We start from the raw sequence: 69,613 nt of genomic DNA, 5'->3' as shown, positions 1-69,613 counted from the left end.
TTGAAAGTGAGGGGGTGGAAAACCATTTACCATGCTAATGGACACCAAAAGAAAGCTGGGGTGGCAATCCTTATATCAGACAAATTAGATTTTAAACCAAAGACTGTAATAAGAGATGAGGAAGGACACTATATCATACTTAAAGGATCTATCCAACAAGAAGATCTAACAATTGTAAATATCTATGCCCCTAACATGGGAGCAGCCAATTATATAAGGCAATTAATAACAAAAGCAAAGAAACACATCAACAACAATACAATAATAGTGGGGGACTTTAACATCCCCCTCACTGAAATGGACAGATCATCTAAGCAAAAGATCAACAAGGAAATAAAGACTTTAAATGACACACTGGACCAAATGGACTTCACAGACATATTCAGAACATTCCACCCCAAAGCAACGGAATACACATTCTTCTCTACTGCCCATGGAACATTCTCCAGAATCGACCACATCCTAGGTCATAAATCAGGTCTCAACCGGTACCAAAAGATTGGGATCATTCCCTGCCTATTTTCAGACCACAATGCTTTGAAACTAGAACTCAATCCCAAGAGGAAAGTCGGAAAGAACTCAAATACATGGAGGCTAAAGAGCATCCTACTGAAGAATGAATGGGTCAACCAGGAAATTAAAGAAGAATTAAAAAAATACATGGAAACTAATGAAAATGAAAACACAACTGTTCAAAATCTTTGGGATGCAGCAAAGGCAGTCCTAAGAGGAAAGTATATAGCAATACAAGCCTTTCTCAAGAAACAAGAAAGGTCTCAAGTACACAACCTAACCCTACACCTAAAGGAGCTGGAGAAAGAACAGCAAATAAAGCCTAAACCCAGCAGGAGAAGAGAAATCATAAAGATCAGAGCAGAAATCAATGAAATAGAAACTAAAAGAACAGTAGAACAGATCAACGAAACTAGGAGCTGGTTCTTTGAAAGAATTAACAAGATTGATAAACCCCTGGCCAGACTTATCAAAAAGAGAAGAGAAATGACCCAAATCAACAAAATCATGAATGAAAGAGGAGAGATCACAACCAACACCAAAGAAATACAAACAATTATAAGAACATATTATGAGCAACTCTATGCCAGCAAATTAGATAACCTGGAAGAGATGGATGCATTCCTAGAGATGTATCAACTACCAAAACTGAACCAGGATGAAATAGAAAACCTGAACAGACCTATAACCACTAAGGAAATTGAAGCAGTCATCAAAAATCTCCCAAAAAACAAAAGCCCAGGGCCAGATGGCTTCCCAGGGGAATTCTACCAAACATTTCAAGAAGAATTAATACCTATTCTTCTGAAACTGTTCCAAAAAATTGAAACGGAAGGAAAACTTCCAAACTCATTTTATGAGGCCAGCATTACCTTGATCCCCAAACCAGACAAAGACCCCATCAAAAAGGAGAATTACAGACCAATATCCCTGATGAACATGGATGCAAAAATTCTCACCAAAATACTAGCCAATAGGATCCAACAGTACATTAAAAGGATTATTCACCATGACCAAGTGGGATTTATCCCTGGGCTGCAAGGTTGGTTCAACATCCGCAAATCAATCAATGTGATACAGTACATTAACAAAGGAAAGAACAAGAATCATATGATCCTCTCGATAGATGCCGAAAAAGCTTTTGACAAAGTACAGCATCCTTTCTTGATCAAAACTCTTCAGAGTATAGGGATAGAGGGTACATACCTCAATATCATAAAAGCCATCTATGAAAAACCTACAGCAAATATTATTCTCAATGGGGAAAAACTGAGAGCTTTCCCCCTAAGGTCAGGAACGCGGCAGGGATGTCCACTATCACCACTGCTATTCAACATAGTATTGGAAGTCCTAGCCACAGCAATCAGACAACAAAAAGAAATCAAAGGCATCCAAATTGGCAAAGAAGAAGTCAAACTCTCACTCTTTGCAGATGATATGATACTTTATGTGGAAAACCCAAAAGACTCCACCCCAAAACTGCTAGAACTCATACAGGAATTCAGTAAAGTGGCAGGATATAAAATCAATGCACAGAAGTCAGTGGCATTCCTATACACCAACAACAAGACAGAAGAAAGAGAAATTAAGGAGTCGATCCCATTTACAATTGCACCCAAAACCATAAGATACCTAGGAATAAATCTAACCAAAGAGACAAAGGATCTGTACTCAGAAAACTATAAAATACTCATGAAAGAAATTGAGGAAGACACAAAGAAATGGAAAAACGTTCCATGCTCATGGATTGGAAGAACAAATATTGTGAAGATGTCAATGCTACCTAGAGCAATCTACACATTCAATGCAATCCCCATCAAAATACCACCCACTTTTTTCAAAGAAATGGAACAAATAATCCTAAAATTTGTATGGAACCAGAAAAGACCCCGCATAGCCAGAGGAATATTGAAAAAGAAAAGCAAAGCCGGTGGCATCACAATTCCGGACTTCAAGCTCTATTACAAAGCTGTCATCATCAAGACAGCATGGTACTGGCACAAAAACAGACACATCGATCAATGGAACAGAATAGAGAGCCCAGAAATGGACCCTCAACTCTATGGTCAACTAATCTTCGACAAAGCAGGAAAGAATGTCCAATGGAACAAAGACAGTCTCTTCAACAAATGGTGTTGGGAAAATTGGATAGCCACATGCAGAAGAATGAAACTGGACCACTTCCTTACACCACACACAAAAATAGACTCCAAATGGTTGAAAGACCTCAATGTGAGACAGGAGTCCATCAAAATCCTAAAGGAGAACACAGGCAACAACCTCTTTGACCTCAGCCGAAGCAACTTCTTCCTAGAAACATCGCCAAAGGCAAGGGAAGCAAGGGCAAAAATGAACTATTGGGACTTCATCAAGATAAGAAGCTTTTGCAAAGCAAAGGAAACAGTTAACAAAACCAAAAGACAACCGACAGAATGGGAGAAGATATTTGCAAATGACATATCAGATAAAGGGCTAGTATCCAAAATCTATAAAGAACTCATCAAACTCAACACCCAAAGAACAAAGAATCCAATTAAGAAATGGGTAGAAGACATGAACAGACATTTTTCCAAAGAAGACATCCAAATGGCCAACAGACACATGAAAAAGTGCTCAATATCGCTCGGCATCAGGGAAATCCAAATCAAAACCTCAATGAGATATCACCTCACACCAGTCAGAATGGCTAAAATTAACAAGTCAGGAAACGACAGATGTTGGCGGGGATGCGGAGAAAGGGGAACCCTCCTCCACTGTTGGTGGGAATGCAAGCTGGTGCAGCCACTCTGGAAAACTGTATGGAGGTTCCTCAAAAAGTTGAAAATAGAGCTACCATATGATCCAGCAATTGCACTACTGGGTATTTACCCCAAAGATACAAAAGTAGGGATCCGAAGGGCTACGTGCACCCCGATGTTTATAGCAGCAATGTCCACAATAGCCAAACTGTGGAAAGAGCCAAGATGTCCATCGACAGATGAATGGATAAAGAAGATGTGGTATATATATTCAATGGAATATTATGCAGCCATCAAAAGGAATGAGATCTTGCCATTTGCAACGACGTGGATGGAACTGGAGGGTATTATGTTGAGTGAAATAAGTCAAACAGAGAAAGACATGTATCATATGATCTCACTGATATGAGGAATTCTTAATCGCAGGAAACAAACTGAGTGTTGTTGGAGTGGGGGGTGGGGTGGGAGGGATGGGGGGACTGGGTGATAGACACTGGGGAGTGTATGTGCTCTGGTAAGCGCTGTGAATTGTGCAAGACTGTTGAATCTCAGATCTGTACCTCTGAAACAAATAATGCAATATATGTTAAGAAAAAAAAAAAAGAAGAAGAAGAAGAAGGTAGCGGGAGGGGAAGAATGAAGCGGGGGAAATCGGAGGGGTAGACGAACCATGAGAGACGATGGACTCTGAAAAACAAACAGGGTTCTAGAGGGGAGGGGGGTGGGAGGATGGGTTAGCCTGGTGGTGGGTATTTAGGAGGGCACATTCTGCATGGAGCACTGGGTGTTATGCACAAACAATGAATCATGGAACACTTCATCTAAAACTAATGTTGTAATGTAAGGGGATTAACATAAGAATAAAAAAATTAAAAAAAAAAAATAAATAAATAAAATAAAAAAAAAAAAAAAAAAAAAGAATTCCGAGGGAGAAAGAAGCATGGGCAGAAGGCACCCCTCGACTCAACTCTTGTTTCGGGAACCTAGGTCGGCTCTCCCGCGTGTGCGTGGAGTCCTAAGGGCCGTCCACCCGACGCAAAGGCACAACACTGGAGAGAACCCGTGCCTCGGCACAGATCGCCCTTCCTGAGCGTGCACTTCATCTCGTGTGTGTTTCTGTGAACGCATGAGAAATGGAACCCAAACGGAACCCGGAGTGAGAAGCAGGCCTGTAAGGAAGGCTGCGGTCGACTCCGCTGTTGTTTTAGGAGATCCGCCCCACCCTGCCCTGGGTGCCTGGATGCCTGGTTACCGGGCTACTAACACCAAGAATCAATGAGAGAGAGTTCCTGCGCTTTAGTTAACATTGCCGTTCTTGAAGCCAGAGGAATTTCACAGTGCTCGTGCAGGAGAGATGGGGGAAAGGGTCCCATCCGTGAAATGGAGCGAGAAACAGGCCGGTGCGGAAGGCCGCTCTCAACTCACCTCTTGTGGAGGAGGCCGGTCCCCTTGCCCCGGGTGTGCCTGCAGGCCTAAAGCCAAGCCCCTAAGTCGAAGGAACAAGTGTGTAGAGAATTCCTGCTTCAGCGAAAAGAGGCCTTCCCGAGGCTGGAAGCATGTTGCTGTGTGCATGCGTGAGAGAACGGCAAGGGAGTCCCCAACCATTTTCCGTGGGAGACTCAGGCCCCGGAAGAAGGCCGAGCACGACTCCTCACTGGTGTCATGGTCTGTGGGGGGAAGCAGTTTACTCTGTACTGTGGGTGAGAGCCTGGGGACGGGTTCCATACGTAAAATCGATGGAGAAACAGGCCGGTGCAGAAGGCAGCTGTCAGCTCCCTCCTGGGTTACGGGGCTGGTACCGTTGCCCCTTGTGTGCCTGCAGGCCTAAAGCCAAGCCCCTAAGTCGAAGGAACAAGTGCGGAGAGAATTCCTGCTTCAGCGGAAATAGGCCTTCCTGAGGCTGGAAGCGTGTTGCTGTGTGCATGCGTGAGCGCACTGCAACGGAGTCCCAAACCATTTTCCGTGGGAGCCTCAGGCCGCTGCAGAAGGCAGCACACGACTCCCCACTTGTTTCAGGAAGCTAGCCCTGCGGCCCCACTTCTGCACGGAAGTCTAATCGCTTGCTTTCTACCTCGAAGAAACAACAGTGTACAGAAGCCGTGCTTTGGCTACCGTCGACCCCTCTGTGGGAGGAAGCAGTTTATGCTGCAGTGTGGGTGAGGGCCTGGGGAGGGGGCGGGTTCCATAGGTAAAATCGAGGCAGAACCAGGCCGGCGCAGAAGGCAGCTGTGAACTAACTCCTTGTTTACGAGGCTGGTACCGTTGCCCCGTACGTGTGCCTGCAGGCCTAAAGCCAAGCCCCTGAGTCGAAGGAACAAGTGTGTGGAGAATTCCTGCTTCAGCGAAAAGAGGCCTTCCCGAGGCTGGAAGCATGTTCCTGTGTGCATGCGTGAGAGAACGGAAAGGGAGTCCCCAACCATTTTCCGCGGGAGACTCAGGCCCCGGAAGAAGGCCGAGCACGACTCCCCACTGGTGTCATGGTCTGTGGGAGGAAGCAGTTTACCGTGTACTGTAGCTGAGAGCCTGGGGAACGGGTTCCATACGTAAAATCGAGGGAGCACCAAGGCCGGCGCGGAAGGCAGCTCTCAGCTGACCTCTTGCTTACACGCCTACTCCCGTTGCCCCGTGTGTGCGTGCAGGCTTGAAGGCATCCCCCTAACTCGAAGGAACAACTCTGCTGAGAACCCGTGCTTCAGCCAAAAGGGCCGTTCCTGAGGGTGCAAGCATTTTGCTGTGGCAATGCGTGAGAGCACTGCAAGGGAGTCCGGAGGCCTTTTCCGAGTGAGACTCAGGCCCTGGCCGAAGGCAGCACACGACTCCCCACTTGTTTCAGGAAGCTAGCTCTGCAGCCTCACTTTCGCATGGAAGCCTAATCGCTAGCGTTCGAACTCGAAGAGACAACACGGTAGAGAAACCGTGCTTTAGCTGCCATCCACCTCTCTGAGGGGGGAAGCAGTTTCCAGGCTACCGTCGGGGAGAGCCTGGGGAACGGGTTTCTCACGTGAAACCGAGGGAGAAGAAGTCCGGGCCAGAAGGCAACTCTCGACTCAGCTCTTGTTACCTGAAGCTCACCCTTACTGCCCCATGCGTTCCTAGGAATGCTCAGGGCTCCACGCTGATTTGGCAGAAAGAAGCCGGTAAAGAAGCCCGGCTTCAGCTCATTCAATGCCTCTCGACAGGGTGGCAGCCTTTTCAACTCTGCTTCAGGGCAAACGTGGGAAGTGAGTCCCACCAGAATTCCGAGGGAGAAAGAAGCATGGGCAGAAGGCACCTCTCGACTCAACTCTTGTTTCGGGAACCTAGGTCGGCTCTCCCGCGTGTGCGTGGAGTCCTAAGGGCCGTCCACTCGACGCAAAGGAGCCACACTGGAGAGAACCCGTGCCTCGGCACAGATCGCCCTTCCTGAGCGTGCACTTCATCTCGTGTGTGTTTCTGTGAACGCATGAGAAATGGAACCCAAACGGAACCCGGAGTGAGAAGCAGGCCTGTAAGGAAGGCTGCTGTCGACTCCGCTGTTGTTTTAGGAGATCCGCCCTGCCCTGCCCTGGGTGCCTGGATGCCTGGTTACCGGGCTACTAACACCAAGAATCAATGATAGAGAGTTCCTGCGCTTTAGTTAACATTGCCGTTCCTGAAGCCAGAGGAATTTCACAGTGCTCGTGCAGGAGAGACGGGGGAAAGGGTCCCGTCCGTGAAATGGAGCGAGAAACAGGCCGGTGCGGAAGGCCGCTCTCAACTCACCTCTTGTGGAGGAGGCCGGTCCCCTTGCCCCGGGTGTGCCTGCAGGCCTAAAGCCAAGCCCCTCAGTCGAAGGAACAAGTGTGTAGAGAATTCCTGCTTCAGCGAAAAGAGGCCTTCCCGAGGCTGGAAGCATGTTGCTGTGTGCATGCGTGAGAGAACGGCAAGGAGAGTCCCCAACCATTTTCCGTGGGAGACTCAGGCCCCGGAAGAAGGCCGAGCACGACTCCTCACTGGTGTCATGGTCTGTGGGGGGAAGCAATTCACTCTGCACTGTGGGTGAGAGCCTGGGGACGGGTTCCATACGTAAACTCGATGGAGAAACAGGCCGGTGCAGAAGGCAGCTGTCAGCTCCCTCCTGGGTTACGGGGCTGGTACCGTTGCCCCGTGTGTGCCTGCAGGCCTAAAGCCAAGCACCTAAGTCGAAGGAACAAGTGCGGAGAGAATTCCTGCTTTAGCGGAAATAGGCCTTCCTGAGGCTGGAAGCGTGTTGCTGTGTGCATGCGTGAGCGCACTGCAACGGAGTCCCAAACCATTTTCCGTGGGAGCCTCAGGCCGCTACAGAAGGCAGCACACGACTCCCCACTTGTTTCAGGAAGCTAGCCCTGCGGCCCCACTTCTGCACGGAAGTCTAATCGCTTGCATTTTACCTCGAAGAAACAACAGTGTACAGAAGCCGTGCTTTGGCTACCGTCGACCCCTCTGTGGGTGGAAACAGTTTATGCTGCAGTGTGGGTGAGGGCCTGGGGGGGGGGGGGTGCGGGTTCCATAGGTAAAATCGAGGCAGAACCAGGCCGGCGCAGAAGGCAGCTGTCAACTCACTCCTTGTTTACGAGGCTGGTACCGTTGCCCCGTACGTGTGCCTGCAGGCCTAAAGCCAAGCCCCTGAGTCGAAGGAACAAGTGTGTGGAGAATTCCTGCTTCAGCGAAAAGAGGCCTTCCCGAGGCTGGAAGCATGTTGCTGTGTGCATGCGTGAGAGAACGGCAAGGGAGTACCCAACCATTTTCCGCGGGAGACTCAGGCCCCGGAAGAAGGCCGAGCACGACTCCCCACTGGTGTCATGGTCTGTGGGAGGAAGCAGTTTACTCTGCACTGTGGGTGAGAGCCTGGGGACGGGTTCCATTCGTAAACTCGATGGAGAAACAGGCCGGTGCCGAAGGCAGCTGTCAGCTCACTCCTTGTTTACGAAGCTGGTACCGTTGCCCCGTGTGTGCCTGCAGGCCTAAAGCCAAGCACCTAAGTGGAGGGAACAAGTCTGCAGAGAATTCCTGCTTCAGCGAAAAGAGGCCTTCCTGAGGCTGGAAGCATGTTGCTGTGTGCATGCGTGAGAGAACTGCAAGGGAGTCCCAAAACATTTTCCGTGGGAGACTCAGGCCGCGGAAGAAAGCAGAGCACGGCTCCCCACTTGTGTCATGGTCTATGGGAGGAAGCAGTTTACCGTGTACTGTAGCTGAGAGCCTGGGGAACGGCTTCCACACGTAAAATCGAGGGAGCACCAAGGCCGGCGCGGAAGGCAGCTCTCAGCTCACCTCTTGTTTACGCGCGTACTCCCGTTGCCCCGTGTGTGCGTGCAGGCTTGAAGGCAACCCCCTAACTCGAAGGAACAACTCTGCTGAGAACCCGTGCTTCAGCCGAAAGAGCCGTTCCTGAGGGTGCAAGATTTTGCTGTGGCAATGCGTGAGAGCACTGCAAGGGAGTCCGGAGGCCTTTTCCGAGTGAGACTCAGGCCCTGGCCGAAGGCAGCACACGACTCCCCACTTGTTTCAGGAAGCTAGCCCTGCGGCCTCACTTTCGCATGGAAGCCTAATCGCTAGCATTCGAACTCGAAGAGACAACACGGTAGAGAAACCGTGCTTTAGCTGCCATCCACCTCTCTGAGGGAGGAAGCAGTTTCCAGGCTACCGTGGGGGAGAGCCTGGGGAACGGGTTCCTCACGTGAAACCGAGGGAGAGGAAGTCCGGGCCAGAAGGCGCTTCTCGACTCAGCTCTTGTTACCTGAAGCACACCCTTACTGCCCCGTGCGTGCCTAGGAATGCTAAGGGCTCCACGCTGATTTGGCAGAAAGAAGCCGGTAAAGAAGCCCGGCTTCAGCTCATTCAATGCCTTTCCACAGGGTGGTAGCCTTTTCAACTCTGCTTCAGGGCAAACGTGGGGAGTGAGTCCCAGCAGAATTCCGAGGGAGAAAGAAGCATGGGCAGAAGGCACGCCTCGACTCAACTCTTGTTTCAGGAACCTAGGTCGGCTCTCCCGCGTGTGCGTGGAGTCCTAAGGGCCGTCCACCCGACGCAAAGGAGCCACACTGGAGAGAACCCGTGCCTCGGCACAGATCGCCCTTCCTGAGCGTGCACTTCATCTCGTGTGTGTTTCTGTGAACGCATGAGAAATGGAACCCAAACGGAACCCGGAGTGAGAAGCAGGCCTGTAAGGAAGGCTGCGGTCGACTCCGCTGTTGTTTTAGGAGATCCGCCCCGCCCTGCCCTGGGTGCCTGGATGCCTGGTTACCGGGCTACTAACACCAAGAATCAATGCGAGAGAGTTCCTGCGCTTTAGTTAACATTGCCGTTCCTGAAGCCAGAGGAATTTCACAGTGCTCGTGCAGGAGAGACGGGGGAAAGGGTCCCATCCGTGAAATGGAGCGAGAAACAGGCCGGTGCGGAAGGCCGCTCTCAACTCACTTCTTGTGGAGGAGGCCGGTCCCCTTGCCCCGGGTGTGCCTGCAGGCCTAAAGCCAAGCCCCTCAGTCGAAGGAACAAGTGTGTAGAGAATTCCTGCTTCAGCGAAAAGAGGCCTTCCCGAGGCTGGAAGCATGTTGCTGTGTGCATGCGTGAGAGAACGGCAAGGAGAGTCCCCAACCATTTTCCGTGGGAGACTCAGGCCCCGGAAGAAGGCCGAGCACGACTCCTCACTGGTGTCATGGTCTGTGGGGGGAAGCAGTTCACTCTGCACTGTGGGTGAGAGCCTGGGGACGGGTTCCATACGTAAACTCGATGGAGAAACAGGCCGGTGCAGAAGGCAGCTGTCAGCTCCCTCCTGGGTTACGGGGCTGGTAACGTTGCCCCGTGTGTGCCTGCAGGCCTAAAGCCAAGCACCTAAGTCGAAGGAACAAGTGCGGAGAGAATTCCTGCTTCAGCGGAAATAGGCCTTCCTGAGGCTGGAAGCGTGTTGCTGTGTGCATGCGTGAGCGCACTGCAACGGAGTCCCAAACCATTTTCCGTGGGAGCCTCAGGCCGCTGCACAAGGCAGCACACGACTCCCCACTTGTTTCAGGAAGCTAGCCCTGCGGCCCCACTTCTGCACGGAAGTCTAATCGCTTGCGTTCTACCTCGAAGAAACAACAGTGTACAGAAGCCGTGCTTTGGCTACCGTCGACCCCTCTGTGGGAGGAAACAGTTTATGATGCAGTGTGGGTGAGGGCCTGGGGGGGGGGGCGGGTTCCATAGGTAAAATCGAGGCAGAACCAGGCCGGCGCAGAAGGCAGCTGTCAACTCACTCCTTGTTTACGAGGCTGGTACCGTTGGCCCGTACGTGTGCCTGCAGGCCTAAAGCCAAGCCCCTGAGTCGAAGGAACAAGTGTGTGGAGAATTCCTGCTTCAGCGAAAAGAGGCCGTCCCGAGGCTGGAAGCATGTTGCTGTGTGCATGCGTGAGAGAACGGCAAGGGAGTCCCCAACCATTTTCCGCGGGAGACTCAGGCCCCGGAGGAAGGCCGAGCACGACTCCGCACTGGTGTCATGGTCTGTGGGAGGAAGCAGTTCACTCTGCACTGTGGGTGAGAGCCTGGGGACGGGTTCCATTCGTAAACTCGATGGAGAAACAGGCCGGTGCAGAAGGCAGCTGTCAGCTCCCTCCTTGTTTACGAGGCTGGTACCGTTGCCTCGTGTGTGCCTGCAGGCCTAAAGCCAAGCACCTAAGTGGAGGGAACAAGTCTGCAGAGAATTCCTGCTTCAGCGAAAAGAGGCCTTCCTGAGGCTGGAAGCATGTTGCTGTGTGCATGCGTGAGAGAACTGCAAGGGAGTCCCAAAACATTTTCCGTGGGAGACTGAGGCCCCGGAAGAAAGCAGAGCACGACTCCCCACTGGTGTCATGGTCTGTGGGAGGAAGCAGTTTACCGTGTACTGTAGCTGAGAGCCTGGGGAACGGGTTCCATACGTAAAATCGAGGGAGCACCAAGGCCGGCGCGGAAGGCAGCTCTCAGCTCACCTCTTGGTTACGCGCCTACTCCCGTTGCCCCGTGTGTGCGTGCAGGCTTGAAGGCAACCCCCTAACTCGAAGGAACAACTCTGCTGCGAACCTGTGCTTCAGCCAAAAGAGCCGTTCCTGAGGGTGCAAGCATTTTGCTGTGGCAATGCGTGAGAGCACTGCAAGGGAGTCCGGAGGCCTTTTCCGAATGAGACTCAGGCCCTGGCCGAAGGCAGCACACGACTCCCCACTTGTTTCAGGAAGCTAGCTCTGCGGCCTCACTTTCGCATGGAAGCCTAATCGCTAGCGTTCGAACTCGAAGAGACAACACGGTAGAGAAACCGTGCTTTAGCTGCCATCCACCTCTCTGAGGGAGGAAGCAGTTTCCAGGCTACCGTCGGGGACAGCCTGGGGAACGGGTTCCTCACGTGAAACCGAGGGAGAAGAAGTCCGGGCCAGAAGGCACCTCTCGACTCAGCTCTTGTTACCTGAAGCTCACCCTTACTGCCCCATGCGTGCCTAGGAATGCTAAGGGCTCCACGCTGATTTGGCAGAAAGAAGCCGGTAAAGAAGCCCGGCTTCAGCTCATTCAATGCCTCTCCACAGGGTGGCAGCCTTTTCAACTCTGCTTCAGGGCAAACGTGGGGAGTGAGTCCCAGCAGAATTCCGAGGGAGAAAGAAGCATGGGCAGAAGGAACCCCTCGACTCATCTCTTGTTTCGGGAACCTAGGTCGGCTCTCCCGCGTGTGCGTGGAGTCCTAAGGGCCGTCCACCCGACGCAAAGGCACAACACTGGAGAGAACCCGTGCCTCGGCACAGATCGCCCTTCCTGAGGGTGCACTTCATCTCGTGTGTGTTTCTGTGAACGCATGAGAAATGGAACCCAAACGGAACCCGGAGTGAGAAGCAGGCCTGTAAGGAAGGCTGCTGTCGACTCCGCTGTTGTTTTAGGAGATCCGCCCCACCCTGCCCTGGGTGCCTGGATGCCTGGTTACCGGGCTACTAACACCAAGAATCAATGCGAGAGAGTTCCTGCGCTTTAGTTAACATTGCCGTTCCTGAAGCCAGAGGAATTTCACAGTGCTCGTGCAGGAGAGATGGGGGAAAGGGTCCCATTCGTGAAATGGAGCGAGAAACAGGCCGGTGCGGAAGGCCGCTCTCAACTCACCTCTTGTGGAGGAGGCCGGTACCCTTGCCCCGGGTGTGCCTGCAGGCCTAAAGCCAAGCACCTAAGTGGAAGGAACAAGTGTGGAGGGAATTCCTGCTTCAACGGAAATAGGCCTTCCTGAGGCTGGAAGCGTGTTGCTGTGTGCATGCGTGAGCGCACTGCAACGGAGTCCCAAACCATTTTCCGTGGGAGCCTCAGGCCGCTGCACAAGGCAGCACACGACTCCCCACTTGTTTCAGGAAGCTAGGCCTGCGGCCCCACTTCTGCATGGAAGTCTAATCGCTTGCGTTCTACCTCGAAGAAACAACAGTGTACAGAAGCTGAGATTTGGCTACCGTCGACCCCTCTGTGGGAGGAAGCAGTTTATCCTGTAGTGTGGGTGAGGGCCTGGGGGGGCGGGTTCCATAGGTAAAATCGAGGCAGAACCAGGCCGGCGCAGAAGGCAGCTGTCAACTCACTCCTTGTTTACGAGGCTGGTACCGTTGGCCCGTACGTGTGCCTGCAGGCCTAAAGCCAAGCCCCTGAGTCGAAGGAACAAGTGTGTGGAGAATTCCTGCTTCAGCGAAAAGAGGCCGTCCCGAGGCTGTAAGCATGTTGCTGTGTGCATGCGTGAGAGAACGGCAAGGGAGTCCCCAACCATTTTCCGCGGGAGACTCAGGCCCCGGAGGAAGGCCGAGCAGGACTCCACACTGGTGTCATGGTCTGTGGGAGGAAGCAGTTCACTCTGCACTGTGGGTGAGAGCCTGGGGACGGGTTCCATTCGTAAACTCGATGGAGAAACAGGCCGGTGCCGAAGGCAGCTGTCAGCTCCCTCCTTGTTTACGAGGCTGGTACCGTTGCCCCGTGTGTGCCTGCAGGCCTAAAGCCAAGCACCTAAGTGGAGGGAACAAGTCTGCAGAGAATTCCTGCTTCAGCGAAAAGAGGCCTTCCTGAGGCTGGAAGCATGTTGCTGTGTGCATGCGTGAGAGAACTGCAAGGGAGTCCCAAAACATTTTCCGTGGGAGACTCAGGCCCCGGAAGAAAGCAGAGCACGACTCCCCACTGGTGTCATGGTCTGTGGGAGGAAGCAGTTTACCGTGTACTGTAGCTGAGAGCCTGGGGAACGGGTTCCATACGTAAAATCGAGGGAGCACCAAGGCCGGCGCGGAAGGCAGCTCTCAGCTCACCTCTTGGTTACGCGCCTACTCCCGTTGCCCCGTGTGTGCGTGCAGGCTTGAAGGCAACCCCCTAACTCGAAGGAACAACTCTGCTGAGAACCCGTGCTTCAGCCAAAAGAGCCGTTCCTGAGGGTGCAAGCATTTTGCTGTGGCAATGCGTGAGAGCACTGCAAGGGAGTCCGGAGGCTTTTTCCGAGTGAGACTCAGGCCCTGGCCGAAGGCAGCACACGACTCCCCACTTGTTTCAGGAAGCTAGCTCTGCGGCCTCACTTTCGCATGGAAGCCTAATCGCTAGCGTTCGAACTCGAAGAGACAACACAGTAGAGAAACCGTGCTTTAGCTGCCATCCACCTCTCTGAGGGAGGAAGCAGTTTCCAGGCTACCGTCGGGGAGAGCCTGGGGAACGGGTTCCTCACGTGAAACCGAGGGAGAAGAAGTCCGGGCCAGAAGGCACCTCTCGACTCAGCTCTTGTTACCTGAAGCTCACCCTTACTGCCCCATGCGTGCCTAGGAATGCTAAGGGCTCCACGCTGATTTGGCAGAAAGAAGCCGGTAAAGAAGCCCGGCTTCAGCTCATTCAATGCCTCTCCACAGGGTGGCAGCCTTTTCAACTCTGCTTCAGGGCAAACGTGGGGAGTGAGTCCCAGCAGAATTCCGAGGGAGAAAGAAGCATGGGCAGAAGGCACCCCTCGACTCAACTCTTGTTTCGGGAACCTAGGTCGGCTCTCCCGCGTGTGCGTGGAGTCCTAAGGGCCGTCCACCCGACGCAAAGGAGCCACACTGGAGAGAACCCGTGCCTCGGCACAGATCGCCCTTCCTGAGCGTGCACTTCATCTCGTGTGTGTTTTTGTGAACGCCTGAGAAATGGAACCCAAACGGAACCCGGAGTGAGAAGCAGGCCTGTAAGGAAGGCTGCGGTCGACTCCGCTGTTGTTTTAGGAGATCCGCCCCGCCCTGCCCTGGGTGCATGGATGCCTGGTTACCGGGCTACTAACACCAAGAATCAATGCGAGAGAGTTCCTGCGCTTTAGTTAACATTGCCGTTCCTGAAGCCAGAGGAATTTCACAGTGCTCGTGCAGGAGAGACGGGGGAAAGGGTCCCATCCGTGAAATGGAGCGAGAAACAGGCCGGTGCGGAAGGCCGCTCTCAACTCACCTCTTGTGGAGGAGGCCGGTCCCCTTGCCCCGGGTGTGCCTGCAGGCCTAAAGCCAAGCCCCTAAGTCGAAGGAACAAGTGTGTAGAGAATTCCTGCTTCAGCGAAAAGAGGCCTTCCCGAGGCTGGAGGCATGTTGCTGTGTGCATGCGTGAGAGAACGGCAAGGGAGTCCCCAACCATTTTCCGTGGGAGACTCAGGCCCCGGAAGAAGGCCGAGCACGACTCCTCACTGGTGCCATGGTCTGTGGGGGGAAGCAGTTTACTCTGCACTGTGGGTGAGAGCCTGGGGACGGGTTCCATACGTAAACTCGATGGAGAAACAGGCCGGTGCAGAAGGCAGCTGTCAGCTCCCTCCTGGGTTACGGGGCTGGTACCGTTGCCCCGTGTGTGCCTGCAGGCCTAAAGTCAAGCATTAAAGTGGAAGGAACAAGTGTGGAGAGAATTCGTGCTTCAGCGGAAATAGGCCTTCCTGAGGCTGGAAGCGTGTTGCTGTGTGCATGCGTGAGCGCACTGCAACGGAGTCCCAAACCATTTTCCGTGGGAGCCTCAGGCCGCTGCACAAGGCAGCACACGACTCCCCACTTGTTTCAGGAAGCTAGCCCTGCGGCCCCACTTCTGCATGGAAGTCTAATCGCTTGCGTTCTACCTCGAAGAAACAACAGTGTACAGAAGCCGTGCTTTGGCTACCGTCGATCCCTCTGTGGGAGGAAGCAGTTTATGCTGCAGTGTGGGTGAGGGCCTGGGGAGGCGGGTTCCATAGGTAAAATCGAGGCAGAACCAGGCCGGCGCAGAAGGCAGCTGTCAACTCACTCCTTGTTTACGAGGCTGGTACCGTTGGCCCGTACGTGTGCCTGCAGGCCTAAAGCCAAGCCCCTGAGTCGAAGGAACAAGTGTGTGGAGAATTCCTGCTTCAGCGAAAAGAGGCCGTCCCGAGGCTGGAAGCATGTTGCTGTGTGCATGCGTGAGAGAACGGCAAGGGAGTCCCCAACCATTTTCCGCGGGAGACTCAGGCCCCGGAAGAAGGCCGAGCACGACTCCCCACTGGTGTCGTGGTCTGTGGGAGGAAGCAGTTCACTCTGCACTGTGGGTGAGAGCCTGGGGACGGGTTCCATTCGTAAACTCGATGGAGAAACAGGCCGGTGCAGAAGGCAGCTGTCAGCTCACTCCTTGTTTACGAGTCTGGTAGCGTTGCCCCGTGTGTGCCTGCAGGCCTGAAGCCAAGCACCTAAGTGGAGGGAACAAGTCTGCAGAGAATTCCTGCTTCAGCGAAAAGAGGCCTTCCTGAGGCTGGAAGCATGTTGCTGTGTGCATGCGTGAGAGAACTGCAAGGGAGTCCCAAAACATTTTCCGTGGGAGACTCAGGCCCCGGAAGAAAGCAGAGCACGACTCCCCACTGGTGTCATGGTCTGTGGGAGGAAGCAGTTTACCGTATACTGTAGCTGAGAGCCTGGGGAACGGGTTCCAGACGTAAAATCGAGGGAGCACCAAGGCCGGCGCGGAAGGCAGCTCTCAGCTCACCCCTTGGTTACGCGCCTACTCCCGTTGCCCCGTGTGTGCGTGCAGGCTTGAAGGCAACCCCCTAACTCGAAGGAACAACTCTGCTGAGAACCCGTGCTTCAGCCAAAAGAGCCGTTCCTGAGGGTGCAAGCATTTTGCTGTGGCAATGCGTGAGAGCACTGCAAGGGAGTCCGGAGGCCTTTTCCGAGTGAGACTCAGGCCCTGGCCGAAGGCAGCACACGGCTCCCCACTTGTTTCAGGAAGCTAGCTCTGCGGCCTCACTTCCGTATGGAAGCCGAATCGCTAGCGTTCGAACTCGAAGAGACAACACGGTAGAGAAACCGTGCTTTAGCTGCCATCCACCTCTCTGAGGGGGGAAGCAGTTTCCAGGCTACCGTCGGGGAGAGCCTGGGGAACGGGTTCCTCACGTGAAACCGAGGGAGAAGAATTCCGGGCCAGAAGGCACCTCTCGACTCAGCTCTTGTTACCTGAAGCTCACCCTTACTGCCCCATGCGTGCCTAGGAATGCTAAGGAGTCCACGCTGATTTGGCAGAAAGAAGCCGGTAAAGAAGCCGGGCTTCAGCTCATTCAATGCCTCTCCACAGGGTGGCAGCCTTTTCAACTCTGCTTCAGGGCAAACGTGGGGAGTGAGTCCCAGCAGAATTCCGAGGGAGAAAGAAGCATGGGCAGAAGGCACCCCTCGACTCAACTCTTGTTTCGGGAACCTAGGTCGGCTCTCCCGCGTGTGCGTGGAGTCCTAAGGGCCGTCCACCCGACGCAAAGGCACAACACTGGAGAGAAACCGTGCCTTGGCACAGATCGCCCTTCCTGAGCGTGCACTTCATCTCGTGTGTGTTTCTGTGAACGCATGAGAAATGGAACCCAAACGGAACCCGGAGTGAGGAGCAGGCCTGTAAGGAAGGCTGCGGTCGACTCCGCTGTTGTTTTAGGAGATCCGCCCCGCCCTGCCCTGGGTGCCTGGATGCCTGGTTACCGGGCAACTAACACCAAGAATCAATGCGAGAGAGTTCCTGCGCTTTAGTTAACATTGCCGTTCCTGAAGCCAGAGGAATTTCACAGTGCTCGTGCAGGAGAGACGGGGGAAAGGGTCCCATCCGTGAAATGGAGCGAGAAACAGGCCGGTGCGGAAGGCCGCTCTCAACTCACCTCTTGTGGAGGAGGCCGGTCCCCTTGCCCCGGGTGTGCCTGCAGGCCTAAAGCCAAGCCCCTAAGTTGAAGGAACAAGTGTGTAGAGAATTCCTGCTTCAGCGAAAAGAGGCCTTCCCGAGGCTGGAGGCATGTTGCTGTGTGCATGCGTGAGAGAACGGCAAGGGAGTCCCCAACCATTTTCCGCGGGAGACTCAGGCCCCGGAAGAAGGCCGAGCACGACTCCTCACTGGTGCCATGGTCTGTGGGGGGAAGCAGTTTACTCTGCACTGTGGGTGAGAGCCTGGGGACGGGTTCCATACGTAAACTCGATGGAGAAACAGGCCGGTGCAGAAGGCAGCTGTCAGCTCCCTCCTGGGTTACGGGGCTGGTACCGTTGCCCCGTGTGTGCATGCAGGCCTAAAGCCAAGCACCTAAGTGGAAGGAACAAGTGTGGAGGGAATTCCTGCTTCAGCGGAAATAGGCCTTCCTGAGGCTGGAAGCGTGTTGCTGTGTGCATGCGTGAGCGCACTGCAACGGAGTCCCAAACCATTTTCCGTGGGAGCCTCAGGCCGCTGCACAAGGCAGCACACGACTCCCCACTTGTTTCAGGAAGCTAGCCCTGCGGCCCCACTTCTGCATGGAAGTCTAATCGCTTGCGTTCTACCTCGAAGAAACAACAGTGTACAGAAGCCGTGCTTTGGCTACCGTCGATCCCTCTGTGGGAGGAAGCAGTTTATGCTGCAGTGTGGTTGAGGGCCTGGGGGGGCGGGTTCCATAGGTAAAATCGAGGCAGAACCAGGCCGGCGCAGAAGGCAGCTGTCAACTCACTCCTTGTTTACGAAGCTGGTACCGTTGGCCCGTCCGTGTGCCTGCAGGCCTAAAGCCAAGCCCCTGAGTCGAAGGAACAAGTGTGTGGAGAATTCCTGCTTCAGCGAAAAGAGGCCGTCCCGAGGCTGGAAGCATGTTGCTGTGTGCATGCGTGAGAGAACGGCAAGGGAGTCCCCAACCATTTTCCGTGGGAGACTCAGGCCCCGGAAGAATGCCGAGCACGACTCCCCACTGGTGTCATGGTCTGTGGGAGGAAGCAGTTCACTCTGCACTGTGGGTGAGAGCCTGGGGACGGGTTCCATTCGTAAACTCGATGGAGAAACAGGCCGGTGCAGAAGGCAGCTGTCAGCTCACTCCTTGTTTACGAGGCTGGTACCGTTGCCCCGTGTGTGCCTGCAGGCCTAAAGGAAGCACCTAAGTGGAGGGAACAAGTCTGCAGAGAATTCCTGCTTCAGCAAAAAGAGGCCTTCCTGAGGCTGGAAGCATGTTGCTGTGTGCATGCGTGAGAGAACTGCAAGGGAGTCCCAAAACATTTTCCGTGGGAGACTCAGGCCCCGGAAGAAAGCAGAGCACGACTCCCCACTGGTGTCATGGTCTGTGGGAGGAAGCAGTTTACCGTGTACTGTAGCTGAGAGCCTGGGGAACGGGTTCCAGACGTAAAATCGAGGGAGCACCAAGGCCGGCGCGGAAGGCAGCACTCAGCTCACCCCTTGGTTACGCGCCTACTCCCGTTGCCCCGTGTGTGCGTGCAGGCTTGAAGGCAACCCCCTAACTCGAAGGAACAACTCTGCTGAGAACCCGTGCTTCAGCCAAAAGAGCCGTTCCTGAGGGTGCAAGCATTTTGCTGTGGCAATGCGTGAGAGCACTGCAAGGGAGTCCGGAGGCCTTTTCCGAGTGAGACTCAGGCCCTGGCCGAAGGCAGCACACGACTCCCCACTTGTTTCAGGAAGCTAGCTCTGCGGCCTCACTTCCGAATGGAATCTGAATCCCTAGCGTTCGAACTCGAAGAGACAACACGGTAGAGAAACCGTGCTTTAGCTGCCATCCACCTCTCTGAGGGGGGAAGCAGTTTCCAGGCTACCGTCGGGGAGAGCCTGGTGAACGGGTTCCTCACGTGAAACCGAGGGAGAAGAAGTCCGGGCCAGAAGGCACCTCTCGACTCAGCTCTTGTTACCTGAAGCTCACCCTTACTGCCCCATGCGTGCCTAGGAATGCTAAGGACTCCACGCTGATTTCGCAGAAAGAAGCCGGTAAAGAAGCCCGGCTTCAGCTCATTCAATGCCTCTCCACAGGGTGGCAGCCTTTTCAACTCTGCTTCAGGGAAAACGTGGGGCGTGAGTCCCAGCAGAATTCCGAGGGAGAAAGAAGCATGGGCAGAAGGCACCCCTCGACTCAACTCTTGTTTCGGGAACCTAGGTCGGCTCTCCCGCGTGTGCGTGGAGTCCTAAGGGCCGTCCACCCGACGCAAAGGCACAACACTGGAGAGAAACCGTGCCTCGGCACAGATCGCCCTTCCTGAGCGTGCACTTCATCTCGTGTGTGTTTCTGTGAACGCATGAGAAAAGGAACCCAAACTGAACCCGGAGTGAGAAGCAGGCCTGTAAGGAAGGCTGCGGTCGACTCCGCTGTTGTTTTAGGAGATCCGCCCCGCCCTGCCCTGGGTGCCTGGATGCCTGGTTACCGGGCTACTAACAACAAGAATGAATGCGAGAGAGTTCCTGCGCTTTAGTTAACATTGCCGTTCCTGAAGCCAGAGGAATTTCACAGTGCTCGTGCAGGAGAGACGGGGGAAAGGGTCCCATCCGTGAAATGGAGCGAGAAACAGGCCGGTGCGGAAGGCCGCTCTCAACTCACCTCTTGTGGAGGAGGCCGGTCCCCTTTCCCCGGGTGTGCCTGCAGGCCTAAAGCCAAGCCCCTAAGTCGAAGGACAAGTGTGTAGAGAATTCCTGCTTCAGCGAAAAGAGGCCTTCCCGAGGCTGGAGGCATGTTGCTGTGTGCATGCGTGAGAGAACGGCAAGGGAGTCCCCAACCATTTTCCGTGGGAGACTCAGGCCCCGGAAGAAGGCCGAGCACGACTCCTCACTGGTGCCATGGTCTGTGGGGGGAAGCAGTTTACTCTGCACTGTGGGTGAGAGCCTGGGGACGGGTTCCATACGTAAACTCGATGGAGAAACAGGCCGGTGCAGAAGGCAGCTGTCAGCTCCCTCCTGGGTTACGGGGCTGGTACCGTTGCCCCGTGTGTGCCTGCAGGCCTAAAGCCAAGCACCTAAGTGGAAGGAACAAGTGTGGAGGGAATTCCTGCTTCAGCGGAAATAGGCCTTCCTGAGGCTGGAAGCGTGTTGCTGTGTGCATGCGTGAGAGCACTGCAACGGAGTCCCAAACCATTTTCCGTGGGAGCCTCAGGCCGCTGCACAAGGCAGCACACGACTCCCCACTTGTTTCAGGAAGCTAGCCCTGCGGCCCCACTTCTGCATGGAAGTCTAATCGCTTGCGTTCTACCTCGAAGAAACAACAGTGTACAGAAGCCGTGCTTTGGCTACCGTCGACCCCTCTGTGGGAGGAAGCAGTTTATGCTGCAGTGTGGGTGAGGGCCTGGGGGGGCGGGTTCCATAGGTAAAATCGAGGCAGAACCAGGCCGGCGCAGAAGGCAGCTGTCAACTCACTCCTTGTTTACGAGGCTGGTACCGTTGGCCCGTACGTGTGCCTGCAGGCCTAAAGCCAAGCCCCTGAGTCGAAGGAACAAGTGTGTGGAGAATTCCTGCTTCAGCGAAAAGAGGCCTTCCCGAGGCTGGAAGCATGTTGCTGTGTGCATGCGTGAGAGAACGGCAAGGGAGTCCCCAACCATTTTCCGTGGGAGACTCAGGCCCCGGAAGAAAGCAGAGCACGACTCCCCACTGGTGTCATGGTCTGTGGGAGGAAGCAGTTTACCGTGTACTGTAGCTGAGAGCCTGGGGAACGGGTTCCAGACGTAAAATCGAGGGAGCACCAAGGCCGGCGCGGAAGGCAGCTCTCAGCTCACCCCTTGGTTACGCGCCTACTCCCGTTGCCCCGTGTGTGCGTGCAGGCTTGAAGGCAACCCCCTAACTCGAAGGAACAACTCTGCTGAGAACCCGCGCTTCAGCCAAAAGAGCCGTTCCTGAGGGTGCAAGCATTTTGCTGTGGCAATGCGTGAGAGCACTGCAAGGAAGTCCGGAGGCCTTTTCCGAGTGAGACTCAGGCCCTGGCTGAAGGCAGCACACGACTCCCCACTTGTTTCAGGAAGCTAGTTCTGCTGCCTCACTTCAGAATGGAATCCGAATCGCTAGCGTTCGAACTCGAAGAGACAACACGGTAGAGAAACCGTGCTTTAGCTGCCATCCACCTCTCTGAGGGGGGAAGCAGTTTCCAGGCTACCGTCGGGGAGAGCCTGGGGAACGGGTTCCTCACGTGAAACCGAGGGAGAAGAAGTCCGGGCCAGAAGGCACCTCTCGACTCAGCTCTTGTTACCTGAAGCTCACCCTTACTGCCCCATGCGTGCCTAGGAATGCTAAGGACTCCACGCTGATTTGGCAGAAAGAAGCCGGTAAAGAAGCCCGGCTTCAGCTCATTCAATGCCTCTCCACAGGGTGGCAGCCTTTTCAACTCTGCTTCAGGGCAAACGTGGGGAGTGAGTCCCAGCAGAATTCCGAGGGAGAAAGAAGCATGGGCAGAAGGCACCCCTCGACTCAACTCTTGTTTCGGGAACCTAGGTCGGCTCTCCCGCGTGTGCGTGGAGTCCTAAGGGCCGTCCACCCGACGCAAAGGCACAACACTGGAGAGAAACCGTGCCTCGGCACAGATCGCCCTTCCTGAGCGTGCACTTCATCTCGTGTGTGTTTCTGTGAACGCATGAGAAATGGAACCCAAACGGAACCCGGAGTGAGAAGCAGGCCTGTAAGGAAGGCTGCGGTCGACTCCGCTGTTGTTTTAGGAGATCCGCCCCGCCCTGCCCTGGGTGCCTGGATGCCTGGGTACCGGGCTACTAACACCAAGAATCAATGCGAGAGAGTTCCTGCGCTTTAGTTAACATTGCCGTTCCTGAAGCCAGAGGAATTTCACAGTGCTCGTGCAGGAGAGACGGGGGAAAGGGTCCCATCCGTGAAATGGTGCGAGAAACAGGCCGGTGCGGAAGGCCGCTCTCAACTCACCTCTTGTGGAGGAGGCCGGTCCCCTTGCCCCGGGTGTGCCTGCAGGCTTAAAGCCAAGCCCCTAAGTCGAAGGAACAAGTGTGTAGAGAATTCCTGCTTCAGGGAAAAGAGGCCTTCCCGAGGCTGGAGGCATGTTGCTGTGTGCATGCGTGAGAGAACGGCAAGGGAGTCCCCAACCATTTTCCGTGGGAGACTCAGGCCCCGGAAGAAGGCCGAGCACGACTCCTCACTGGTGCCATGGTCTGTGGGGGGAAGCAGTTTACTCTGCACTGTGGGTGAGAGCCTGGGGACGGGTTCCATACGTAAACTCGATGGAGAAACAGGCCGGTGCAGAAGGCAGCTGTCAGCTCCCTCCTGGGTTACGGGGCTGGTACCGTTGCCCCGTGTGTGCCTGCAGGCCTAAAGCCAAGCACCTAAGTGGAAGGAACAAGTGTGGAGGGAATTCCTGCTTCAGCGGAAATAGGCCTTCCTGAGGCTGGAAGCGTGTTGCTGTGTGCATGCGTGAGAGCACTGCAACGGAGTCCCAAACCATTTTCCGTGGGAGCCTCAGGCCGCTGCACACGGCAGCACACGACTCCCCACTTGTTTCAGGAAGCTAGCCCTGCGGCCCCACTTCTGCATGGAAGTCTAATCGCTTGCGTTCTACCTCGAAGAAACAACAGTGTACAGAAGCCGTGCTTTGGCTACCGTCGACCCCTCTGTGGGAGGAAGCAGTTTATGCTGCAGTGTGGGTGAGGGCCTGGGGGGGCGGGTTCCATAGGTAAAATCGAGGCAGAACCAGGCCGGCGCAGAAGGCAGCTGTCAACTCACTCCTTGTTTACGAGGCTGGTACCGTTGGCCCGTACGTGTGCCTGCAGGCCTAAAGCCAAGCCCCTGAGTCGAAGGAACAAGTGTGTAGAGAATTCCTGCTTCAGCGAAAAGAGGCCGTCCCGAGGCTGGAAGCATGTTGCTGTGTGCATGCGTGAGAGAACGGCAAGGGAGTCCCCAACCATTTTCCGCGGGAGACTCAGGCCCCGGAAGAAGGCCGAGCACGACTCCCCACTGGTGTCATGGTCTGTGGGAGGAAGCAGTTCACTCTGCACTGTGGGTGAGAGCCTGGGGACGGGTTCCATTCGTAAACTCGATGGAGAAACAGGCCGGTGCAGAAGGCAGCTGTCAGCTCACTCCTTGTTTACGAGGCTGGTACCGTTGCCCCGTGTGTGCCTGCAGGCCTAAAGCGAAGCACCTAAGTGGAGGGAACAAGTCTGCAGAGAATTCCTGCTTCAGCGAAAAGAGGCCTTCCTGAGGCTGGAAGCATGTTGCTGTGTGCATGCGTGAGAGAACTGCAAGGGAGTCCCAAAACATTTTCCGTGGGAGACTCAGGCCCCGGAAGAAAGCAGAGCACGACTCCCCACTGGTGTCATGGTCTGTGGGAGGAAGCAGTTTACCGTGTACTGTAGCTGAGAGCCTGGGGAACGGGTTCCAGACTTAAAATCGAGGGAGCACCAAGGCCGGCGCGGAAGGCAGCTCTCAGCTCACCTCTTGGTTACGCGCCTACTCCCGTTGCCCCGTGTGTGCGTGCAGGCTTGAAGGCAACCCCCTAACTCGAAGGAACAACTCTGCTGAGAACCCGTGCTTCAGCCAAAAGAGCCGTTCCTGAGGGTGCAAGCATTTTGCTGTGGCAATGCCTGAGAGCACTGCAAGGGAGTCCGGAGGCCTTTTCCGAGTGAGACTCAGGCCCTGGCCGAAGGCAGCACACGACTCCCCACTTGTTTCAGGAAGCTAGCTCTGCGGCCTCACTTCCGAATGGAATCCGAATCGCTAGCGTTCGAACTCGAAGAGACAACACGGTAGAGAAACCGTGCTTTAGCTGCCATCCACCTCTCTGAGGGGGGAAGCAGTTTCCAGGCTACCGTCGGGGAGAGCCTGGGGAACGGGTTCCTCACGTGAAACCGAGGGAGAAGAAGTCCGGGCCAGAAGGCACCTCTCGACTCAGCTCTTGTTACCTGAAGCTCACCCTTACTGCCCCATGCGTGCCTAGGAATTCTAAGGACTCCATGCTGATTTGGCAGAAAGAAGCCTTTAAAGAAGCCCGGCTTCAGCTCATTCAATGGTCTCCACAGGGTGGCAGCCTTTTCAACTCTGCTTCAGGGCAAACGTGGGGAGTGAGTCCCAGCAGAATTCCGAGGGAGAAAGAAGCATGGGCAGAAGGCACCCCTCGACTCAACTCTTTTTTCGGGAACCTAGGTCGGCTCTCCCGCGTGTGCGTGGAGTCCTAAGGGCCGTCCACCCGACGCAAAGGAGCCACACTGGAGAGAACCCGTGCCTCGGCACAGATCACCCTTCCTGAGCGTGCACTTCTTCTCATGTGTGTTTCTGTGAACGCATGAGAAAGGGAACCCAAAGGGAACTCGGAGTGAGAAGCAGGCATGTAAGGAAGGCTGCTGTCGACTCCGCTGTTGTTTTAGGAGATCCGCCCCGCCCTGCCCTGGGTGCCTGGATGCCTGGTTACCGGGCTACTAACACCAAGAATCAATGCGAGAGAGTTCCTGCGCTTTAGTTAACATTGCCGTTCCTGAAGCCAGAGGAATTTCACAGTGCTCGTGCAGGAGAGACGGGGGAAAGGGTCCCATCCGTGAAATGGTGCGAGAAACAGGCCGGTGCGGAAGGCCGCTCTCAACTCACCTCTTGTGGCGGAGGCCGGTCCCCTTGCCCCGGGTGTGCCTGCAGGCCTAAAGCCAAGCCCCTAAGTCGAAGGAACAAGTGTGTAGAGAATTCCTGCTTCAGCGAAAAGAGGCCTTCCCGAGGCTGGAGGCATGTTGCTGTGTGCATGCGTGAGAGAACGGCAAGGGAGTCCCCAACCATTTTCCGTGGGAGACTCAGGCCCCGGAAGAAGGCCGAGCACGACTCCTCACTGGTGCCATGGTCTGTGGGGGGAAGCAGTTTACTCTGCACTGTGGGTGAGAGCCTGGGGAAGGGTTCCATACGTAAACTCGATGGAGAAACAGGCCGGTGCAGAAGGCAGCTGTCAGCTCCCTCCTGGGTTACGGGGTGGTACCGTTGCCCCGTGTGTGCCTGCAGGCCTAAAGCCAAGCACCTAAGTGGAAGGAACAAGTGTGGAGGGAATTCCTGCTTCAGCGGAAATAGGCCTTCCTGAGGCTGGAAGCGTGTTGCTGTGTGCATGCGTGAGCGCACTGCAACGCAGTCCCAAACCATTTTCCGTGGGAGCCTCAGGCCGCTGCACAAGGCAGCACACGACTCCCCACTTGTTTCAGGAAGCTAGCCCTGCGGCCCCACTTCTGCATGGAAGTCTAATCGCTTGCGTTCTACCTCGAAGAAACAACAGTGTACAGAAGCCGTGCTTTGGCTACCGTCGACCCCTCTGTGGGAGGAAGCAGTTTATGCTGCAGTGTGGGTGAGGGCCTGGGGGGGCGGGTTCCATAGGTAAAATCGAGGCAGAACCAGGCCGGCGCAGAAGGCAGCTGTCAACTCACTCCTTGTTTACGAGGCTGGTACCGGTGGCCCGTACGTGTGCCTGCAGGCCTAAAGCCAAGCCCCTGAGTCGAAGGAACAAGTGTGTGGAGAATTCCTGCTTCAGCGAAAAGAGGCCGTCCTGAGGCTGGAAGCATGTTGCTGTGTGCATGCGTGAGAGAACGGCAAGGGAGTCCCCAACCATTTTCCTCGGGAGACTCAGGCCCCGGAAGAAGGCCGAGCACGACTCCCCACTGGTGTCATGGTCTGTGGGAGGAAGCAGTTCACTCTGCACTGTGGGTGAGAGCCTGGGGACGGGTTCCATTCGTAAACTCGATGGAGAAACAGGCCGGTGCAGAAGGCAGCTGTCAGCTCACTCCTTGTTTACGAGGCTGGTACCGTTGCCCCGTGTGTGCCTGCAGGCCTAAAGCGAAGCACCTAAGTGGAGGGAACAAGTCTGCAGAGAATTCCTGCTTCACCGAAAAGAGGCCTTCCTGAGGCTGGAAGCATGTTGCTGTGTGCATGCGTGAGAGAACTGCAAGGGAGTCCCAAAACATTTTCCGTGGGAGACTCAGGCCCCGGAAGAAAGCAGAGCACGACTCCCCACTGGTGTCATGGTCTGTGGGAGGAAGCAGTTTACCGTGTACTATAGCTGAGAGCCTGGGGAACGGGTTCCAGACGTAAAATCGAGGGAGCACCAAGGCCGGCGCGGAAGGCAGCTCTCAGCTCACCCCTTGGTTACGCGCCTACTCCCGTTGCCCCGTGTGTGCGTGCAGGCTTGAAGGCAACCCCCTAACTCGAAGGAACAACTCTGCTGAGAACCCGCGCTTCAGCCAAAAGAGCCGTTCCTGAGGGTGCAAGCATTTTGCTGTGGCAATGCGTGAGAGCACTGCAAGGGAGTCCGGAGGCCTTTTCCGAGTGAGACTCAGGCCCTGGCTGAAGGCAGCACACGACTCCCCACTTGTTTCAGGAAGCTAGCTCTGCGGCCTCACTTCCGAATGGAATCCGAATCGCTAGCGTTCGAACTCGAAGAGACAACACGGTAGAGAAACCGTGCTTTAGCTGCCATCCACCTCTCTGAGGGGGGAAGCAGTTTCCAGGCTACCGTCGGGGAGAGCCTGGGGAACGGGTTCCTCACGTGAAACCGAGGGAGAAGAAGTCCGGGCCAGAAGGCACCTCTCGACTCAGCTCTTGTTACCTGAAGCTCACCCTTACTGCCCCATGCGTGCCTAGGAATGCTAAGGACTCCACGCTGATTTGGCAGAAAGAAGCCGGTAAAGAAGCCCAGCTTCAGCTCATTCAATGCCTCTCCACAGGGTGGCAGCCTTTTCAACTCTGCTTCAGGGCAAACGTGGGGAGTGAGTCCCAGCAGAATTCCGAGGGAGAAAGAAGCATGGGCAGAAGGCACCCCTCGACTCAACTCTTGTTTCGGGAACCTAGGTCGGCTCTCCCGCGTGTGCGTGGAGTCCTAAGGGCCGTCCACCCGACGCAAAGGCACAACACTGGAGAGAAACCGTGCCTCGGCACAGATCGCCCTTCCTGAGCGTGCACTTCATCTCGTGTGTGTTTCTGTGAACGCATGAGAAATGGAACCCAAACGGAACCCGGAGTGAGAAGCAGGCCTGTAAGGAAGGCTGCGGTCGACTCCGCTGTTGTTTTAGGAGATCCGCCCCGCCCTGCCCTGGGTGCCTGGATGCCTGGGTACCGGGCTACTAACACCAAGAATCAATGCGAGAGAGTTCCTGCGCTTTAGTTAACATTGCCGTTCCTGAAGCCAGAGGAATTTCACAGTGCTCGTGCAGGAGAGACGGGGGAAAGGGTCCCATCCGTGAAATGGTGCGAGAAACAGGCCGGTGCGGAAGGCCGCTCTCAACTCACCTCTTGTGGAGGAGGCCGGTCCCCTTGCCCCGGGTGTGCCTGCAGGCCTAAAGCCAAGTCCCTAAGTCGAAGGAACAAGTGTGTAGAGAATTCCTGCTTCAGCGAAAAGAGGCCTTCCCGAGGCTGGAGGCATGTTGCTGTGTGCATGCGTGAGAGAACGGCAAGGGAGTCCCCAACCATTTTCCGTGGGAGACTCAGGCCCCGGAAGAAGGCCGAGCACGACTCCTCACTGGTGCCATGGTCTGTGGGGGGAAGCAGTTTACTCTGCACTGTGGGTGAGAGCCTGGGGACGGGTTCCATACGTAAACTCGATGGAGAAACAGGCCGGTGCAGAAGGCAGCTGTCAGCTCCCTCCTGGGTTACGGGGCTGGTACCGTTGCCCCGTGTGTGCCTGCAGGCCTAAAGCCAAGCACCTAAGTGGAAGGAACAAGTGTGGAGGGAATTCCTGCTTCAGCGGAAATAGGCCTTCCTGAGGCTGGAAGCGTGTTGCTGTGTGCATGCGTGAGCGCACTGCAACGGAGTCCCAAACCATTTTCCGTGGGAGCCTCAGGCCGCTGCACAAGGCAGCACACGACTCCCCACTTGTTTCAGGAAGCTAGCCCTGCGGCCCCACTTCTGCATGGAAGTCTAATCGCTTGCGTTCTACCTCGAAGAAACAACAGTGTACAGAAGCCGTGCTTTGGCTACCGTCGACCCCTCTGTGGGAGGAAGCAGTTTATGCTGCAGTGTGGGTGAGGGCCTGGGGGGGCGGGTTCCATAGGTAAAATCGAGGCAGAACCAGGCCGGCGCAGAAGGCAGCTGTCAACTCACTCCTTGTTTACGAGGCTGGTACCGGTGGCCCGTACGTGTGCCTGCAGGCCTAAAGCCAAGCCCCTGAGTCGAAGGAACAAGTGTGTGGAGAATTCCTGCTTCAGCGAAAAGAGGCCGTCCCGAGGCTGGAAGCATGTTGCTGTGTGCATGCGTGAGAGAAAGGCAAGAGAGTCCCCAACCATTTTCCGCGGGAGACTCAGGCCCCGGAAGAAGGCCGAGCACGACTCCCCACTGGTGTCATGGTCTGTGGGAGGAAGCAGTTCACTCTGCACTGTGGGTGAGAGCCTGGGGACGGGTTCCATTCGTAAACTCGATGGAGAAACAGGCCGGTGCAGAAGGCAGCTGTCAGCTCACTCCTTGTTTACGAGGCTGGTACCGTTGCCCCGTGTGTGCCTGCAGGCCTAAAGCGAAGCACCTAAGTGGAGGGAACAAGTCTGCAGAGAATTCCTGCTTCAGCGAAAAGAGGCCTTCCCGAGGCTGGAGGCATGTTGCTGTGTGCATGCGTGAGAGAACGGCAAGGGAGTCCCCAACCATTTTCCGTGGGAGACTCAGGCCCCGGAAGAAGGCCGAGCACGACTCCTCACTGGTGCCATGGTCTGTGGGGGGAAGCAGTTTACTCTGCACTGTGGGTGAGAGCCTGGGGACGGGTTCCATACGTAAACTCGATGGAGAAACAGGCCGGTGCAGAAGGCAGCTGTCAGCTCCCTCCTGGGTTACGGGGCTGGTACCGTTGCCCCGTGTGTGCCTGCAGGCCTAAAGCCAAGCACCTAATTGGAAGGAACAAGTGTGGAGGGAATTCTTGCTTCAGCGGAAATAGGCCTTCCTGAGGCTGGAAGCGTGTTGCTGTGTGCATGCGTGAGAGCACTGCAACGGAGTCCCAAACCATTTTCCGTGGGAGCCTCAGGGCGCTGCACAAGGCAGCACACGACTCCCCACTTGTTTCAGGAAGCTAGCCCTGCGGCCCCACTTCTGCTTGGAAGTCTAATCGCTTGCGTTCTACCTCGAAGAAACAACAGTGTACAGAAGCCGTGCTTTGGCTACCGTCGACCCCTCTGTGGGAGGAAGCAGTTTATGCTGCAGTGTGGGTGAGGGCCTGGGGGGGCGGGTTCCATAGGTAAAATCGAGGCAGAACCAGGCCGGCGCAGAAGGCAGCTGTCAACTCACTCCTTGTTTACGAGGCTGGTACCGTTGGCCCGTACGTGTGCCTGCAGGCCTAAAGCCAAGCCCCTGAGTCGAAGGAACAAGTGTGTGGAGAATTCCTGCTTCAGCGAAAAGAGGCCTTCCCGAGGCTGGAAGCATGTTGCTGTGTGCATGCGTGAGAGAACGGCAAGGGAGTCCCCAACCATTTTCCGCGGGAGACTCAGGCCCCGGAAGAAGGCCGAGCACGACTCCCCACTGGTGTCATGGTCTGTGGGAGGAAGCAGTTCACTCTGCACTGTGGGTGAGAGCCTGGGGACGGGTTCCATTCGTAAACTCGATGGAGAAACAGGCCGGTGCAGAAGGCAGCTGTCAGCTCACTCCTTGTTTACGAGGCTGGTACCGTTGACCCGTGTGTGCCTGTAGGCCTAAAGCCAAGCACCTAAGTGGAGGGAACAAGTGTGCAGTGAATTCCTGCTTCAGCGAAAAGAGGCCTTCCTGAGGCTGGAATCATGTTGCTGTGTGCATGCGTGAGAGAACTGCAAGGGAGTCCCAAAACATTTTCCGTGGGAGACTCAGGCCCCGGAAGAAAGCAGAGCACGACTCCCCACTGGTGTCATGGTCTGTGGGAGGAAGCAGTTTACCGTGTACTGTAGCTGAGAGCCTGGGGAACGGGTTCCATACGTAAAATCGAGGAAGCACCAAGGCCGGCGCGGAAGGCAGCTCTCAGCTCACCTCTTGGTTACGCGCCTACTCCCGTTGCCCCGTGTGTGCGTGCAGGCTTGAAGGCAACCCCCTAACTCGAAGGAACAACTCTGCTGAGAACCCGTGCTTCAGCCAAAAGAGCCGTTCCTGAGGGTGCAAGCATTTTGCTGTGGCAATGCGTGGGAGCACTGCAAGGGAGTCCGGAGGCCTTTTCCGAGTGAGACTCAGGCCCTGGCCGAAGGCAGCACACGACTCCCCACTTGTTTCAGGAAGCTAGCTCTGCGGCCTCACTTTCGCATGGAAGCCTAATCGCTAGCGTTCGAACTCGAAGAGACAACACGGTAGAGAAACCGTGCTTTAGCTGCCATCCACCTCTCTGAGGGGGGAAGCAGTTTCCAGGCTACCGTCGGGTAGAGCCTGGGGAACGGGTTCCTCACGTGAAACCGAGGGAGAAGTAGTCCGGGCCAGAAGGCACCTCTCGACTCAGCTCTTGTTACCTGAAGCTCACCCTTACTGCCCCATGCGTGCCTAGGAATGCTAAGGGCTCCACGATGATTTGGCAGAAAGAAGCCGGTAAAGAAGCCCGGCTTCAGCTCATTCAATGCCTCTCCACAGGGTGGCAGCCTTTTCAACTCTGCTTCAGGGCAAGCGTGGGGAGTGAGTCCCAGCAGAATTCCGAGGGAGAAAGAAGCATGGGCAGAAGGCACCCCTCGACTCAACTCTTGTTTCGGGAACCTAGGTCGGCTCTCCCGCGTGTGCGGGGGGTCCTAAGGGCCGTCCACCCGACGCAAAGGAGCCACACTGGAGAGAACCCGTGCCTCGGCACAGATCGCCCTTCCTGAGCGTGCACTTCATCTCGTGTGTGTTTCTGTGAACGCATGAGAAATGGAACCCAAACGGAACCCGGAGTGAGAAGCAGGCCTGTAAGGAAGGCTGCTGTCGACTCCGCTGTTGTTTTAGGAGATCCGCCCTGCCCTGCCCTGGGTGCCTGGATGCCTGGTTACCGGGCTACTAACACCAGGAATCAATGCTAGAGAGTTCCTGCGCTTTAGTTAACATTGCCGTTCCTGAAGCCAGAGGAATTTCACAGTGCTCGTGCAGGAGAGACGGGGGAAAGGGTCCCGTCCGTGAAATGGAGCGAGAAACAGGCCGCTGCGGAAGGCCGCTCTCAACTCACCTCTTGTGGAGGAGGCCGGTCCCCTTGCCCCGGGTGTGCCTGCAGGCCTACAGCCAAGCCCCTCAGTCGAAGGAACAAGTGTGTAGAGAATTCCTGCTTCAGCGAAAAGAGGCCTTCCCGAGGCTGGAAGCATGTTGCTGTGTGCATGCGTGAGAGAACGGCAAGGGAGTCCCCAACCATTTTCCGTGGGAGACTCAGGCCCCGGAAGAAGGCCGAGCACGACTCCTCACTGGTGTCATGGTCTGTGGGGGGAAGCAGTTTACTCTGCACTGTGGGTGAGAGCCTGGGGACGGGTTCCATACGTAAACTCGATGGAGAAACAGGCCGGTGCAGAAGGCAGCTGTCAGCTCCCTCCTGGGTTACGGGGCTGGTACCGTTGCCCCGTGTGTGCCTGCAGGCCTAAAGCCAAGCACCTAAGTCGAAGGAACAAGTGCGGAGAGAATTCCTGCTTCAGCGGAAATAGGCCTTCCTGAGGCTGGAAGCGTGTTGCTGTGTGCATGCGTGAGCGCACTGCAACGGAGTCCCAAACCATTTTCCGTGGGAGCCTCAGGCCGCTGCAGAAGGCAGCACACGACTCCCCACGTGTTTCAGGAAGCTAGCCCTGCGGCCCCACTTGTGCACGGAAGTCTAATCGCTTGCGTTCTACCTCGAAGAAACAACAGTGTACAGAAGCCGTGCTTTGGCTACCGTCGACCCCTCTGTGGGAGGAAGCAGTTTATGCTGCAGTGTGGGTGAGGGCCTGGGGGGGGGGGGGGGCGGGTTCCATAGGTAAAATCGAGGCAGAACCAGGCCGGCGCAGAAGGCAGCTGTCGACTCACTCCTTGTTTACGAGGCTGGTACCGTTGCCCCGTACGTGTGCCTGCAGGCCTAAAGCCAAGCCCCTGAGTCGAAGGAACAAGTGTGTGGAGAATTCCTGCTTCAGCGAAAAGAGGCCTTCCCGAGGCTGGAAGCATGTTGCTGTGTGCATGCGTGAGAGAACGGCAAGGGAGTCCCCAACCATTTTCCGCGGGAGACTCAGGCCCCGGAAGAAGGCCGAGCACGACTCCCCACTGGTGTCGTGGTCTGTGGGAGGAAGCAGTTCACTCTGCACTGTGGGTGAGAGCCTGCGGACGGGTTCCATTCGTAAACTCGATGGAGAAACAGGCCGGTGCCGAAGGCAGCTGTCAGCTCACTCCTTGTTTACGAGGCTGGTACCGTTGCCCCGTGTGTGCCTGCAGGCCTGAAGCCAAGCACCTAAGTGGAGGGAACAAGTCTGCAGAGAATTCCTGCTTCAGCGAAAAGAGGCCTTCCTGAGGCTGGAAGCATGTTGCTGTGTGCATGCGTGAGAGAACTGCAAGGGAGTCCCAAAACATTTTCCGTGGGAGACTCAGGCCCCGGAAGAAGGCCGAGCACGACTCCTCACTGGTGTCATGGTCTGTGGGGGGAAGCAGTTTACTCTGCACTGTGGGTGAGAGCCTGGGGACGGGTTCCATACGTAAAATCGATGGAGAAACAGGCCGGTGCAGAAGGCAGCTGTCAGCTCCCTCCTGGGTTACGGGGCTGATACCGTTGCCCCTTGTGTGCCTGCAGGCCTAAAGCCAAGCACCTAAGTCGAAGGAACAGGTGCGGAGGGAATTCCTGCTTCAGCGGAAATAGGCCTTCCTGAGGCTGGAAGCGTGTTGCTGTGTGCATGCGTGAGCGCACTGCAACGGAGTCCCAAACCATTTCCCGTGGGAGCCTCAGGCCGCTACACAAGGCAGCACACGACTCCCCACTTGTTTCAGGAAGCTAGCCCTGCGGCCCCACTTCTGCACGGAAGTCTAATCGCTTGCGTTCTACCTCGAAGAAACAACAGTGTACAGAAGCCGTGCTTTGGCTACCGTCGACCCCTCTGTGGGAGGAAGCAGTTTATGCTGCAGTGTGGGTGAGGGCCTGGGGGGGGGGCGGGTTCCATAGGTAAAATCGAGGCAGAACCAGGCCGGCGCAGAAGGCAGCTGTCAACTCACTCCTTGTTTACGAGGCTGGTACCGTTGGCCCGTACGTGTGCCTGCAGGCCTAAAGCCAAGCCCCTGAGTCGAAGGAACAAGTGTGTGGAGAATTCCTGCTTCAGCGAAAAGAGGCCTTCCCGAGGCTGGAAGCATGTTGCTGTGTGCATGCGTGAGAGAACGGCAAGGGAGTCCCCAACCATTTTCCGCGGGAGACTCAGGCCCCGGAAGAAGGCCGAGCACGACTCCCCACTGGTGTCATGGTCTGTGGGAGGAAGCAGTTCACTCTGCACTGTGGGTGAGAGCCTGGGGACGGGTTCCATTCGTAAACTCGATGGAGAAACAGGCCGGTGCAGAAGGCAGCTGTCAGCTCACTCCTTGTTTACGAGGCTGGTACCGTTGACCCGTGTGTGCCTGTAGGCCTAAAGCCAAGCACCTAAGTGGAGGGAACAAGTGTGCAGTGAATTCCTGCTTCAGCGAAAAGAGGCCTTCCTGAGGCTGGAATCATGTTGCTGTGTGCATGCGTGAGAGAACTGCAAGGGAGTCCCAAAACATTTTCCGTGGGAGACTCAGGCCCCGGAAGAAAGCAGAGCACGACTCCCCACTGGTGTCATGGTCTGTGGGAGGAAGCAGTTTACCGTGTACTGTAGCTGAGAGCCTGGGGAACGGGTTCCATACGTAAAATCGAGGAAGCACCAAGGCCGGCGCGGAAGGCAGCTCTCAGCTCACCTCTTGGTTACGCGCCTACTCCCGTTGCCCCGTGTGTGCGTGCAGGCTTGAAGGCAACCCCCTAACTCGAAGGAACAACTCTGCTGAGAACCCGTGCTTCAGCCAAAAGAGCCGTTCCTGAGGGTGCAAGCATTTTGCTGTGGCAATGCGTGAGAGCACTGCAAGGGAGTCCGGAGGCCTTTTCCGAGTGAGACTCAGGCCCTGGCCGAAGGCAGCACACGACTCCCCACTTGTTTCAGGAAGCTAGCTCTGCGGCCTCACTTTCGCATGGAAGTCTAATCGCTAGCGTTCGAACTCGAAGAGACAACACGGTAGAGAAACCGTGCTTTAGCTGCCATCCACCTCTCTGAGTGAGGAAGCAGTTTCCAGGCTACCGTCGGGGAGAGCCTGGGGAACGGGTTCCTCACGTGAAAACGAGGGAGAAGAAGTCCGGGCCAGAAGGCACCTCTCGACTCAGCTCTTGTTACCTGAAGCTCACCCTTACTGCCCCATGCGTGCCTAGGAATGCTAAGGGCTCCACGCTGATTTGGCAGAAAGAAGCCGGTAAAGAAGCCCGGCTTCAGCTCATTCAATGCCTCTCCACAGGGTGGCAGCCTTTTCAACTCTGCTTCAGGGCAAACGTGGGGAGTGAGTCCCAGCAGAATTCCGAGGGAGAAAGAAGCATGGGCAGAAGGCACCCCTCGACTCAACTCTTGTTTCGGGAACCTAGGTCGGCTCTCCCGCGTGTGCGTGGAGTCCTAAGGGCCGTCCACCCGACGCAAAGGAGCCACACTGGAGAGAACCCGTGCCTCGGCACAGATCGCCCTTCCTGAGCGTGCACTTCATCTCGTGTGTGTTTCTGTGAACGCATGAGAAAGGGAACCCAAACGGAACCCGGAGTGAGAAGCAGGCCTGTAAGGAAGGCTGCTGTCGACTCCGCTGTTGTTTTAGGAGATCCGCCCCGCCCTGCCCTGGGTGCCTGGATGCCTGGTTACCGGGCTACTAACACCAAGAATCAATGCGAGAGAGTTCCTGCGCTTTAGTTAACATTGCCGTTCCTGAAGCCAGAGGAATTTCACAGTGCTCGTGCAGGAGATACGGGGGAAAGGGTTCCATCCGTGAAATGGAGCGAGAAACAGGCAGGTGCGGAAGGCAGCTGTGAGCTCCCTCCTGGGTTACGGGGCTGGTACCGTTGCCCCGTGTGTGCCTGCAGGCCTAAAGCCAAGCCCCTAAGTCGAAGGAACAAGTGTGTAGAGAATTCCTGCTTCAGCGAAAAGAGGCCTTCCCGAGGCTGGAGGCATGTTGCTGTGTGCATGCGTGAGAGAACGGCAAGGGAGTCCCCAACCATTTTCCGTGGGAGACTCAGGCCCCGGAAGAAGGCCGAGCACGACTCCTCACTGGTGCCATGGTCTGTGGGGGGAAGCAGTTTACTCTGCACTGTGGGTGAGAGCCTGGGGACGGGTTCCATACGTAAACTCGATGGAGAAACAGTCCGGTGCAGAAGGCAGCTGTGAGCTCCCTCCTGGGTTACGGGGCTGGTACCGTTGCCCCGTGTGTGCCTGCAGGCCTAAAGCCAAGTACCTAAGTCGAAGGAACAAGTGCGGAGAGAATTCCTGCTTCAGCTGAAATAGGCCTTCCTAAGGCTGGAAGCGTGTTGCTGTGTGCATGCGTTTGCGCACTGCAACGGAGTCCCAAACCATTTTCCGTGGGAGCCTCAGGCCGCTGCAGAAGGCAGCACACGACTACCCACATGTTTCAGGGAGCTAGCCCTGCGGCCCCACTTCTGCACGGAAGTCTAATCGCTTGCGTTCTACCTCGAAGAAACAACAGTGTACAGAAGCCGTGCTTTGGCTACCGTCGACCCCTCTGTGGGAGGAAGCAGTTTATGCTGCAGTGTGGGTGAGGGCCTGGGGGGGGGGGGCGGGTTCCATAGGTAAAATCGAGGCAGAACCAGACCGGCGCAGAAGGCAGCTGTCAACTCACTCCTTGTTTACGAGGCTGGTACCGTTGGCCCGTACGTGTGCCTGCAGGCCTAAAGCCAAGCCCCTGAGTCGAAGGAACAAGTGTGTGGAGAATTCCTGCTTCAGCGAAAAGAGGCCTTCCCGAGGCTGGAAGCATGTTGCTGTGTGCATGCGTGAGAGAACGGCAAGGGAGTCCCCAACCATTTTCCGCGGAGACTCAGGCCCCGGAAGAAGGCCGAGCACGAATCCCCACTGGTGTCATGGTCTGTGGGAGGAAGCAGTTCACTCTGCACTGTGGGTGAGATCCTGGGGACGGGTTCCATTCGTAAACTCGATGGAGAAACAGGCCGGTGCCGAAGGCAGCTGTCAGCTCACTCCTTGTTTTCGAGGCTGGTACCGTTGCCCCGTGTGTGCCTGCAGGCCTAAAGCCAAGCACCTAAGTGGAGGGAACAAGTCTGCAGAGAATTCCTGCTTCAGCGAAAAGAGGCCTTCCTGAGGCTGGAAGCATGTTGCTGTGTGCATGCGTGAGAGAACTGCAAGGGAGTCCCAAAACATTTTCCGTGGGAGACTCAGGCCCCGGAAGAAAGCAGAGCACGACTCCCCACTTGTGTCATGGTCTGTGGGAGGAAGCAGTTTACCGTGTACTGTAGCTGAGAGCCTGGGGAACGGGTTCCACCCGTAAAATCGAGGGAGCACCAAGGCCGGCGCGGAAGGCAGCTCTCAGCTCACCTCTTGTTTACGCGCCTACTCCCGTTGCCCCGTGTGTGCGTGCAGGCTTGAAGGCAACCCCCTAACTCGAAGGAACAACTCTGCTGAGAACCCGTGCTTCAGCCGAAAGAGCCGTTCCTGAGGGTGCAAGCATGTTGCTGTGGCAATGCGTGAGAGCACTGCAAGGGAGTCCGGAGGCCTTTTCCGAGTGAGACTCAGGCCCTGGCCGAAGGCAGCACACGGCTCCCCACTTGTTTCAGGAAGCTAGCTCTGCGGCCTCACTTTCGCATGGAAGCCTAATCGCTAGCGTTCGAACTCGAAGAGACAACACGGTAGAGAAACCGTGCTTTAGCTGCCATCCACCTCTCTGAGGGAGGAAGCAGTTTCCAGGCTACCGTGGGGGAGAGCCTGGGGAACGGGTTCCTCACGTGAAACCGAGGGAGAGGAAGTCCGGGCCGGAAGGCACCTCTCGACTCAGCTCTTGTTACCTGAAGCTCACCCTTACTGCCCCATGCGTGCCTAGGAATGCTAAGGGCTCCACGATGATTTGGCAGAAAGAAGCCGGTAAAGAAGCCCGGCTTCAGCTCATTCAATGCCTCTCCACAGGGTGGCAGCCTTTTCAACTCTGCTTCAGGGCAAGCGTGGGGAGTGAGTCCCAGCAGAATTCCGAGGGAGAAAGAAGCATGGGCAGAAGGCACCCCTCGACTCAACTCTTGTTTCGGGAACCTAGGTCGGCTCTCCCGCGTGTGCGGGGGGTCCTAAGGGCCGTCCACCCGACGCAAAGGAGCCACACTGGAGAGAACCCGTGCCTCGGCACAGATCGCCCTTCCTGAGCGTGCACTTCATCTCGTGTGTGTTTCTGTGAACGCATGAGAAATGGAACCCAAACGGAACCCGGAGTGAGAAGCAGGCCTGTAAGGAAGGCTGCTGTCGACTCCGCTGTTGTTTTAGGAGATCCGCCCTGCCCTGCCCTGGGTGCCTGGATGCCTGGTTACCGGGCTACTAACACCAGGAATCAATGCTAGAGAGTTCCTGCGCTTTAGTTAACATTGCCGTTCCTGAAGCCAGAGGAATTTCACAGTGCTCGTGCAGGAGAGACGGGGGAAAGGGTCCCGTCCGTGAAATGGAGCGAGAAACAGGCCGCTGCGGAAGGCCGCTCTCAACTCACCTCTTGTGGAGGAGGCCGGTCCCCTTGCCCCGGGTGTGCCTGCAGGCCTACAGCCAAGCCCCTCAGTCGAAGGAACAAGTGTGTAGAGAATTCCTGCTTCAGCGAAAAGAGGCCTTCCCGAGGCTGGAAGCATGTTGCTGTGTGCATGCGTGAGAGAACGGCAAGGGAGTCCCCAACCATTTTCCGTGGGAGACTCAGGCCCCGGAAGAAGGCCGAGCACGACTCCTCACTGGTGTCATGGTCTGTGGGGGGAAGCAGTTTACTCTGCACTGTGGGTGAGAGCCTGGGGACGGGTTCCATACGTAAACTCGATGGAGAAACAGGCCGGTGCAGAAGGCAGCTGTCAGCTCCCTCCTGGGTTACGGGGCTGGTACCGTTGCCCCGTGTGTGCCTGCAGGCCTAAAGCCAAGCACCTAAGTCGAAGGAACAAGTGCGGAGAGAATTCCTGCTTCAGCGGAAATAGGCCTTCCTGAGGCTGGAAGCGTGTTGCTGTGTGCATGCGTGAGCGCACTGCAACGGAGTCCCAAACCATTTTCCGTGGGAGCCTCAGGCCGCTGCAGAAGGCAGCACACGACTCCCCACGTGTTTCAGGAAGCTAGCCCTGCGGCCCCACTTGTGCACGGAAGTCTAATCGCTTGCGTTCTACCTCGAAGAAACAACAGTGTACAGAAGCCGTGCTTTGGCTACCGTCGACCCCTCTGTGGGAGGAAGCAGTTTATGCTGCAGTGTGGGTGAGGGCCTGGGGGGGGGGGGGGCGGGTTCCATAGGTAAAATCGAGGCAGAACCAGGCCGGCGCAGAAGGCAGCTGTCGACTCACTCCTTGTTTACGAGGCTGGTACCGTTGCCCCGTACGTGTGCCTGCAGGCCTAAAGCCAAGCCCCTGAGTCGAAGGAACAAGTGTGTGGAGAATTCCTGCTTCAGCGAAAAGAGGCCTTCCCGAGGCTGGAAGCATGTTGCTGTGTGCATGCGTGAGAGAACGGCAAGGGAGTCCCCAACCATTTTCCGCGGGAGACTCAGGCCCCGGAAGAAGGCCGAGCACGACTCCCCACTGGTGTCGTGGTCTGTGGGAGGAAGCAGTTCACTCTGCACTGTGGGTGAGAGCCTGCGGACGGGTTCCATTCGTAAACTCGATGGAGAAACAGGCCGGTGCCGAAGGCAGCTGTCAGCTCACTCCTTGTTTACGAGGCTGGTACCGTTGCCCCGTGTGTGCCTGCAGGCCTGAAGCCAAGCACCTAAGTGGAGGGAACAAGTCTGCAGAGAATTCCTGCTTCAGCGAAAAGAGGCCTTCCTGAGGCTGGAAGCATGTTGCTGTGTGCATGCGTGAGAGAACTGCAAGGGAGTCCCAAAACATTTTCCGTGGGAGACTCAGGCCCCGGAAGAAGGCCGAGCACGACTCCTCACTGGTGTCATGGTCTGTGGGGGGAAGCAGTTTACTCTGCACTGTGGGTGAGAGCCTGGGGACGGGTTCCATACGTAAAATCGATGGAGAAACAGGCCGGTGCAGAAGGCAGCTGTCAGCTCCCTCCTGGGTTACGGGGCTGATACCGTTGCCCCTTGTGTGCCTGCAGGCCTAAAGCCAAGCACCTAAGTCGAAGGAACAGGTGCGGAGGGAATTCCTGCTTCAGCGGAAATAGGCCTTCCTGAGGCTGGAAGCGTGTTGCTGTGTGCATGCGTGAGCGCACTGCAACGGAGTCCCAAACCATTTCCCGTGGGAGCCTCAGGCCGCTACACAAGGCAGCACACGACTCCCCACTTGTTTCAGGAAGCTAGCCCTGCGGCCCCACTTCTGCACGGAAGTCTAATCGCTTGCGTTCTACCTCGAAGAAACAACAGTGTACAGAAGCCGTGCTTTGGCTACCGTCGACCCCTCTGTGGGAGGAAGCAGTTTATGCTGCAGTGTGGGTGAGGGCCTGGGGGGGGGGCGGGTTCCATAGGTAAAATCGAGGCAGAACCAGGCCGGCGCAGAAGGCAGCTGTCAACTCACTCCTTGTTTACGAGGCTGGTACCGTTGCCCCGTACGTGTGCCTGCAGGCCTAAAGCCAAGCCCCTGAGTCGAAGGAACAAGTGTGTGGAGAATTCCTGCTTCAGCGAAAAGAGGCCTTCCCGAGGCTGGAAGCATGTTGCTGTGTGCATGCGTGAGAGAACGGCAAGGGAGTCCCCAACCATTTTCCGCGGGAGACTCAGGCCCCGGAAGAAGGCCGAGCACGAATCCCCACTGGTGTCGTGGTCTGTGGGAGGAAGCAGTTCACTCTGCACTGTGGGTGAGAGCCTGGGGACGGGGTCCATTCGTAAACTCGATGGAGAAACAGGCCGGTGCCGAAGGCAGTTGTCAGCTCACTCCTTGTTTACGAGGCTGGTACCGTTGCCCCGTGTGTGCCTGCAGGCCTAAAGCCAAGCACCTAAGTGGAGGGAACAAGTCTGCAGAGAATTCCTGCTTCAGCGAAAAGAGGCCATCCTTAGGCTGGAAGCATGTTGCTGTGTGCATGCGTGAGAGAACTGCAAGGGAGTCCCAAAACATTTTCCGTGGGAGACTCAGGCCCCGGAAGAAAGCAGAGCACGACTCCCCACTTGTGTCATGGTCTGTGGGAGGAAGCAGTTTACCGTGTACTGTAGCTGAGAGCCTGGGGAACGGGTTCCACCCGTAAAATCGAGGGAGCACCAAGGCCGGCGCGGAAGGCAGCTCTCAGCTCACCTCTTGTTTTCGCGCCTACTCCCGTTGCCCCTTGTGTGCGTGCAGGCTTGAAGGCAACCCCCTAACTCGAAGGAACAGCTCTGCTGAGAACCCGTGCTTCAGCCGAAAGAGCCGTTCCTGAGGGTGCAAGCATTTTGCTGTGGCAATGCGTGAGAGCACTGCAAGGGAGTCCGGAGGCCTTTTCCGAGTGAGACTCAGGCCCTGGCCGAAGGCAGCACACGACTCCCCACTTGTTTCAGGAAGCTAGCTCTGCGGCCTCACTTTCGCATGGAAGCCTAATCCGTACCGTTCGAACTCGAAGAGACAACACGGTAGAGAAACCGTGCTTTAGCTGCCATCCACCTCTCTGAGGGAGGAAGCAGTTTCCAGGCTACCGTGGGGAGAGCCTGGGGAACGGGTTCCTCACGTGAAAACGAGGGAGAGGAAGTCCGGGCCGGAAGGCACCTCTCGACTCAGCTCTTGTTACCTGAAGCTCACCCTTACTGCCCCATGCGTGCCTAGGAATGCTAAGGGCTCCACGCAGATTTGGCAGAAAGAAGCCAGTAAAGAAGCCCGGCTTCAGCTCATTCAATGCCTCTCCACAGGGTGGCAGCCTTTTCAACTCTGCTTCAGGGCAAACGTGGGGAGTGAGTCCCAGCAGAATTCCGAGGGAGAAAGAAGCATGGGCAGAAGGCACCCCTCGACTCAACTCTTGTTGCGGAAACCTAGGTCGGCTCTCCCGCGTGTGCGTGGAGTCCTAAGGGCCGTCCACCCGACGCAAAGGCACAACACTGGAGAGAACCCGTGCCTCGGCACAGATCGCCCTTCCTGAGCGTGCACTTCATCTCGTGTGTGTTTCTGTGAACGCATGAGAAATGGAACCCAAACGGAACCCGGAGTGAGAAGCAGGCCTGTAAGGAAGGCTGCGGTCGACTCCGCTGTTGTTTTAGGAGATCCGCCCCGCCCTGCCCTGGGTGCCTGGATGCCTGGTTACCGGGCTACTAACACCAAGAATCAATGCGAGAGAGTTCCTGCGCTTTAGTTAACATTGCCGTTCCTGAAGCCAGAGGAATTTCACAGTGCTCGTGCAGGAGAGACGGGGGAAAGGGTCCCATCCGTGAAATGGAGCGAGAAACAGGCCGGTGCGGAAGGCCGCTCTCAACTCACCTCTTGTGGAGGAGGCCGGTCCCCTTGCCCCGGGTGTGCCTGCAGGCCTAAAGCCAAGCCCCTAAGTCGAAGGAACAAGTGTGTAGAGAATTCCTGCTTCAGCGAAAAGAGGCCTTCCCGAGGCTGGAGGCATGTTGCTGTGTGCATGCGTGAGAGAACGGCAAGGGAGTCCCCAACCATTTTCCGTGGGAGACTCAGGCCCCGGAAGAAGGCCGAGCACGACTCCTCACTGGTGCCATGGTCTGTGGGGGGATGCAGTTTACTCTGCACTGTGGGTGAGAGCCTGGGGACGGGTTCCATACATAAACTCGATGGAGAAACAGGCCGGTGCAGAAGGCAGCTGTCAGCTCCCTCCTGGGTTACGGGGCTGGTACCGTTGCCCCTTGTGTGCCTGCAGGCCTAAAGTCAAGCATTTAAGTGGAAGGAACAAGTGTGGAGAGAATTCGTGCTTCAGCGGAAATAGGCCTTCCTGAGGCTGGAAACGTGTTGCTGTGTGCATGCGTGAGCGCACTGCAACGGAGTCCCAAACCATTTTCCGTGGGAGCCTCAGGCCGCTGCACAAGGCAGCACACGACTCCCCACTTGTTTCAGGAAGCTAGCCCTGCGGCCCCACTTCTGCATGGAAGTCTAATCGCTTGCGTTCTACCTCGAAGAAACAACAATGTACAGAAGCCGTGCTTTGGCTACCGTCGACCCCTCTGTGGGAGGAAGCAGTTTATGCTGCAGTGTGGGTGAGGGCCTGGGGGGGCGGGTTCCATAGGTAAAATCGAGGCAGAACCAGGCCGGCGCAGAAGGCAGCTGTCAACTCACTCCTTGTTTACGAGGCTGGTACCGTTGGCCCGTACGTGGGCCTGCAGGCCTAAAGCCAAGCCCCTGAGTCGAAGGAACAAGTGTGTGGAGAATTCCTGCTTCAGCGAAAAGAGGCCGTCCCGAGGCTGGAAGCATGTTGCTGTGTGCATGCTTGAGAGAACGGCAAGGGAGTCCCCAACCATTTTCCGCGGGAGACTCAGGCCCCGGAGGAAGGCCGAGCACGACTCCCCCAGGTGTCATGGTCTGTGGGAGGAAGCAGTTCACTCTGCACAGTGGGTGAGAGCCTGGGGACGGGTTCCATTCGTAAACTCGATGGAGAAACAGGCCGGTGCAGAAGGCAGCTGTCAGCTCACTCCTTGTTTACGAGGCTGGTACCGTTGCCCCGTGTGTGCCTGCAGGCCTAAAGCCAAGCACCTAAGTGGAGGGAACAAGTCTGCAGAGAATTCCTGCTTCAGCGAAAAGAGGCCTTCCTGAGGCTGGAAGCATGTTGCTGTGTGCATGCGTGAGAGAACTGCAAGGGAGTCCCAAAACATTTTCCGTGGGAGACTCAGGCCCCGGAAGAAAGCAGAGCACGACTCCCCACTGGTGTCATGGTCTGTGGGAGGAAGCAGTTTACCGTGTACTGTAGCTGAGAGCCTGGGGAACGGGTTCCACCCGTAAAATCGAGGGAGCACCAAGGCCGGCGCGGAAGGCAGCTCTCAGCTCACCTCTTGGTTACGCGCCTACTCCCGTTGCCCCGTGTGTGCGTGCAGGCTTGAAGGCAACCCCCTAACTCGAAGGAACAACTCTGCTGAGAACCCGTGCTTCAGCCAAAAGAGCCGTTCCTGAGGGTGCAAGCATTTTGCTGTGGCAATGCGTGGGAGCACTGCAAGGGAGTCCGGAGGCCTTTTCCGAGTGAGACTCAGGCCCTGGCCGAAGGCAGCACACGACTCCCCACTTGTTTCAGGAAGCTAGCTCTGCGGCCTCACTTTCGCATGGAAGCCTAATCGCTAGCGTTCGAACTCGAAGAGACAACACGGTAGAGAAACCGTGCTTTAGCTGCCATCCACCTCTCTGAGGGGGGAAGCAGTTTCCAGGCTACCGTCGGGTAGAGCCTGGGGAACGGGTTCCTCACGTGAAACCGAGGGAGAAGTAGTCCGGGCCAGAAGGCACCTCTCGACTCAGCTCTTGTTACCTGAAGCTCACCCTTACTGCCCCATGCGTGCCTAGGAATGCTAAGGGCTCCACGCTGATTTGGCAGAAAGAAGCCGGTAAAGAAGCCCGGCTTCAGCTCATTCAATGCCTCTCCACAGGGTGGCAGCCTTTTCAACTCTGCTTCAGGGCAAGCGTGGGGAGTGAGTCCCAGCAGAATTCCGAGGGAGAAAGAAGCATGGGCAGAAGGCACCCCTCGACTCAACTCTTGTTTCGGGAACCTAGGTCGGCTCTCCCGCGTGTGCGGGGGGTCCTAAGGGCCGTCCACCCGACGCAAAGGAGCCACACTGGAGAGAACCCGTGCCTCGGCACAGATCGCCCTTCCTGAGCGTGCACTTCATCTCGTGTGTGTTTCTGTGAACGCATGAGAAATGGAACCCAAACGGAACCCGGAGTGAGAAGCAGGCCTGTAAGGAAGGCTGCTGTCGACTCCGCTGTTGTTTTAGGAGATCCGCCCTGCCCTGCCCTGGGTGCCTGGATGCCTGGTTACCGGGCTACTAACACCAGGAATCAATGCTAGAGAGTTCCTGCGCTTTAGTTAACATTGCCGTTCCTGAAGCCAGAGGAATTTCACAGTGCTCGTGCAGGAGAGACGGGGGAAAGGGTCCCGTCCGTGAAATGGAGCGAGAAACAGGCCGCTGCGGAAGGCCGCTCTCAACTCACCTCTTGTGGAGGAGGCCGGTCCCCTTGCCCCGGGTGTGCCTGCAGGCCTACAGCCAAGCCCCTCAGTCGAAGGAACAAGTGTGTAGAGAATTCCTGCTTCAGCGAAAAGAGGCCTTCCCGAGGCTGGAAGCATGTTGCTGTGTGCATGCGTGAGAGAACGGCAAGGGAGTCCCCAACCATTTTCCGTGGGAGACTCAGGCCCCGGAAGAAGGCCGAGCACGACTCCTCACTGGTGTCATGGTCTGTGGGGGGAAGCAGTTTACTCTGCACTGTGGGTGAGAGCCTGGGGACGGGTTCCATACGTAAACTCGATGGAGAAACAGGCCGGTGCAGAAGGCAGCTGTCAGCTCCCTCCTGGGTTACGGGGCTGGTACCGTTGCCCCGTGTGTGCCTGCAGGCCTAAAGCCAAGCACCTAAGTCGAAGGAACAAGTGCGGAGAGAATTCCTGCTTCAGCGGAAATAGGCCTTCCTGAGGCTGGAAGCGTGTTGCTGTGTGCATGCGTGAGCGCACTGCAACGGAGTCCCAAACCATTTTCCGTGGGAGCCTCAGGCCGCTGCAGAAGGCAGCACACGACTCCCCACGTGTTTCAGGAAGCTAGCCCTGCGGCCCCACTTGTGCACGGAAGTCTAATCGCTTGCGTTCTACCTCGAAGAAACAACAGTGTACAGAAGCCGTGCTTTGGCTACCGTCGACCCCTCTGTGGGAGGAAGCAGTTTATGCTGCAGTGTGGGTGAGGGCCTGGGGGGGGGGGGGGGCGGGTTCCATAGGTAAAATCGAGGCAGAACCAGGCCGGCGCAGAAGGCAGCTGTCGACTCACTCCTTGTTTACGAGGCTGGTACCGTTGCCCCGTACGTGTGCCTGCAGGCCTAAAGCCAAGCCCCTGAGTCGAAGGAACAAGTGTGTGGAGAATTCCTGCTTCAGCGAAAAGAGGCCTTCCCGAGGCTGGAAGCATGTTGCTGTGTGCATGCGTGAGAGAACGGCAAGGGAGTCCCCAACCATTTTCCGCGGGAGACTCAGGCCCCGGAAGAAGGCCGAGCACGACTCCCCACTGGTGTCGTGGTCTGTGGGAGGAAGCAGTTCACTCTGCACTGTGGGTGAGAGCCTGCGGACGGGTTCCATTCGTAAACTCGATGGAGAAACAGGCCGGTGCCGAAGGCAGCTGTCAGCTCACTCCTTGTTTACGAGGCTGGTACCGTTGCCCCGTGTGTGCCTGCAGGCCTGAAGCCAAGCACCTAAGTGGAGGGAACAAGTCTGCAGAGAATTCCTGCTTCAGCGAAAAGAGGCCTTCCTGAGGCTGGAAGCATGTTGCTGTGTGCATGCGTGAGAGAACTGCAAGGGAGTCCCAAAACATTTTCCGTGGGAGACTCAGGCCCCGGAAGAAGGCCGAGCACGACTCCTCACTGGTGTCATGGTCTGTGGGGGGAAGCAGTTTACTCTGCACTGTGGGTGAGAGCCTGGGGACGGGTTCCATACGTAAAATCGATGGAGAAACAGGCCGGTGCAGAAGGCAGCTGTCAGCTCCCTCCTGGGTTACGGGGCTGATACCGTTGCCCCTTGTGTGCCTGCAGGCCTAAAGCCAAGCACCTAAGTCGAAGGAACAGGTGCGGAGGGAATTCCTGCTTCAGCGGAAATAGGCCTTCCTGAGGCTGGAAGCGTGTTGCTGTGTGCATGCGTGAGCGCACTGCAACGGAGTCCCAAACCATTTCCCGTGGGAGCCTCAGGCCGCTACACAAGGCAGCACACGACTCCCCACTTGTTTCAGGAAGCTAGCCCTGCGGCCCCACTTCTGCACGGAAGTCTAATCGCTTGCGTTCTACCTCGAAGAAACAACAGTGTACAGAAGCCGTGCTTTGGCTACCGTCGACCCCTCTGTGGGAGGAAGCAGTTTATGCTGCAGTGTGGGTGAGGGCCTGGGAGGGGGGCGGGTTCCATAGGTAAAATCGAGGCAGAACCAGGCCGGCGCAGAAGGCAGCTGTCAACTCACTCCTTGTTTACGAGGCTGGTACCGTTGCCCCGTACGTGTGCCTGCAGGCCTAAAGCCAAGCCCCTGAGTCGAAGGAACAAGTGTGTGGAGAATTCCTGCTTCAGCGAAAAGAGGCCTTCCCGAGGCTGGAAGCATGTTGCTGTGTGCATGCGTGAGAGAACGGCAAGGGAGTCCCCAACCATTTTCCGCGGGAGACTCAGGCCCCGGAAGAAGGCCGAGCACGAATCCCCACTGGTGTCGTGGTCTGTGGGAGGAAGCAGTTCACTCTGCACTGTGGGTGAGAGCCTGGGGACGGGGTCCATTCGTAAACTCGATGGAGAAACAGGCCGGTGCCGAAGGCAGTTGTCAGCTCACTCCTTGTTTACGAGGCTGGTACCGTTGCCCCGTGTGTGCCTGCAGGCCTAAAGCCAAGCACCTAAGTGGAGGGAACAAGTCTGCAGAGAATTCCTGCTTCAGCGAAAAGAGGCCATCCTTAGGCTGGAAGCATGTTGCTGTGTGCATGCGTGAGAGAACTGCAAGGGAGTCCCAAAACATTTTCCGTGGGAGACTCAGGCCCCGGAAGAAAGCAGAGCACGACTCCCCACTTGTGTCATGGTCTGTGGGAGGAAGCAGTTTACCGTGTACTGTAGCTGAGAGCCTGGGGAACGGGTTCCACCCGTAAAATCGAGGGAGCACCAAGGCCGGCGCGGAAGGCAGCTCTCAGCTCACCTCTTGTTTTCGCGCCTACTCCCGTTGCCCCTTGTGTGCGTGCAGGCTTGAAGGCAACCCCCTAACTCGAAGGAACAGCTCTGCTGAGAACCCGTGCTTCAGCCGAAAGAGCCGTTCCTGAGGGTGCAAGCATTTTGCTGTGGCAATGCGTGAGAGCACTGCAAGGGAGTCCGGAGGCCTTTTCCGAGTGAGACTCAGGCCCTGGCCGAAGGCAGCACACGACTCCCCACTTGTTTCAGGAAGCTAGCTCTGCGGCCTCACTTTCGCATGGAAGCCTAATCCGTACCGTTCGAACTCGAAGAGACAACACGGTAGAGAAACCGTGCTTTAGCTGCCATCCACCTCTCTGAGGGAGGAAGCAGTTTCCAGGCTACCGTGGGGAGAGCCTGGGGAACGGGTTCCTCACGTGAAAACGAGGGAGAGGAAGTCCGGGCCGGAAGGCACCTCTCGACTCAGCTCTTGTTACCTGAAGCTCACCCTTACTGCCCCATGCGTGCCTAGGAATGCTAAGGGCTCCACGCAGATTTGGCAGAAAGAAGCCAGTAAAGAAGCCCGGCTTCAGCTCATTCAATGCCTCTCCACAGGGTGGCAGCCTTTTCAACTCTGCTTCAGGGCAAACGTGGGGAGTGAGTCCCAGCAGAATTCCGAGGGAGAAAGAAGCATGGGCAGAAGGCACCCCTCGACTCAACTCTTGTTGCGGAAACCTAGGTCGGCTCTCCCGCGTGTGCGTGGAGTCCTAAGGGCCGTCCACCCGACGCAAAGGCACAACACTGGAGAGAACCCGTGCCTCGGCACAGATCGCCCTTCCTGAGCGTGCACTTCATCTCGTGTGTGTTTCTGTGAACGCATGAGAAATGGAACCCAAACGGAACCCGGAGTGAGAAGCAGGCCTGTAAGGAAGGCTGCGGTCGACTCCGCTGTTGTTTTAGGAGATCCGCCCCGCCCTGCCCTGGGTGCCTGGATGCCTGGTTACCGGGCTACTAACACCAAGAATCAATGCGAGAGAGTTCCTGCGCTTTAGTTAACATTGCCGTTCCTGAAGCCAGAGGAATTTCACAGTGCTCGTGCAGGAGAGACGGGGGAAAGGGTCCCATCCGTGAAATGGAGCGAGAAACAGGCCGGTGCGGAAGGCCGCTCTCAACTCACCTCTTGTGGAGGAGGCCGGTCCCCTTGCCCCGGGTGTGCCTGCAGGCCTAAAGCCAAGCCCCTAAGTCGAAGGAACAAGTGTGTAGAGAATTCCTGCTTCAGCGAAAAGAGGCCTTCCCGAGGCTGGAGGCATGTTGCTGTGTGCATGCGTGAGAGAACGGCAAGGGAGTCCCCAACCATTTTCCGTGGGAGACTCAGGCCCCGGAAGAAGGCCGAGCACGACTCCTCACTGGTGCCATGGTCTGTGGGGGGATGCAGTTTACTCTGCACTGTGGGTGAGAGCCTGGGGACGGGTTCCATACATAAACTCAATGGAGAAACAGGCCGGTGCAGAAGGCAGCTGTCAGCTCCCTCCTGGGTTACGGGGCTGGTACCGTTGCCCCTTGTGTGCCTGCAGGCCTAAAGTCAAGCATTTAAGTGGAAGGAACAAGTGTGGAGAGAATTCGTGCTTCAGCGGAAATAGGCCTTCCTGAGGCTGGAAACGTGTTGCTGTGTGCATGCGTGAGCGCACTGCAACGGAGTCCCAAACCATTTTCCGTGGGAGCCTCAGGCCGCTGCACAAGGCAGCACACGACTCCCCACTTGTTTCAGGAAGCTAGCCCTGCGGCCCCACTTCTGCATGGAAGTCTAATCGCTTGCGTTCTACCTCGAAGAAACAACAATGTACAGAAGCCGTGCTTTGGCTACCGTCGACCCCTCTGTGGGAGGAAGCAGTTTATGCTGCAGTGTGGGTGAGGGCCTGGGGGGGCGGGTTCCATAGGTAAAATCGAGGCAGAACCAGGCCGGCGCAGAAGGCAGCTGTCAACTCACTCCTTGTTTACGAGGCTGGTACCGTTGGCCCGTACGTGGGCCTGCAGGCCTAAAGCCAAGCCCCTGAGTCGAAGGAACAAGTGTGTGGAGAATTCCTGCTTCAGCGAAAAGAGGCCGTCCCGAGGCTGGAAGCATGTTGCTGTGTGCATGCTTGAGAGAACGGCAAGGGAGTCCCCAACCATTTTCCGCGGGAGACTCAGGCCCCGGAGGAAGGCCGAGCACGACTCCCCCAGGTGTCATGGTCTGTGGGAGGAAGCAGTTCACTCTGCACAGTGGGTGAGAGCCTGGGGACGGGTTCCATTCGTAAACTCGATGGAGAAACAGGCCGGTGCAGAAGGCAGCTGTCAGCTCACTCCTTGTTTACGAGGCTGGTACCGTTGCCCCGTGTGTGCCTGCAGGCCTAAAGCCAAGCACCTAAGTGGAGGGAACAAGTCTGCAGAGAATTCCTGCTTCAGCGAAAAGAGGCCTTCCTGAGGCTGGAAGCATGTTGCTGTGTGCATGCGTGAGAGAACTGCAAGGGAGTCCCAAAACATTTTCCGTGGGAGACTCAGGCCCCGGAAGAAAGCAGAGCACGACTCCCCACTGGTGTCATGGTCTGTGGGAGGAAGCAGTTTACCGTGTACTGTAGCTGAGAGCCTGGGGAACGGGTTCCACCCGTAAAATCGAGGGAGCACCAAGGCCGGCGCGGAAGGCAGCTCTCAGCTCACCTCTTGGTTACGCGCCTACTCCCGTTGCCCCGTGTGTGCGTGCAGGCTTGAAGGCAACCCCCTAACTCGAAGGAACAACTCTGCTGAGAACCCGTGCTTCAGCCAAAAGAGCCGTTCCTGAGGGTGCAAGCATTTTGCTGTGGCAATGCGTGGGAGCACTGCAAGGGAGTCCGGAGGCCTTTTCCGAGTGAGACTCAGGCCCTGGCCGAAGGCAGCACACGACTCCCCACTTGTTTCAGGAAGCTAGCTCTGCGGCCTCACTTTCGCATGGAAGCCTAATCGCTAGCGTTCGAACTCGAAGAGACAACACGGTAGAGAAACCGTGCTTTAGCTGCCATCCACCTCTCTGAGGGGGGAAGCAGTTTCCAGGCTACCGTCGGGTAGAGCCTGGGGAACGGGTTCCTCACGTGAAACCGAGGGAGAAGTAGTCCGGGCCAGAAGGCACCTCTCGACTCAGCTCTTGTTACCTGAAGCTCACCCTTACTGCCCCATGCGTGCCTAGGAATGCTAAGGACTCCACGCTGATTTGGCAGAAAGAAGCCAGTAAAGAAGCCGGGCTTCAGCTCATTCAATGCCTCTCCACAGGGTGGCAGCATTTTCAACTCTGTTGCAGGGCAAACGTGGGGAGTGAGTCCCAGCAGAATTCCGAGGGAGAAAGAAGCATGGGCAGAAGGCACCCCTCGACTCAACTCTTGTTTCGGGAACCTAGGTCGGCTCTCCCGCGTGTGCGTGGAGTCCTAAGGGCCGTCCACCCGACGCAAAGGCACAACACTGGAGAGAACCCGTGCCTCGGCACAGATCGCCCTTCCTGAGCGTGTACTTCATCTCGTGTGTGTTTCTGTGAACGCATGAGAAATGGAACCCAAACGGAACCCGGAGTGAGAAGCAGGCCTGTAAGGAAGGCTGCTGTCGACTCCGCTATTGTTTTAGGAGATCCGCCCTGCCCTGCCCTGGGTGCCTGGATGCCTGGTTACCGGGCTACTAACACCAAGAATCAATGCTAGAGAGTTCCTGCGCTTTAGTTAACATTGCCGTTCCTGAAGCCAGAGGAATTTCACAGTGCTCGTGCAGGAGAGACGGGGGAAAGGGTCCCATCCGTGAAATGGAGCGAGAAACAGGCCGGTGCGGAAGGCCGCTCTCAACTCACCTCTTGTGGAGGAGGCCGGTCCCCTTGCCCCCGGTGTGCCTACAGGCCTAAAGCCAAGTCCCTCAGTCGAAGGAACAAGTGTGTAGAGAATTCCTGCTTCAGCGAAAAGAGGCCTTCCCGAGGCTGGAAGCATGTTGCTGTGTGCATGTGTGAGAGAACGGCAAGGGAGTCCCCAACCATTTTCCGTGGGAGACTCAGGCCCCGGAAGAAGGCCGAGCACGACTCCTCACTGGTGTCATGGTCTGTGGGGGGAAGCAGTTTACTCTGCACTGTGGGTGAGAGCCTGGGGACGGGTTCCATACGTAAACTCGATGGAGAAACAGGCCGGTGCAGAAGGCAGCTGTGAGCTCCCTCCTGGGTTACGGGTCTGGTACCGTTGCCCCGTGTGTGCCTGCAGGCCTAAAGCCAAGTACCTAAGTCGAAGGAACAAGTGCGGAGAGAATTCCTGCTTCAGCCGAAATAGGCCTTCCTGAGGCTGGAAGCGTGTTGCTGTGTGCATGCGTTTGCGCACTGCAACGGAGTCCCAAACCATTTTCCGTGGGAGCCTCAGGCCGCTGCAGAAGGCAGCACACGACTCCCCACATGTTTCAGGGAGCTAGCCCTGCGGCCCCACTTCTGCACGGAAGTCTAATCGCTTGCGTTCTACCTCGAAGAAACAACAGTGTACAGAAGCCGTGCTTTGGCTACCGTCGACCCCTCTGTGGGAGGAAGCAGTTTATGCTGCAGTGTGGGTGAGGGCCTGGGGGGGGGGGCGGGTTCCATAGGTAAAATCGAGGCAGATCCAGGCCGGCGCAGAAGGCAGCTGTCAACTCACTCCTTGTTTACGAGGCTGGTACCGTTGCCCCGTACGTGTGCCTGCAGGCCTAAAGCCAAGCCCCTGAGTCGAAGGAACAAGTGTGTGGAGAATTCCTGCTTCAGCGAAAAGAGGCCTTCCCGAGGCTGGAAGCATGTTGCTGTGTGCATGCGTGAGAGAACGGCAAGGGAGTCCCCAACCATTTTCCGCGGGAGACTCAGGCCCCGGAAGAAGGCCGAGCACGAATCCCCACTGGTGTCATGGTCTGTGGGAGGAAGCAGTTTACTCTGCACTGTGGGTGAGAGCCTGGGGACGGGTTCCATTCGTAAACTCGATGGAGAAACAGGCCGGTGCCGAAGGCAGCTGTCAGCTCACTCCTTGTTTACGAGGCTGGTACCGTTGCCCCGTGTGTGCCTGCAGGCCTAAAGCCAAGCACCTAAGTGGAGGGAACAAGTCTGCAGAGAATTCCTGCTTCAGCGAAAAGAGGCCTTCCTGAGGCTGGAAGCATGTTGCTGTGTGCATGCGTGAGAGAACTGCAAGGGAGTCCCAAAACATTTTCCGTGGGAGACTCAGGCCCCGGAAGAAAGCAGAGCACGACTCCCCACTTGTGTCATGGTCTGTGGGAGGAAGCAGTTTACCGTGTACTGTAGCTGAGAGCCTGGGGAACGGGTTCCACCCGTAAAATCGAGGGAGCACCAAGGCCGGCGCGGAAGGCAGCTCTCAGCTCACCTCTTGTTTACGCGCCTACTCCCGTTGCCCCGTGTGTGCGTGCAGGCTTGAAGGCAACCCCCTAACTCGAAGGAACAGCTCTGCTGAGAACCCGTGCTTCAGCCGAAAGAGCCGTTCCTGAGGGTGCAAGCATTTTGCTGTGGCAATGCGTGAGAGCACTGCAAGGGAGTCCGGAGGCCTTTTCCGAGTGAGACTCAGGCCCTGGCCGAAGGCAGCACACGACTCCCCACTTGTTTCAGGAAGCTAGCTCTGCGGCCTCACTTTCGCATGGAAGCCTAATCCGTAGCGTTCGAACTCGAAGAGACAACACGGTAGAGAAACCGTGCTTTAGCTGCCATCCACCTCTCTGAGGGAGGAAGCAGTTTCCAGGCTACCGTGGGGGAGAGCCTGGGGAACGGGTTCCTCACGTGAAACCGAGGGAGAGGAAGTCCGGGCCGGAAGGCACCTCTCGACTCAGCTCTTGTTACCTGAAGCTCACCCTTACTGCCCCATGCGTGCCTAGGAATGCTAAGGGCTCCACGCAGATTTGGCAGAAAGAAGCCGGTAAAGAAGCCCGGCTTCAGCTCATTCAATGCCTCTCCACAGGGTGGCAGCCTTTTCAACTCTGCTTCAGGGCAAACGTGGGGAGTGAGTCCCAGCAGAATTCCGAGGGAGAAAGAAGCATGGGCAGAAGGCACCCCTCGACTCAACTCTTGTTGCGGAAACCTAGGTCGGCTCTCCCGCGTGTGCGTGGAGTCCTAAGGGCCGTCCACCCGACGCAAAGGAGCCACACTGGAGAGAACCCGTGCCTCGGCACAGATCGCCCTTCCTGAGCGTGCACTTCATCTCGTGTGTGTTTCTGTGAACGCATGAGAAATGGAACCCAAACGGAACCCGGAGTGAGAAGCAGGCCTGTAAGGAAGGCTGCGGTCGACTCCGCTGTTGTTTTAGGAGATCCGCCCCGCCCTGCCCTGGGTGCCTGGATGCCTGGTTACCGGGCTACTAACACCAAGAATCAATGCGAGAGAGTTCCTGCGCTTTAGTTAACATTGCCGTTCCTGAAGCCAGAGGAATTTCACAGTGCTCGTGCAGGAGAGACGGGGGAAAGGGTCCCATCCGTGAAATGGAGCGAGAAACAGGCCGGTGCGAAAGGCCGCTCTCAACTCACCTCTTGTGGAGGAGGCCGGTCCCCTTGCCCCGGGTGTGCCTGCAGGCCTAAAGCCAAGTCCCTCAGTCGAAGGAACAAGTGTGTAGAGAATTCCTGCTTCAGCGAAAAGAGGCCTTCCCGAGGCTGGAAGCATGTTGCTGTGTGCATGTGTGAGAGAACGGCAAGGGAGTCCCCAACCATTTTCCGTGGGAGACTCAGGCCCCGGAAGAAGGCCGAGCACGACTCCTCACTGGTGTCATGGTCTGTGGGGGGAAGCAGTTTACTCTGCACTGTGGGTGAGAGCCTGGGGACGGGTTCCATACGTAAACTCGATGGAGAAACAGGCCGGTGCAGAAGGCAGCTGTGAGCTCCCTCCTGGGTTACGGGGCTGGTACCGTTGCCCCGTGTGTGCCTGCAGACCTAAAGCCAAGTACCTAAGTCGAAGGAACAAGTGCGGAGAGAATTCCTGCTTCAGCGGAAATAGGCCTTCCTGAGGCTGGAACCGTGTTGCTGTGTGCATGCGTTTGCGCACTGCAACGGAGTCCCAAACCATTTTCCGTGGGAGCCTCAGGCCGCTGCAGAAGGCAGCACACGACTCCCCACATGTTTCAGGGAGCTAGCCCTGCGGCCCCACTTCTGCACGGAAGTCTAATCGCTTGCGTTCTACCTCGAAGAAACAACAGTGTACAGAAGCCGTGCTTTGGCTAATGTCGACCCCTCTGTGGGAGGAAGCAGTTTATGCTGCAGTGTGGGTGAGGGCCTGGGGGGGCGGGTTCCATAGGTAAAATCGTGGCAGAACCAGGCCGGCGCAGAAGGCAGCTGTCAACTCACTCCTTGTTTACAAGGCTGGTACCGTTGGCCCGTACGTGTGCCTGCAGGCCTAAAGCCAAGCCCCTGAGTCGAAGGAACAAGTGTGTGGAGAATTCCTGCTTCAGCGAAAAGAGGCCGTCCCGAGGCTGGAAGCATGTTGCTGTGTGCATGCGTGAGAGAACGGCAAGGGAGTCCCCAACCATTTTCCGCGGGAGACTCAGGCCCCGGAAGAAGGCCGAGCACGACTCCCCACTGGTGTCATGGTCTGTGGGAGGAAGCAGTTCACTCTGAACTGTGGGTAAGAGCCTGGGGACGGGTTCCATTCGTAAACTCGATGGAGAAAGAGGCCGGTGCAGAAGGCAGCTGTCAGGTCACTCCTTGTTTACGAGGCTGGTACCGTTGCCCCGTGTGTGCCTGCAGGCCTAAAGCCAAGCACCTAAGTGGAGGGAACAAGTCTGCAGAGAATTCCTGCTTCAGCGAAAAGAGGCCTTCCTGAGGCTGGAAGCATGTTGCTGTGTGCATGCGTGAGAGAACTGCAAGGGAGTCCCCAACCATTTTCCGTGGGAGACTCAGGCCACGGAAGAAAGCAGAGCACGACTCCCCACTGGTGTCATGGTCTGTGGGAGGAAGCAGTTTACCGTGTACTCTAGGTGAGAGCCTGGGGAACGGGTTCCATACGTAAAATCGAGGGAGCACCAAGGCCGGCGCGGAAGGCAGCTCTCAGCTGACCTCTTGCTTACGCGCCTACTCCCGTTGCCCCGTGTGTGCGTGCAGGCTTGAAGGCATCCCACTAACTCGAAGGAACAACTCTGCTGAGAACCCGTGCTTCAGCCAAAAGAGCCGTTCCTGAGGGTGCAAGCATTTTGCTGTGGCAATGCGTGAGAGCACTGCAAGGGAGTCCGGAGGCCTTTTCCGAGTGAGACTCAGGCCCTGACCCAAGGCAGCACACGACTCCCCACTTGTTTCAGGAAGCTAGCTCTGCGGCCTCACTTTCGCATGGAAGCCTAATCGCTAGCGTTCGAACTCGAAGAGACAACACGGTAGAGAAACCGTGCTTTAGCTGCCATCCACCTCTCTGAGGGAGGAAGCAGTTTCCAGGCTACCGTGGGGGAGAGCCTGGGGAACGGGTTCCTCACGTGAAACCGAGGGAGAAGAAGTCCGGGCCAGAAGGCACCTCTCGACTCAGCTCTTGTTACCTGAAGCTCACCCTTACTGCCCCATACGTGCCTAGGAATGCTAAGGGCTCCACGCTGATTTGGCAGAAAGAAGCCAGTAAAGAAGCCCGGCTTCAGCTCATTCAATGCCTCTCCACAGGGTGGCAGCCTTTTCAACTCTGCTTCAGGGCAAACGTGGGGAGTGAGTCCCAGCAGAATTCCGAGGGAGAAAGAAGCATGGGCAGAAGGCACCCCTCGACTCAACTCTTGTTTCGGGAACCTAGGTCGGCTCTCCCGCGTGTGCGTGGAGTCCTAAGGGCCGTCCACCCGACGCAAAGGCACAACACTGGAGAGAACCCGTGCCTCGGCACAGATCGCCCTTCCTGAGCGTGCACTTCATCTCGTGTGTGTTTCTGTGAACGCATGAGAAATGGAACCCAAACGGAACCCGGAGTGAGAAGCAGGCCTGTAAGGAAGGCTGCTGTCGACTCCGCTGTTGTTTTAGGAGATCCGCCCTGCCCTGCCCTGGGTGCCTGGATGCCTGGTTACCGGGCTACTAACACCAGGAATCAATGCTAGAGAGTTCCTGCGCTTAGGTTAACATTGCCGTTCCTGACGCCAGAGGAATTTCACAGTGCTCCTGCAGGAGAGACGGGGGAAAGGGTCCCGTCCGTGAAATGGAGCGAGAAACAGGCCGCTGCGGAAGGCCGCTCTCAACTCACCTCTTGTGGAGGAGGCCGGTCCCCTTGCCCCGGGTGTGCCTGCAGGCCTAAAGCCAAGCCCCCCAGTCGAAGGAACAAGTGTGTAGAGAATTCCTGCTTCAGCGAAAAGAGGCCTTCCCGAGGCTGGAAGCATGTTGCTGTGTGCATGCGTGAGAGAACGGCAAGGGAGTCCCCAACCATTTTCCGTGGGAGACTCAGGTCCCGGAAGAAGGCCGAGCACGACTCCTCACTGGTGTCATGGTCTGTGGGGGGAAGCAGTTTACTCTGCACTGTGGGTGAGAGCCTGGGGACGGGTTCCATACGTAAACTCGATGGAGAAACAGGCCGGTGCAGAAGGCAGCTGTCAGCTCCCTCCTGGGTTAAGGGGCTGGTACCGTTGCCCCGTGTGTGCCTGCAGGCCTAAAACCAAGCACCTAAGTCGAAGGAACAAGTGTGGAGAGAATTCCTGCTTCAGCGGAAATAGGCCTTCCTGAGGCTGGAAGCGTGTTGCTGTGTGCATGCGTGAGCGCACTGCAACGGAGTCCCAAACCATTTTCCGTGGGAGCCTCAGGCCGCTGCAGAAGGCAGCACACGACTCCCCACGTGTTTCAGGAAGCTAGCCCTGCGGCCCCACTTGTGCACGGAAGTCTAATCGCTTGCGTTCTACCTCGAAGAAACAACAGTGTACAGAAGCCGTGCTTTGGCTACCGTCGACCCCTCTGTGGGAGGAAGCAGTTTATGCTGCAGTGTGGGTGAGGGCCTGGGGGGCGGGCGGCGGGTTCCATAGGTAAAATCGAGGCAGAACCAGGCCGGCGCAGAAGGCAGCTGTCAACTCACTCCTTGTTTACGAGGCTGGTACCGTTGCCCCGTACGTGTGCCTGCAGGCCTAAAGCCAAGCCCCTGAGTCGAAGGAACAAGTGTGTGGAGAATTCCTGCTTCAGCGAAAAGAGGCCTTCCCGAGGCTGGAAGCATGTTGCTGTGTGCATGCGTGAGAGAACGGCAAGGGAGTCCCCAACCATTTTCCGCGGGAGACTCGGGCCCCGGAAGAAGGCCGAGCACGACTCCCCACTGGTGTCATGGTCTGTGGGAGGAAGCAGTTCACTCTGCACTGTGGGTGAGAGCCTGGGGACGGGTTCCATTCGTAAACTCGATGGAGAAACAGGCCGGTGCCGAAGGCAGCTGTCAGCTCACTCCTTGTTTACGAGGCTGGTACCGTTGCCCCGTGTGTGCCCGCAGGCCTAAAGCCAAGCACCTAAGTGGAGGGAACAAGTCTGCAGAGAATTCCTGCTTCAGCGAAAAGAGGCCTTCCTGAGGCTGGAAGCATGTTGCTGTGTGCATGCGTGAGAGAACTGCAAGGGAGTCCCAAAACATTTTCCGTGGGAGACTCAGGCCCCGGAAGAAAGCAGAGCACGACTCCCCACTTGTGTCATGGTCTGTGGGAGGAAGCAGTTTACCGTGTACTGTAGCTGAGAGCCTGGGGAACGGGTTCCACCCGTAAAATCGAGGGAGCACCAAGGCCGGCGCGGAAGGCAGCTCTCAGCTCACCTCTTGTTTACGCGCCTACTCCCGTTGCCCCGTGTGTGCGTGCAGGCTTGAAGGCAACCCCCTAACTCGAAGGAACAGCTCTGCTGAGAACCCGTGCTTCAGCCGAAAGAGCCGTTCCTGAGGGTGCAAGCATTTTGCTGTGGCAATGCGTGAGAGCACTGCAAGGGAGTCCGGAGGCCTTTTCCGAGTGAGACTCAGGCCCTGGCCGAAGGCAGCACACGACTCCCCTCTTGTTTCAGGAAGCTAGCTCTGCGGCCTCACTTTCGCATGGAAGCCTAATCGCTAGCGTTCGAACTCGAAGAGACAACACGGTAGAGAAACCGTGCTTTAGCTGCCATCCACCTCTCTGAGGGAGGAAGCAGTTTCCAGGCTACCGTCGGGGAGAGCCTGGGGAACGGGTTCCTCACGTGAAACCGAGGGAGAGGAAGTCCGGGCCGGAAGGCACCTCTCGACTCAGCTCTTGTTACCTGAAGCTCACCCTTACTGCCCCATGCGTGCCTAGGAATGCTAAGGGCTCCACGCTGATTTGGCAGAAAGAAGCCAGTAAAGAAGCCCGGCTTCAGCTCATTCAATGCCTCTCCACAGGGTGGCAGCCTTTTCAACTCTGCTTCAGGGCAAACGTGGGGAGTGAGTCCCAGCAGAATTCCGAGGGAGAAAGAAGCATGGGCAGAAGGCACCCCTCGACTCAACTCTTGTTTCGGGAACCTAGGTCGGCTCTCCCACGTGTGCGTGGAGTCCTAAGGGCCGTCCACCCGACGCAAAGGAGCCACACTGGAGAGAACCCGTGCCTCGGCACAGATCGCCCTTCCTGAGCGTGCACTTCATCTCGTGTGTGTTTCTGTGAACGCATGAGAAATGGAACCCAAACGGAACCCGGAGTGAGAAGCAGGCCTGTAAGGAAGGCTGCTGTCGACTCCGCTGTTGTTTTAGGAGATCCGCCCTGCCCTGCCCTGGGTGCCTGGATGCCTGGTTACCGGGCTACTAACACCAAGAATCAATGCTAGAGAGTTCCTGCGCTTTAGTTAACATTGCCGTTCCTGAAGCCAGAGGAATTTCACAGTGCTCGTGCAGGAGAGACGGGGGAAAGGGTCCCATCCGTGAAATGGAGCGAGAAACAGGCCGGTGCGGAAGGCCGCTCTCAACTCACCTCTTGTGGAGGAGGCCGGTCCCCTTGCCCCGGGTGTGCCTGCAGGCCTAAAGCCAAGTCCCTCAGTCGAAGGAACAAGTGTGTAGAGAATTCCTGCTTCAGCGAAAAGAGGCCTTCCCGAGGCTGGAAGCATGTTGCTGTGTGCATGTGTGAGAGAACGGCAAGGGAGTCCCCAACCATTTTCCGTGGGAGACTCAGGCCCCGGAAGAAGGCCGAGCACGACTCCTCACTGGTGTCATGGTCTGTGGGGGGAAGCAGTTTACTCTGCACTGTGGGTGAGAGCCTGGGGACGGGTTCCATACGTAAACTCGATGGAGAAACAGGCCGGTGCAGAAGGCAGCTGTGAGCTCCCTCCTGGGTTACGGGGCTGGTACCGTTGCCCCGTGTGTGCCTGCAGACCTAAAGCCAAGTACCTAAGTCGAAGGAACAAGTGCGGAGAGAATTCCTGCTTCAGCGGAAATAGGCCTTCCTGAGGCTGGAACCGTGTTGCTGTGTGCATGCGTTTGCGCACTGCAACGGAGTCCCAAACCATTTTCCGTGGGAGCCTCAGGCCGCTGCAGAAGGCAGCACACGACTCCCCACATGTTTCAGGGAGCTAGCCCTGCGGCCCCACTTCTGCACGGAAGTCTAATCGCTTGCGTTCTACCTCGAAGAAACAACAGTGTACAGAAGCCGTGCTTTGGCTAATGTCGACCCCTCTGTGGGAGGAAGCAGTTTATGCTGCAGTGTGGGTGAGGGCCTGGGGGGGCGGGTTCCATAGGTAAAATCGTGGCAGAACCAGGCCGGCGCAGAAGGCAGCTGTCAACTCACTCCTTGTTTACAAGGCTGGTACCGTTGGCCCGTACGTGTGCCTGCAGGCCTAAAGCCAAGCCCCTGAGTCGAAGGAACAAGTGTGTGGAGAATTCCTGCTTCAGCGAAAAGAGGCCGTCCCGAGGCTGGAAGCATGTTGCTGTGTGCATGCGTGAGAGAACGGCAAGGGAGTCCCCAACCATTTTCCGCGGGAGACTCAGGCCCCGGAAGAAGGCCGAGCACGACTCCCCACTGGTGTCATGGTCTGTGGGAGGAAGCAGTTCACTCTGAACTGTGGGTAAGAGCCTGGGGACGGGTTCCATTCGTAAACTCGATGGAGAAAGAGGCCGGTGCAGAAGGCAGCTGTCAGGTCACTCCTTGTTTACGAGGCTGGTACCGTTGCCCCGTGTGTGCCTGCAGGCCTAAAGCCAAGCACCTAAGTGGAGGGAACAAGTCTGCAGAGAATTCCTGCTTCAGCGAAAAGAGGCCTTCCTGAGGCTGGAAGCATGTTGCTGTGTGCATGCGTGAGAGAACTGCAAGGGAGTCCCCAACCATTTTCCGTGGGAGACTCAGGCCACGGAAGAAAGCAGAGCACGACTCCCCACTGGTGTCATGGTCTGTGGGAGGAAGCAGTTTACCGTGTACTCTAGGTGAGAGCCTGGGGAACGGGTTCCATACGTAAAATCGAGGGAGCACCAAGGCCGGCGCGGAAGGCAGCTCTCAGCTGACCTCTTGCTTACGCGCCTACTCCCGTTGCCCCGTGTGTGCGTGCAGGCTTGAAGGCATCCCACTAACTCGAAGGAACAACTCTGCTGAGAACCCGTGCTTCAGCCAAAAGAGCCGTTCCTGAGGGTGCAAGCATTTTGCTGTGGCAATGCGTGAGAGCACTGCAAGGGAGTCCGGAGGCCTTTTCCGAGTGAGACTCAGGCCCTGACCCAAGGCAGCACACGACTCCCCACTTGTTTCAGGAAGCTAGCTCTGCGGCCTCACTTTCGCATGGAAGCCTAATCGCTAGCGTTCGAACTCGAAGAGACAACACGGTAGAGAAACCGTGCTTTAGCTGCCATCCACCTCTCTGAGGGAGGAAGCAGTTTCCAGGCTACCGTCGGGGAGAGCCTGGGGAACGGGTTCCTCACGTGAAACCGAGGGAGAAGAAGTCCGGGCCAGAAGGCACCTCTCGACTCAGCTCTTGTTACCTGAAGCTCACCCTTACTGCCCCATACGTGCCTAGGAATGCTAAGGGCTCCACGCTGATTTGGCAGAAAGAAGCCAGTAAAGAAGCCCGGCTTCAGCTCATTCAATGCCTCTCCACAGGGTGGCAGCCTTTTCAACTCTGCTTCAGGGCAAACGTGGGGAGTGAGTCCCAGCAGAATTCCGAGGGAGAAAGAAGCATGGGCAGAAGGCACCCCTCGACTCAACTCTTGTTTCGGGAACCTAGGTCGGCTCTCCCGCGTGTGCGTGGAGTCCTAAGGGCCGTCCACCCGACGCAAAGGCACAACACTGGAGAGAACCCGTGCCTCGGCACAGATCGCCCTTCCTGAGCGTGCACTTCATCTCGTGTGTGTTTCTGTGAACGCATGAGAAATGGAACCCAAACGGAACCCGGAGTGAGAAGCAGGCCTGTAAGGAAGGCTGCTGTCGACTCCGCTGTTGTTTTAGGAGATCCGCCCTGCCCTGCCCTGGGTGCCTGGATGCCTGGTTACCGGGCTACTAACACCAGGAATCAATGCTAGAGAGTTCCTGCGCTTAGGTTAACATTGCCGTTCCTGACGCCAGAGGAATTTCACAGTGCTCCTGCAGGAGAGACGGGGGAAAGGGTCCCGTCCGTGAAATGGAGCGAGAAACAGGCCGCTGCGGAAGGCCGCTCTCAACTCACCTCTTGTGGAGGAGGCCGGTCCCCTTGCCCCGGGTGTGCCTGCAGGCCTAAAGCCAAGCCCCCCAGTCGAAGGAACAAGTGTGTAGAGAATTCCTGCTTCAGCGAAAAGAGGCCTTCCCGAGGCTGGAAGCATGTTGCTGTGTGCATGCGTGAGAGAACGGCAAGGGAGTCCCCAACCATTTTCCGTGGGAGACTCAGGCCCCGGAAGAAGGCCGAGCACGACTCCTCACTGGTGTCATGGTCTGTGGGGGGAAGCAGTTTACTCTGCACTGTGGGTGAGAGCTTGGGGACGGGTTCCATACGTAAACTCGATGGAGAAACAGGCCGGTGCAGAAGGCAGCTGTCAGCTCCCTCCTGGGTTACGGGGCTGGTACCGTTGCCCCGTGTGTGGCTGCAGGCCTAAAACCAAGCACCTAAGTCGAAGGAACAAGTGTGGAGAGAATTCCTGCTTCAGCGGAAATAGGCCTTCCTGAGGCTGGAAGCGTGTTGCTGTGTGCATGCGTGAGCGCACTGCAACGGAGTCCCAAACCATTTTCCGTGGGAGCCTCAGGCCGCTGCAGAAGGCAGCACACGACTCCCCACGTGTTTCAGGAAGCTAGCCCTGCGGCCCCACTTCTGCACGGAAGTCTAATCGCTTGCGTTCTACCTCGAAGAAACAACAGTGTACAGAAGCCGTGCTTTGGCTACCGTCGACCCCTCTGTGGGAGGAAGCAGTTTATGCTGCAGTGTGGGTGAGGGCCTGGGGGGCGGGCGGCGGGTTCCATAGGTAAAATCGAGGCAGAACCAGGCCGGCGCAGAAGGCAGCTGTCAACTCACTCCTTGTTTACGAGGCTGGTACCGTTGCCCCGTACGTGTGCCTGCAGGCCTAAAGCCAAGCCCCTGAGTCGAAGGAACAAGTGTGTGGAGAATTCCTGCTTCAGCGAAAAGAGGCCTTCCCGAGGCTGGAAGCATGTTGCTGTGTGCATGCGTGAGAGAACGGCAAGGGAGTCCCCAACCATTTTCCGCGGGAGACTCGGGCCCCGGAAGAAGGCCGAGCACGACTCCCCACTGGTGTCATGGTCTGTGGGAGGAAGCAGTTCACTCTGCACTGTGGGTGAGAGCCTGGGGACGGGTTCCATTCGTAAACTCGATGGAGAAACAGGCCGGTGCCGAAGGCAGCTGTCAGCTCACTCCTTGTTTACGAGGCTGGTACCGTTGCCCCGTGTGTGCCCGCAGGCCTAAAGCCAAGCACCTAAGTGGAGGGAACAAGTCTGCAGAGAATTCCTGCTTCAGCGAAAAGAGGCCTTCCTGAGGCTGGAAGCATGTTGCTGTGTGCATGCGTGAGAGAACTGCAAGGGAGTCCCAAAACATTTTCCGTGGGAGACTCAGGCCCCGGAAGAAAGCAGAACACGACTCCCCACTTGTGTCATGGTCTGTGGGAGGAAGCAGTTTACCGTGTACTGTAGCTGAGAGCCTGGGGAACGGGTTCCACCCGTAAAATCGAGGGAGCACCAAGGCCGGCGCGGAAGGCAGCTCTCAGCTCACCTCTTGTTTACGCGCCTACTCCCGTTGCCCCGTGTGTGCGTGCAGGCTTGAAGGCAACCCCCTAACTCGAAGGAACAGCTCTGCTGAGAACCCGTGCTTCAGCCGAAAGAGCCGTTCCTGAGGGTGCAAGCATTTTGCTGTGGCAATGCGTGAGAGCACTGCAAGGGAGTCCGGAGGCCTTTTCCGAGTGAGACTCAGGCCCTGGCCGAAGGCAGCACACGACTCCCCTCTTGTTTCAGGAAGCTAGCTCTGCGGCCTCACTTTCGCATGGAAGCCTAATCGCTAGCGTTCGAACTCGAAGAGACAACACGGTAGAGAAACCGTGCTTTAGCTGCCATCCACCTCTCTGAGGGAGGAAGCAGTTTCCAGGCTACCGTGGGGGAGAGCCTGGGGAACGGGTTCCTCACGTGAAACCGAGGGAGAGGAAGTCCGGGCCGGAAGGCACCTCTCGACTCAGCTCTTGTTACCTGAAGCTCACCCTTACTGCCCCATGCGTGCCTAGGAATGCTAAGGGCTCCACGCTGATTTGGCAGAAAGAAGCCAGTAAAGAAGCCCGGCTTCAGCTCATTCAATGCCTCTCCACAGGGTGGCAGCCTTTTCAACTCTGCTTCAGGGCAAACGTGGGGAGTGAGTCCCAGCAGAATTCCGAGGGAGAAAGAAGCATGGGCAGAAGGCACCCCTCGACTCAACTCTTGTTTCGGGAACCTAGGTCGGCTCTCCCACGTGTGCGTGGGGTCCTAAGGGCCGTCCACCCGACACAAAGGAGCCACACTGGAGAGAACACGTGCCTCGGCACAGAATGCCCTTCCTGAGCGTGCACTTCATCTCGTGTGTGTTTCTGTGAACGCATGAGAAATGGAACCCAAACGGAACCCGGAGTGAGAAGCAGGCCTGTAAGGAAGGCTGCTGTCGACTCCGCTGTTGTTTTAGGAGATCCGCCCTGCCCTGCCCTGGGTGCCTGGATGCCTGGTTACCGGGCTACTAACACCAAGAATCAATGCTAGAGAGTTCCTGCGCTTTAGTTAACATTGCCGTTCCTGAAGCCAGAGGAATTTCACAGTGCTCGTGCAGGAGAGACGGGGGAAAGGGTCCCATCCGTGAAATGGAGCGAGAAACAGGCCGGTGCGGAAGGCCGCTCTCAACTCACCTCTTGTGGAGGAGGTCGGTCCCCTTGTCCCGGGTGTGCCTGCAGGCCTAAAGCCAAGTCCCTCAGTCGAAGGAACAAGTGTGTAGAGAATTCCTGCTTCAGCGAAAAGAGGCCTTCCCGAGGCTGGAAGCATGTTGCTGTGTGCATGTGTGAGAGAACGGCAAGGGAGTCCCCAACCATTTTCCGTGGGAGACTCAGGCCCCGGAAGAAGGCCGAGCACGACTCCTCACTGGTGTCATGGTCTGTGGGGGGAAGCAGTTTACTCTGCACTGTGGGTGAGAGCCTGGGGACGGGTTCCATACGTAAACTCGATGGAGAAACAGGCCGGTGCAGAAGGCAGCTGTGAGCTCCCTCCTGGGTTACGGGGCTGGTACCGTTGCCCCGTGTGTGCCTGCAGACCTAAAGCCAAGTACCTAAGTCGAAGGAACAAGTGCGGAGAGAATTCCTGCTTCAGCGGAAATAGGCCTTCCTGAGGCTGGAAGCGTGTTGCTGTGTGCATGCGTTTGCGCACTGCAACGGAGTCCCAAACCATTTTCCGTGGGAGCCTCAGGCCGCTGCAGAAGGCAGCACACGACTCCCCACATGTTTCAGGGAGCTAGCCCTGCGGCCCCACTTGTGCACGGAAGTCTAATCGCTTGCGTTCTACCTCGAAGAAACAACAGTGTACAGAAGCCGTGCTTTGGCTAATGTCGACCCCTCTGTGGGAGGAAGCAGTTTATGCTGCAGTGTGGGTGAGGGCCTGGGGGGGCGGGTTCCATAGGTAAAATCGTGGCAGAACCAGGCCGGCGCAGAAGGCAGCTGTCAACTCACTCCTTGTTTACAAGGCTGGTACCGTTGGCCCGTACGTGTGCCTGCAGGCCTAAAGCCAAGCCCCTGGGTCGAAGGAACAAGTGTGTGGAGAATTCCTGCTTCAGCGAAAAGAGGCCGTCCCGAGGCTGGAAGCATGTTGCTGTGTGCATGCGTGAGAGAACGGCAAGGGAGTCCCCAACCATTTTCCGCGGGAGACTCAGGCCCCGGAAGAAGGCCGAGCACGACTCCCCACTGGTGTCATGGTCTGTGGGAGGAAGCAGTTCACTCTGAACTGTGGGTAAGAGCCTGGGGACGGGTTCCATTCGTAAACTCGATGGAGAAAGAGGCCGGTGCAGAAGGCAGCTGTCAGCTCACTCCTTGTTTACGAGGCTGGTACCGTTGCCCCGTGTGTGCCCGCAGGCCTAAAGCCAAGCACCTAAGTGGAGGGAACAAGTCTGCAGAGAATTCCTGCTTCAGCGAAAAGAGGCCTTCCTGAGGCTGGAAGCATGTTGCTGTGTGCATGCGTGAGAGAACTGCAAGGGAGTCCCCAACCATTTTCCGTGGGAGACTCAGGCCACGGAAGAAAGCAGAGCACGACTCCCCACTGGTGTCATGGTCTGTGGGAGGAAGCAGTTTACCGTGTACTCTAGGTGAGAGCCTGGGGAACGGGTTCCATACGTAAAATCGAGGGAGCACCAAGGCCGGCGCGGAAGGCAGCTCTCAGCTGACCTCTTGCTTACGCGCCTACTCCCGTTGCCCCGTGTGTGCGTGCAGGCTTGAAGGCATCCCACTAACTCGAAGGAACAACTCTGCTGAGAACCCGTGCTTCAGCCAAAAGAGCCGTTCCTGAGGGTGCAAGCATTTTGCTGTGGCAATGCGTGAGAGCACTGCAAGGGAGTCCGGAGGCCTTTTCCGAGTGAGACTCAGGCCCTGACCGAAGGCAGCACACGACTCCCCACTTGTTTCAGGAAGCTAGCTCTGCGGCCTCACTTTCGCATGGAAGCCTAATCGCTAGCGTTCGAACTCGAAGAGACAACACGGTAGAGAAACCGTGCTTTAGCTGCCATCCACCTCTCTGAGGGAGGAAGCAGTTTCCAGGCTACCGTCGGGGAGAGCCTGGGGAACGGGTTCCTCACGTGAAACCGAGGGAGAGGAAGTCCGGGCCGGAAGGCACCTCTCGACTCAGCTCTTGTTACCTGAAGCTCACCCTTACTGCCCCATGCGTGCCTAGGAATGCTAAGGGCTCCACGCTGATTTGGCAGAAAGAAGCCAGTAAAGAAGCCCGGCTTCAGCTCATTCAATGCCTCTCCACAGGGTGGCAGCCTTTTCAACTCTGCTTCAGGGCAAACGTGGGGAGTGAGTCCCAGCAGAATTCCGAGGGAGAAAGAAGCATGGGCAGAAGGCACCCCTCGACTCAACTCTTGTTTCGGGAACCTAGGTCGGCTCTCCCACGTGTGCGTGGAGTCCTAAGGGCCGTCCACCCGACGCAAAGGAGCCACACTGGAGAGAACCCGTGCCTCGGCACAGATCGCCCTTCCTGAGCGTGCACTTCATCTCGTGTGTGTTTCTGTGAACGCATGAGAAATGGAACCCAAACGGAACCCGGAGTGAGAAGCAGGCCTGTAAGGAAGGCTGCTGTCGACTCCGCTGTTGTTTTAGGAGATCCGCCCTGCCCTGCCCTGGGTGCCTGGATGCCTGGTTACCGGGCTACTAACACCAGGAATCAATGCTAGAGAGTTCCTGCGCTTAGGTTAACATTGCCGTTCCTGACGCCAGAGGAATTTCACAGTGCTCCTGCAGGAGAGACGGGGGAAAGGGTCCCGTCCGTGAAATGGAGCGAGAAACAGGCCGCTGCGGAAGGCCGCTCTCAACTCACCTCTTGTGGAGGAGGCCGGTCCCCTTGCCCCGGGTGTGCCTGCAGGCCTAAAGCCAAGCCCCCCAGTCGAAGGAACAAGTGTGTAGAGAATTCCTGCTTCAGCGAAAAGAGGCCTTCCCGAGGCTGGAAGCATGTTGCTGTGTGCATGCGTGAGAGAACGGCAAGGGAGTCCCCAACCATTTTCCGTGGGAGACTCAGGCCCCGGAAGAAGGCCGAGCACGACTCCTCACTGGTGTCATGGTCTGTGGGGGGAAGCAGTTTACTCTGCACTGTGGGTGAGAGCTTGGGGACGGGTTCCATACGTAAACTCGATGGAGAAACAGGCCGGTGCAGAAGGCAGCTGTCAGCTCCCTCCTGGGTTACGGGGCTGGTACCGTTGCCCCGTGTGTGCCTGCAGGCCTAAAACCAAGCACCTAAGTCGAAGGAACAAGTGTGGAGAGAATTCCTGCTTCAGCGGAAATAGGCCTTCCTGAGGCTGGAAGCGTGTTGCTGTGTGCATGCGTGAGCGCACTGCAACGGAGTCCCAAACCATTTTCCGTGGGAGCCTCAGGCCGCTGCAGAAGGCAGCACACGACTCCCCACGTGTTTCAGGAAGCTAGCCCTGCGGCCCCACTTCTGCACGGAAGTCTAATCGCTTGCGTTCTACCTCGAAGAAACAACAGTGTACAGAAGCCGTGCTTTGGCTACCGTCGACCCCTCTGTGGGAGGAAGCAGTTTATGCTGCAGTGTGGGTGAGGGCCTGGGGGGCGGGCGGCGGGTTCCATAGGTAAAATCGAGGCAGAACCAGGCCGGCGCAGAAGGCAGCTGTCAACTCACTCCTTGTTTACGAGGCTGGTACCGTTGCCCCGTACGTGTGCCTGCAGGCCTAAAGCCAAGCCCCTGAGTCGAAGGAACAAGTGTGTGGAGAATTCCTGCTTCAGCGAAAAGAGGCCTTCCCGAGGCTGGAAGCATGTTGCTGTGTGCATGCGTGAGAGAACGGCAAGGGAGTCCCCAACCATTTTCCGCGGGAGACTCGGGCCCCGGAAGAAGGCCGAGCACGACTCCCCACTGGTGTCATGGTCTGTGGGAGGAAGCAGTTCACTCTGCACTGTGGGTGAGAGCCTGGGGACGGGTTCCATTCGTAAACTCGATGGAGAAACAGGCCGGTGCCGAAGGCAGCTGTCAGCTCACTCCTTGTTTACGAGGCTGGTACCGTTGCCCCGTGTGTGCCCGCAGGCCTAAAGCCAAGCACCTAAGTGGAGGGAACAAGTCTGCAGAGAATTCCTGCTTCAGCGAAAAGAGGCCTTCCTGAGGCTGGAAGCATGTTGCTGTGTGCATGCGTGAGAGAACTGCAAGGGAGTCCCAAAACATTTTCCGTGGGAGACTCAGGCCCCGGAAGAAAGCAGAACACGACTCCCCACTTGTGTCATGGTCTGTGGGAGGAAGCAGTTTACCGTGTACTGTAGCTGAGAGCCTGGGGAACGGGTTCCACCCGTAAAATCGAGGGAGCACCAAGGCCGGCGCGGAAGGCAGCTCTCAGCTCACCTCTTGTTTACGCGCCTACTCCCGTTGCCCCGTGTGTGCGTGCAGGCTTGAAGGCAACCCCCTAACTCGAAGGAACAGCTCTGCTGAGAACCCGTGCTTCAGCCGAAAGAGCCTTTCCTGAGGGTGCAAGCATTTTGCTGTGGCAATGCGTGAGAGCACTGCAAGGGAGTCCGGAGGCCTTTTCCGAGTGAGAGTCAGGCCCTGGCCGAAGGCAGCACACGACTCCCCTCTTGTTTCAGGAAGCTAGCTCTGCGGCCTCACTTTCGCATGGAAGCCTAATCGCTAGCGTTCGAACTCGAAGAGACAACACGGTAGAGAAACCGTGCTTTAGCTGCCATCCACCTCTCTGAGGGAGGAAGCAGTTTCCAGGCTACCGTGGGGGAGAGCCTGGGGAACGGGTTCCTCACGTGAAACCGAGGGAGAGGAAGTCCGGGCCGGAAGGCACCTCTCGACTCAGCTCTTGTTACCTGAAGCTCACCCTTACTGCCCCATGCGTGCCTAGGAATGCTAAGGGCTCCACGCTGATTTGGCAGAAAGAAGCCAGTAAAGAAGCCCGGCTTCAGCTCATTCAATGCCTCTCCACAGGGTGGCAGCCTTTTCAACTCTGCTTCAGGGCAAACGTGGGGAGTGAGTCCCAGCAGAATTCCGAGGGAGAAAGAAGCATGGGCAGAAGGCACCCCTCGACTCAACTCTTGTTTCGGGAACCTAGGTCGGCTCTCCCACGTGTGCGTGGGGTCCTAAGGGCCGTCCACCCGACACAAAGGAGCCACACTGGAGAGAACACGTGCCTCGGCACAGAATGCCCTTCCTGAGCGTGCACTTCATCTCGTGTGTGTTTCTGTGAACGCATGAGAAATGGAACCCAAACGGAACCCGGAGTGAGAAGCAGGCCTGTAAGGAAGGCTGCTGTCGACTCCGCTGTTGTTTTAGGAGATCCGCCCTGCCCTGCCCTGGGTGCCTGGATGCCTGGTTACCGGGCTACTAACACCAAGAATCAATGCTAGAGAGTTCCTGCGCTTTAGTTAACATTGCCGTTCCTGAAGCCAGAGGAATTTCACAGTGCTCGTGCAGGAGAGACGGGGGAAAGGGTCCCATCCGTGAAATGGAGCGAGAAACAGGCCGG

The sequence above is a fragment of the Mirounga angustirostris genome, unplaced genomic scaffold (genome assembly GCF_029215605.1).
Source record: "Mirounga angustirostris isolate CCGP_5_RB_7025 unplaced genomic scaffold, mMirAng1.0.hap1 SCAF_10, whole genome shotgun sequence".
Taxonomy (NCBI): domain Eukaryota; kingdom Metazoa; phylum Chordata; class Mammalia; order Carnivora; family Phocidae; genus Mirounga; species Mirounga angustirostris.
Note: the sequence above shows the minus strand (reverse complement) of the source record.